The sequence below is a fragment of the Lactuca virosa genome, chromosome 9, assembly GCF_052849685.1.
Source record: "Lactuca virosa cultivar CGN04683 chromosome 9, Lactuca_virosa_CGN04683_v6, whole genome shotgun sequence".
In the NCBI taxonomy this organism is placed as follows: domain Eukaryota; kingdom Viridiplantae; phylum Streptophyta; class Magnoliopsida; order Asterales; family Asteraceae; genus Lactuca; species Lactuca virosa.
This window is the reverse complement of record NC_136434.1, coordinates 196,251,575-196,323,663: the sequence shown is the minus strand read 5'-3', so window position 1 is coordinate 196,323,663 and position 72,089 is coordinate 196,251,575.

The window sequence follows — 72,089 nt, the reverse complement described above, 5'->3', positions numbered from 1 at the left end:
ATGTTTTTGGATTTTTGAATATTTTCTAAAAAAAATAAAACAGAAACAAAATGTTTTTGGATATTTTTTTAAATTTTTAAATTTTTGTTTGGTTTTCGTTTATTTCTCCCCCTAAATTTGTGCATGGGTGAGAATGAAATAAAAATGCGCAAATTTAAACTAATTTAAAACAAAAATTAATCCTCAAAACGAATCATTTTCAAAAATCCCACAAGCACATCGAATCGAGCTTTGTTAAAAGGCTTGGTGAACAGATCCGCCACATTATTAGCAGAAGGAACTTGTTCCAGCCGGATGAGCGAGCGCTCATAACAGTTTCTGATCAAATGAATTTTGATATCAATGTGCTTGGTTTTGTAATGCTGGACAGGATTTTTAGTAATTTGAATCGCGGCCTCATTATCACAGTAAATGGGGGTTTCTAGATAATTCAAACTGTAATCCAACAGCTGATGTTGGATCCAGATAACTTGAGAACAACAAGCAGATGCAGCAACATATTCTGCTTCTGCTGTTGAGGATGAGACGGTATGCTGTTTCTTGCACTGCCATGACACCAGCCTATCTCCAAGGAATTGACACCCTCCTGATGTAGATTTCCTATCAAGCTCACATCCTCCATAATTACTTTCAGCAAAAGCATATAAATCAAATTCGGAATTTTTCGGATACCAAAGACCCAATTTTGGGCTGCCTTTGATATACCAAAAAATCCTTTTGACAGCAATAAGATGTGAAAGTTTAGGATTAGCCTGATAACATGCGTATTGACAAACTGCAAACATGATGTCGGGACGACTTGCAGTAAGATACATCAACGATTCGATCATCGATCTGTAGTGTGTCTGATGTACGGATTCAACAGGGGTCTTGCGGCCATTTGTGTCGATGCAGGTTTTGCGTCTTGAAACCCGAACTTCTCAAGAATATCCTCCACATACTTGGCTTGATGGAGCAGGATTCCGGTTGAATTCTATATGACCTGAAGCCCCAGAAACATGGTCATTTCACCCAACGAACTCATCTCAAACCTCTTTTTCATCACGCAATGAAACTCTTTGCATAGCTGTGGACTGGTGGACCCGAAGATAATGTCGTCAACGTAGATCTGGACTAGAATCTGATCATTACCAACATGCTTGATGAATAAAGTTTGATCGATAGTGCCACGAGAATATCCATGCTCGAGCAAGTGCTTTGTGAGAGTCGCATACCACGCTCGAGGAGCTTGATGTAACCCATACAACGCCTTCTCCAACTTGTAGACATGATTAGGAAGCTTCGAGTTAACGAACCCAGGGGGCTGATCAACGTAGATTTCTTCCTTCACCTTGCCATACAAGAAGGTTGTCTTGACATCCATTTGGTAAACCGTGAAGTTCATGTAGGAAGCATATGCAAGGAAGATACGAATAGCCTCCAAGCGAGCCACTGGAGCATAAACCTCAGTATAATCAAGACCCTCGACTTGACGAAACCCGCGAACCACCAATCTTGCTTTATTGTGCACTATAACACCAGAATCATCCTGCTTGTTTCTATAGACCCAGCGTGTCTCAAGAGACCTTTTGCCCTTTGGTAACTCAACCAATTTCCAAACCCCGAGCTTTTCAAATTGATTTAGCTCTTCATGCATAGCATCTACCCAGCTGGGATCATTCAAAGCCATTTCAACATTCTTGGGCTCTATTTGAGAGATAAAGCAAGAATAGAGACATGTATTTGTTGGATTAATGTCTAAGTCCATAACTATATTTGGTATGTACTTGACCCGACCCGGCATGGTCCATTTGGGTTGCGCTTCACCGGCACAATTTATATGGATAGTCTTTTGAGAATAGTATATTTATGATTTTTATTAATATATTATAAGTTCTAATATATTAATATGGAATCATATTATTTAATTAGTATTGATCAAGAATTAATTTAGAATTAATTAAGTGATCAAAAAGAACTAATTAAATATGGACTCTTATATATATGGAATGGGCCAAGTTCATTTAGGTTGGGCTAAGCTTTCATGGATGGTCCATGGAGCTTTTAACCCATGGATCCTATGTAAATGAAAGGTCATGGGTATTAGGGTTTACATGGATGTAACCCTAATCCTCCATAATATATAAAGGGGTCCTTGGCTCACAAAAGTGGCACAAGTGTGTGTAAATAAGAGTGGGCCGATTTTAGTGTGCATACATATTCTCTCAAGTTTTTCCAAGGTGTTTTGGTAATTTGTGATTCCATTTGAGGCTTCCACACTATTGGGGCTAAGCTCTTAAAGCTTGAAGACGTCAAGCTACATCAAAAGGTATGTCATCTAACTAGAACTTTGTAGTATAGGTGCTTCATAATATGGTAGTTAGGATGAAACCTTGTAATAGTTAATATTTTCATGTATAATAGAGAAAACATAGATCCAAGGTTTATAGGGTTGCATGTACACCATAGGAGTGTTAGAATGCTCAAAACCCAACAGTGGTATCAGAGCCATGGGTTGTTTTCTGTTATATTGATGCAAATGTTTTATTTTCAAGTTGAAAAAAAAAGGAAAAAAAAACATGACGTTTGTCAAATTTTAAGATAATTACTTGTTTTGTGAAAAACGAATTATTTGTAAAATTTGAATCATTTGTTATATGAGTTGAATTAGGTCAAATTTAGTAAAAGATAAAATGATATGATTATTTTATTAGTTTTAAAAGTTTGATCTAAATGTTTTAAGGAGTTACATATTTTGTCATAAAATTTTGGAGCTCAAAAGTTTTTTTTTAAAGTTGTGATCTTAAGGGTTTTTGAAACTTCCATAAGTTATGGATATGAAAGTTTTTTTTAAAAAAAAATTTGATTCAAAGTTTTGATGGAGTTACAAAATTTGGTGTTAATGTTTTAAAGAATTCCATAACTTGTTCTTAAGTTATGGAACATGGAAAGTTTCATCATAAAACACCATTAATTCCATAAGTTATGGAATCCAAAGGTTTTCACGAATTACAAAACTTGCCCTCAAGTTTTGGAATTTGAGAAAAGTTTTCTATGAAAAAAAGAATTGAATTCTAAAACTCTTGGGTTCATAACTTAAACAATTAATTAAATGGTTTTAATTTTGAGTTTAATAATTGGAATTATGATGTTTTGTTGAATAGTTCAAATTAACTCTTATGGACTTTATTAATAGTTAATTAAAGCGTTTAATTAAAAGAGTATTATTAATCCATAAATATATGGTTTGAGTTTAATTAAATTAAAAGTCTAGTTTAATTAAGAGATTAAACCACCAAGTATTTTAAATGTCTAAAATACACCCTTATACTATTATAATATTAAAAGTTTAATATATTATATGTATAAGAGCAAGTTGTCTTACCATTAGTAGGCCTCATTCACGAAGCCGGTCTATAAGGGGGGTATAAGGTTACTGCCTATAAAATGGCAGTTTAATGGGTGTCCACTCTCACTCACCGCTTCCTTGACCAGTGGAGGGTCGTTAGCCGAACAGGTAGGACAAGGACTATAATTCTCCCTTCATTATAAGTATAATGATAAATACTAAGTAACTAAACACTTATAAATTCCCAATCTTAGTTACTTAGGAAAATGTGAATAAGGTGCTAATCCATGAAATTACACTTTGCACTTTGTTTAAGCTGTTAGTGGAGCGTGTGTGGTTAACCGGCACACTAACCTGGACTTAACAAGGTAGGCAAAGGGTAACTTAATGTTTATCATAGTATCGTTGGAGCGTGTGTGGTTAACCGGCACATCGATTGAGGGGTAAATATTAAGGGTACCAAGTATATTTGCATGGTTACTTCACACCTTGTTTTGTGATCCTCGGCATCCCAGTCACAAAACCTGAAGGGCACACTCGAGATTGAAACATGCCATTGAAAAGTTCAATGAATCTCAAAAGAATCTAGGAGTTTCAAAACCAATTAAAACCTAATAATACATTTCGTTTATCTTGGTGGAAATTGGTGAATCGTCATTCACCTACCTTCAAATATTTTATAGCTTGGATTACGGCATCCCTCTTCCAAGTTATAAAATAGTTTGTTGGGTCCTAGCCTTAATATATCATATTGGGTGTTATATTAAGGACTTAAATCAACTTTACGTGAATTTCTCCCATTGTTGATGTCTGGTTTAGACAACAAGGATCTTCCCAAACCAAGCTTTCCTAATGAATATGACTTCTCGAGTTTGGCTCATGGAAGTCATACTTCTCTTCCTCCACCTCCTCCAATTATTCTCCCTAACCCACAAGTTCAAGGTCACTCAAGCCCTAATGGCAATCAAGGTCTATGTATGATCACATCTTAGAGATGAAGTCACATATTGGCAAGCCGGGAGAGTTGGGGGTCAAAGTCTTGAGAAAGTTGGATGTTCAATCACTTTCTAAGTCATATAGTGAGTTCCTTTGGGACTACTATGAAACAGACTATGACATGAACGTTAATGATCATATCTATTTGCTTGATGCTGCTGAATCAGCAATGATTTGGAACGATAGTAAAGCAAATTTGATTAGAAGATCAACTTCCCGAAAACTTTATGGACAGTGACAATGGTGACACTGGAAATCCAGAAAAAACATTCTCTTCCCAATGGAAAGGGATTGGCCATAGTCAACCCAGTTGACCAAATGAGAAAGAGAAAGGCTAAGTCTGAGATAGTCCCATTACGAAAGGGTCCATATGTTTATTTTGCCAATGGAAGGGGCGTTGATTGCAAAGCTGCCAAGTTTACCTAAGGATGTTAAAGTCAATAAGTTTGACTCTACATCAGGTAGAGCCCATTATCTAACTCTGTTAAGTTCTATTCTGAGATCCTCATTACATGATGTGACTGGGTCACATGTTGATGTTTTAAGAATCAAAGAATAGAGAGAAATCTTAAAGGAAGTATATGCTGATTCTGATCGCGAAGGTGGATTTCAATCGCATCAGAATTTTGAGCAGTTGCTTAAGAAGTTATGATATATTGCTAAGGAATAGATAACAACAATTTTCCATGTGGATTGTAAGGATAAGTTTTTCCGCAAAGTTTTAAAATAAAAGAAAATTGTTTAATTTTATTTATTTGAAGTATCCTTACAATGGCATTTGTGGAAAATTGTTGCTTATATGATTCCACTGACAGCAATATTGGAAAATGGATTTGATTCTTTCATTTGTGGTAGTGTCTAAATTTACCAAATCAGGAAAGTTCCTCATCACCCAAGTTTCAATTGGACCGAAACTTGGAATCATGCAAGTTGAATAGTATGATGAATGAGAACTTTCAAGCATTGGAAAATCAAGACTAATTACTTGTTCACATGGATGTGTGAGTCAAGTGAAGGACTAAAGGGATCGAGTACACATTCTTGTGCACTGGTCATGTCCACCACAAAGCTCGTTAAGACTATTTGATTTACTAAAGTTTAGTAAATATAGTTATACTTACAAGTTTAAGTATAATTCTGAAACATTGGAAAAGTCTCAATGTATGGCAGAACGAATGGGAAGAATCAAATTAGGCAGAAAGATAAAAGTTTCTCAAATCTGAAAAGATGGGAGAGTACTTTAGTATCATGTTTGTGATCATCTTAATGATTTAGAAATCATATCACAATTAGTCCTCTAAATGTCATCTTAGTGCATTCTTATGACTAAGAAGAGGAGTCATGAATTGTTGAAATGGTTAGATCAGGAAGATGAGTCATACTTCGTTCCAAAACAATTCTTAGAGTCATACTCCAAGATTGTAACTTGAGTGACATATCTTAAAGAAAAGTTTAAAACACTTGTCAAATGTAAGAGTAAAAGTGTCCTACTCTTGTAAATTTGAAATTGGTAAGTTGTGATGTTTTGGATAAAACAAAGATCAACTAAGGCCAATTGTGTGAAGTGTTTGTCTTGATAAAGAATCCGCACTATCTCTTGAATATTTGGCAAGATAGTCTTATATGTCAAGAGGATAGTGGGAGTCTTAAAGATCCTAAAAAGAATTTCAAGAACTAATCAAGAATAAAACCTGAGGTTCTTCACTAGCACACGACTTGAGGTTTATAACCTATCGTGTTGACATATTCTGTGCCCATTCCAGTTAAAGTTGGCTTTGCATAGGAGTTCTGAAAATTCTCAATTGGTTGCATAACAACTTGGAAGCAATGGCAGGCCCTGTACTGCCAGGTGGCAAGAAGTTAAGATTGCATAAGTTCAGTCCATATGAGTTTGGATTTGTCATTATCCTTGTCTTGTGACTATGGTTTTGACGATTCACATGGATAAGAACACATACACCATAAAATCTAAGGTTCATAAGGTTTCTCTCCGATTCATGAAAATGATGGTGAGGAAACACTTCCACCAAGTAGATTTGAAGCAGATGGCAAAAGGTCTAAACAATTGAGACTATGATTACGACATCCCTTTTCATAGTTCTGAAATTGTTTAGACACACATGCATGCTATCTAAGGAAAGGTGTATGATTTTGATAAAGTTTGATCAAAGCATCTTGTATCAGAAATCTGAACTTTGGTAAGAAAGTCAATAAAGTATTGATTTCTAGAAGTCCAACTGATTTCTGAGTACATGTCAAAGCTAGTGGGAGCATAAGTGTTATGCTAATAATCATCATGTTAGTGGGAGCATGATAATTATTGTTAGTGTTGCAAGTTAGCAATGTTAATTATAGAAAAAAAAGTTTCAATTCGTGAGGCTGCAGGGATTGAAAAAGTTGTTATGCTATAATTAAGGGAGATGATATACTTCATTTCAGTTCTAAAGGCTTAGATTGAGACCTTAATCATCTTTACTCAAGAATATATATATGAATTTCATGTTGGATTGGTTCAACTTAAGGAAATTCTATATACTGCGTTCTCAAAATTTGATTATGATTATGGCATCCCTCTTCATAGTCAAATTTTGAAAACATGGCAAATAAAATTATTGTAGAAAAAGACTGGTCTAGAATCATGTCTTTATGTGAGACATCATGAATCGTGTACCATTTGCTTTGGGTACAGGATCGATTGCATGTGCTATAATATTTGTCATTTCTGAATTTTTCCAAATGCCAAGAGGCATTAAGAAGGGAAACGGTCTAGAATTGGATATGACTAAAATGATTAAGCAATTGTCGAGGACAATCTAAGGATTACCAAAGATTAGTGCTCCAAGGTGTTTTGGTGATTTGCGATTCCATTTGAGGCTTCCACACTATTGGGGCTAAGCTCTTAAAGCTTGAAGACATCAAGCTACATCAAAAGGTATGTCATCTAACTAGAACTTTGTAGTATAGGTGCTTCATAATATGCTAGTTAGGATGAAACCTTGGAATAGTTAATATTTGCATGTATAATAGAGAAAACATAGATCCAAGGTTTATAGGGTTGCATGTACACCATAGGAGTGTTAGAATGCTCAAAACCCAATAGTATTGACACCTCCACTCTGACTTCTAGTTCTAACTCCATCACCCAGCTGGCCAATGATGTTGTCGATCGGATGATCGCGTTGAATTCATGAAGGTATGTCTTGGATGATATCATTGAGTGAAACGGGAAGAGTGTGAATGTTGAAACCTCCATCATTTGCTGATTGTTCCACATTGGATGAATCTGCTACAAACTCATTAGCAATTTCTTTAGGAAAGAGAAGTTCCATAAAAGTTGGAGTGACAGCGGAAGCATCTGTAGACATGAACTCTCTTTCAACAGGAGTAAGAGGTGTAGCATCAGCATCTAGAGTATCATTTTGAACTGGAGACTCTGGACTACCAAGTCGAACAGGTGACTCCCCCTCAGGTGGAGCAGATGACTCCCGCTCAAGAGGTGAAGAGGGTACCGTTGGAGGTCTGTAAACAAGTTCTTCGTCTTCGTCTTCAGAAACAATCTTCGAACCAGAGGAGGACCCATATAAACCATCTGAAGACACATTTATGGATTTGAAAAGCGATGTGTAATCAAATAACCAATCAGGGCCCACTCGAGCATCCATTTCATTCTCCTCCAACCAACGCACATCAAAGGATTCTACAATCTGCTTCGCCTTCTTATTGTAAACCCTATACGTGGTGCGTGCAGCATATCCTACGAAGTAACAATCATCAGCTTTGGCATTGAACTTGGGGTTGGACTCCAGGTGAAGAAGGGTGCAAGGGCAGCCAAATACATGGAAATAACTGACTGAAGGCCTATGAGTATATAGAATCTCGTACGGTGTCTTCATCTGAGCTTTGTTGATTAAAACACGATTCTGAACGTAACAAGCAGTATTAATCGCCTCAGCCCAAAAGCAAACAGGTAACTTGGAGTCACACAGCATCGTCCTTGCGGTGTCTTTGAATGTTCTATTTATCCTCTCAGCAACACCATTTTGTTGAGGCGTGTGAGTAGAGCTGTATTGACGCATAATTCCCTTTTCTGCTCAAAAGTGATCAAGAATAGCATTCTTGAATTCTGTTCCATTATCAGTACGAAGCGCCTTCACCCGGTTGTTGGTTTGGTTCTCAATCATCACAATGAACTTCTTTATCAGATCAGCAACCCCATCTTTGTTGGATAAGAAGAAGACCCACGTAAAACGAGAGAAATCATCGATCACAACCAGACAGTATGAACTTCTGTTGATGCTCAGGACGTTGACCGGACCAAATAAGTCCATATGCAATAATTGGAGCACCTGACTGATTGAGTTAACTTGTTTTGGCAGGTGTGGTTTTCTATGATGTTTTCCTTGGGCACATGATGCACACTTCTCAAAAGTAATAAAGTCTCTGACAGGTAACCCTCGGACCATCTCATTCTTTGCATGACGATTTAGGTTTTTAGCGTTAGCATGACCGAGTCTTCGGTGCCACAGCATTGCATTCTGTTCTGAGACCTTCGAAAAGAGGCAAGTGACTTGTTCAGGAATGTTGTTGTTCATATCAATAATGTAAGCATTCCCATCCCCCTTAGATTTGACAAGAATCCACTCTTCCGGGATGACAATGCCTGACTTGAGAATCATGCACTCTTTGTCGGTGAAATGGGTAGAATAACCTTTGTCGCAGATTTGGGAAACACTCAACAAGTTGTGCTTTAACTCACGAGCAAAGTTGAAATTCTCGAAACTTAGCACTCCATTTGTAACGGTTCCTCTCTGAGTGATCTTTCCACCTTCTCCGCCCGCAAAGGAAACATACCCCCCATTAAAAGAGTGAATGTCGCTCAATTGGGAGATGTCTCCTGTCATATGCCGGGAGCAGCCGTTGTCGACGTACCAAGGACGGACGACATTCCTCCGCAATTATCCCTGCAAAATGAGCGGGATCATTTAGATTTGGGAACCCAGGTCATCACTGTCCTGGGTTGCCTTTTCACTTTCTCAGATTTATCTTTCAAAACTTTCGATTCTAAAGCATCATTTCTAAGCTTTTCAGAGGATGCTGATGATTGATTGGAAATTGATTTGGGCATCCAATGATATTTACGTTTTCTAACAATCACAGTTGGTTTTGAAATTTGTTTCTTATCAGTTTGCACTGAGCCTCTGGATGTTCTACCAGAAGTGGTTGAAGATCCAGAACTGCTCTTTGACGAAACCGATCTTGGCGGAGCCTTGTTCGGTTTTGGCAAACTGTTTGGAACTTTGTTATGAAAAACCTTATTATTCTTTTTAAAAACAACCCTTTTTCTACTTCGATCATCCTTCCAATCATCATCCCGAGAGCGAGTTCTTGAGGACTTTCTAATTAAAGACCTTCCTCTAGATTCGTTCTCTCCTCTTGGCGACATATAGTTCACAAACATCCTATTTTGACAATTCCTAGCTATATGTCCACCAATAGCACAATTAAAACAAATCTGTTTATTATTACTAGAACTGGTACTACATTTCTCAGATTTATTTTCTTAACTGACACTTTTACTCTTCTCACAGGAACATGTATGAGAAACAGGTTGTGAGATAAGTGAGGGTGCATCAGATGGTGTGACTTGTGGAATTGGTGTGTTTTCATTAGAAGCACATGAATTGTTCGTTGGCAATCTCCTCTTTAGACAAAGGTTGATATTGATATGTATGATTAAAAGGAGGAGGTACATTATCGTATCCTAAACCCTTTTGCTGGTTTTGTTTGAACTGCAGCGCAATGGTCAATCATGTTGGCAACTACCTCGCTTGATACATCAAACCTTTTAAAATCAAAATTTGCAGTTTCAAATTGTCTCTTTAATGTATCAAGCTCAGTAATTAACTCATCATTCTGTCTCTTAATATAATCATAAAGTTCACATTTTTCACTGTATTCTGTCTGAATTCTCCTAAAATCCTTTCTTTTTGTCTCTAACTGGGCCTTTAGGGGTTTTTGTCCTTTTCTAAGTTGATAGCCCTCATATCTAAGATCCTCTACCTCTCTACGTAATAGTTGTATTTCGTCATGAAGAAGTTTAACATATTCAGTACATACCTGAGAACAAGAAGGTAGATTTACCTCACGTTTCTTAGGCTCGGAAGTAAAAGATACCATCATTTCAAACTGCAGCTCCATCATCCGCTCTTCAGGATCAGCTGCATCATTCTTCAGGGGAGCATCATCATTGATTTGGGCTAGGTGAGCATTTTCAGGTTTTGAAATGTTCAGAGCCTGAATCTGGTCCTCCCACTCAAATGACTGAGCAACCATAGCAGTCTCACTACTAGCCACAGCACCTCCACGATTGTTTCCCACCGCAACTATCGTCCTATCATTGTTCAACCTTCGATCTGGTTTTGGGCACTCATGAGCAAAATGACCTGGCTCGTGACAGTTGAAACATTGTAGCTTTCCCTTATTGAACTCTACCTTTTTATCAGCATTCATCCCCCAGTTATTTTTCCCTGTCTTTTTAGCAAACTGCTTTGCCCTGAAAACTGCCATAGCAATTTGCCAAGTAATGTCCATCTCTTCCACATCTTCTGGATGAATCTGATCTAGATGAGCAAATGACAACTGAGGTGGAAGCTCTCCAGCTACAAAAGCATTGTAGCAGTTAACAAGAGGAAGAGGCTACAACTGGCACATTTGGGGGGGGGGACAGCTTGTGGAGAGACAAATGGCTGATTTTGAGAATGAGGCATGGATGACGCAGTAGTGAAGGTTTAAATCTGAGGTTGTTGAACAGCAAATGCTTGACTTGAGGAAGAGATGATTGATGAAAGAGCATTGTTAGAGGAAATTCCGAGATTTGCAGTCAAATACGAGCTGACATGGTTAATCTCTCGCTGTTTATCATCAATATCACAAGCCTTGATGATCGCCATTGTTTCAGCAAGAGTAAGGCGATTCAGATCTTTGGTCTTCTTAATCACAGCAACATTCATGTCCCATGACCTTGGAAGAGCATTCAGTAGCTTTTTGTTTATCTCGGACTTGGTCAAGAAAATCCCAGATATGTTCATATCAGTAGTAAGAGTTGTGAATCGCTGCAGCTATGCCTCCAGAGTTTCTCCAGGAATGTAGTTGAACATATTGAATTTCTGTCGCAACATGTCCTGGCGAATTTCCTTCATATCTTCATTTCCTTCATATACTTCAATCAAAGCTTCCCACAGATCTTTAGCTGAAGTATCCTCTCTGAAACCTTGAGCTATATCAGGATATAATGCCATAGTCAGCGTGGCTAAAGCGCTTTCCTGTTCTTCAACTTTCTCAAATTCTTCATCTATATAGTTCTCAACTGCTTTGTCAATCACTTGTCCTCCAACTGTCATAGTAATTCGAACAGGACCCTTGATGATGCTTCTCCAAACTTTGAAGTCTTTCATTTTAATGTACTTTTCAATCCGGTATTTCCATTCAGGAAAACCATCTGCAGACATCAGTCTTGGAATACATGTGGTTGTGCCCATGACAGTATCCAGTTCATGAAAATGTGTTTGACTTTGAGAATCCATTGGTGATTAGATTTTAAATCAGAAATTAAAATAGAAAAATGATGTGAAAACTGAGTTTACGGTTGATGTGTTTACAGCCGTAAACTGAGTTTACGGTCGGACGTTTACGGTTAGGGTGTTTACGGTCTGAGCGTTTACGGTCTTGTGTTTACGGTTATTGAAGCTTAGTTTACGGTTATTGAAGATGCCTTGTTTACGGTCCAAGAACAAAGTTTATGGTTTATGAATGTTCTTGAGTTTACGGCCGTAAACTGTGTTTACGGTCGGCAGTAAACTCCCAGAAGTTCTTCGAAAATGCAATTTTGGAGTAGATTCAATCCCTTTAACAACGAAAACATCAAAACCAATCTCGAACAGTGAATAATATCAGTTTAAACAGCCGAAAACTCGATTGAATGATACTTTGACACCGGTTTTGCTCTGATATCAATTGTAAGCCCCTAAAACGGATCTTTACCAATGATCAAGAAATCAAACAATCAAAAGCAATCAGAATAAGAGTAGAAGAAGAAGAGAAATCAAGCTTGCACACGTTTATTGTTGTAAAATGTCTGGTACAACTCGATACAATGGACCATGAATTATGTGGCATCAACAACCAACAATGACCTAGACAACCTCTATATATAGTGGACTTGGGCCGGAACCTGGGTTTACGGCCGTAAACAGGCTTACGGCCGTAAACTCACTTCAGGGCCGTAAATTCACTAATAACCTACTAAACCACAATAAACACTCAAAAGAACTATTACAATGAAAGCCTAGACCAAACCACTAACTGGACCCTTCATATAATACGTGTGCATTGCTTGATTAATTCTTTCTTCTTCTTTGTTCTTGTGCTTGATTGTTCATCATCTTGATCCAGTTGTTTGATGACTGGTTTGGTTCATGGTTTTGGGACTCTACACCTTGACCAACAACTTCCTGTCGCGAAGACAACTCATGCATTCCTGAGCACATACATTTGATGGCAACTTACTCTGCACCCCCGACTTTACCAAATCTTGAACCAACATCTCGTATACCCAAACCGCAGATTCCTGTGACCCATTATTCCGAAACCAAATGTCTGAACAGATTGAGGGTCTTTCAAGCAGAACACCCCGTTCTCCCGCACTTAGGGTTCGAACAACCACCAACTGACATTGCAAACCGACCAAAACTCAAATCGGTTCAACCAGATACATAGCATTCTTGAACCTTTCAATGTATCATATAACGCACGATGATCTTCCAGATAAAGACCAAGCAAACTCATGAGATTCCGAATCTTACATGGAGACCTCGAAAACATCCCAATCATAACCACCTCTAAAATCAAGAATCCCATGCATATGAACAAACAATAATTCTAACAGTCCATTCATAACATCGACTTCTTATCTAGAAAAAAATGGACTACCACACTCCTCGCATGCAAATCCCCAACAATCAGTTCATCGCGGGGATCATTCATAAATACCAGGGGCAACATTATCATAGTCGGGATACATCAGAGACAACAAACGTTGTTGCCCCCAATTCACCTTCCTTGACCACCTAGAACAATCAACTAGCACCGGATCTAACTAAATTCAAAGAAAGCAGACCCTTGATCTCATCTCAAGGCAACCATACCATAAGAATCCCCTTGTGCATTCCTAGACTGCCATACTTTCCGCTAACAAACTGCAACCATCTAGGCCCATGTTGGATCTACATCCCAACTGTAATAGCCCAAAAAACTGGAGAAATTTTTTCATTTTTAATTAAGGTTTACAATCATAGGTTTGACTCCACAATCCATTACATAATCATCATATCAAATCATCAGAGTGACAATATCAATAAATGCGGAAAATGGTGGGGAGTGAATGTTGCGCCATCAAGCCGGTCCCTTCCCCTTAGAACCGGAAGTACCTGAAACCGCAATACAAACTGTAAGCAACAGCTTAGTGAGTTTTCCCAAAGTATCACATACAAAACATACAACTGGGCCAAGCCCTGGGGTATATTCCAACCCAATAAGCAAGTATGGGCCCCACCCTGGGTTATATTTCAACCCGATCGTATGATAATGGGCCCCAAATTTGGGTATATTTCAACCCAAACATACAATAGTGGGCCCCACCCAGGGGTATAACCCAACATGCCATATTGGGCCCCGCCCTGGGGTATATTTCAACCCTATAATGCAAACACAATATATATCACACAACAACTAGCATACTACATAACTGAATAATGGGCCGGCCTTGGTGCCTTCGACCCATGGATATAGGGAGGAGATTCACCTCGATCTGCTGATAAATACAAACTGCTCGGTTACTGATCTAAAAATCTCACACTAAACATATACAAATTACCCTAATCATAATTAGGTTACAATCCCAACTCACTCTCGCCCATGTACGCTAAGCATACATATACGTACACCTAGCGTACGGAGGGACCTTATCACCCATTTAATAATTTTGTTACAAGGACTTAAAAACAATACCTGGATTCGAGTGTTACAACTCTCCCCCACTTGAATTAGACTTTGTCCTCAAAGTCCGCTGATGCGAATAAATATGGGTAGTGCTCTCTCATCTCGTCCTCCGGCTCCCATGTCCACTTAGAGCACCTCTGGTGTTGCCATTCCACATTCACTAGATTCACCACCTTGTTACGAAGAGTTTTATTTTTCCTGTCCAGAACTGCAATGGGATTCTCAACATATTTCATTCGCTCAAGCACCTGAATATCATCTGACGAGATCACTGATGAATCATCGGCTACACATTTCTGTAACTGAGACTCATGGAAAGTGTTATGGATCTGAATAAGCTCATGAAGATAAAGCCGATATGCAACTCTGCCAACACGGGGAGAAATCCTGAATGGACCAATAAATCGGGGACCCAACTTACCCCTCTTCCGAAATCGGATGAAACCTTTCCAAGGTGACACCTTTAGCATCATAAAATCCCCGACCAGAAACTCGAGGTCTAAACAGCGTCGGTCAGCGTAACTCTTCTGGCGACTCTGTGCAACCCGCAACCTGTTGCACACCTGCTAAATCGACTCGGTGGCCTTAAGCACCACCTCGGTGCTCCCCATGACCCAATGTCCAACCTCCCTGAAGGGTTTTGAGCACTATAACAATCCTATGGTGCACATACAACCCTAGATGCTTTGGATCTAAGTTTTCTCAAGTTATAAATGCAATATCAGTTCATCCAAAGCATACACCCTAGCTAGCATGCAATTAGAGATATACAACATAAAAACTAATTAGATGAATACCTCTTTGTTGTAGCTTGTAGAACCTTGCCTTTCAAGAGCTTAGCACCTCAAATGTGATGCCTCAAATGAGTCACAAACACCAAATGCAAAATGAGGCTTATGAGAGAGAGGTTAGGAAGTGCAAATTGGCTAGGGTTTCACCTTGTAATTCTTATGTCCGATTTTAGGGTGCTTAGGGGTTACTTTTATAGTGTGGAATTCCTAGGTTTTCATACATGTAAACCCTAATTCACCATGACTCTTCATATTTGATGGCCCTTTGGACTAAACCCTAATGGACTCTCACATAGGTTTAGTCCATGCCTAATCAACATGGATCATTAGCCCAAACTACTAGTATCACTGATTTGCCAAATCAGTCCCTATAAATTTAATCAGTCTCTTTTGATCACTAAATTGATTCCAAATTAATTCTTGATCAATACCAATTAAATAATATGATTTCTCAATTAATATATTATTCATATAATATATTAATAAACCACAAATAAACTCTTTCTCAAATACCGATCCTATCAAATTGCTCCGGTGAAGGCAACCCAAAAGGACCATGCTACTATCGGGTCAAGTACATGCCAATTATAGTTATGGGCTTAGAAACCTAATCCAACAGTCTCCCACTTGGATAAGTCTAATAACTATAACTGCTACTGCAACTTCAAAATCTGATTAGCAATCGTATCTCTCAACAGCCGCTTTCCAACTCTAATCTAGTCATTGACTCGACCTTTAGATAAGAGACCATATAATCCTCTATTTTTCAAGATATGGTGTGGACAAAGACATGGAATAAAGTCATACTCATTGTTCAACAGTTTGTTTCTCGATTTCTGATTCGTTTGAAATAGAACTTAACTGAACACATCAATTGAGTCCTGACCGGGCCCGACACATAAGTCAAAACAAAATCATTGAAGGGCCCAAGATATTGTTTTAATCCTCTTAGAATAAAAGGAACAGATAAACTTCGTACTAGTAATACACAACCAACTCGTAATCAACAACTCATATATCTTGGTTTGAAGACTATAAAATATTATTGTCTCACAATCACTCATGATAAATTCCATGAAGTGATTCATGTGAGTGTGGGTTTAATCCAATACTCAAATTCTTATTTCAAGAATACTCATGAACGTTGCAGCAAACCTTTGCTATGTCTAAAACACCTGAGACAATCTACAAGCCAATTCATGATAGTCTAACTTGATAACCTACTTCCAAAGTATGATCGACTGTGGATAGTTCGAATAATCATATTATTGTGGAAGTCAAAACATGCAAAATTGAAACACAAAATAAACAATTGACAAAAGATAGTAAACTTTACTTATACATAATACTCATATTACTTAATCATCAAATGTTAATTACATTTATTTATTACAAGTTTCTAACTGTCTATCTAATCACTAAAACTAATATCGTCCCTCAGGACAATGCTCCTAGCATGCTGAAAATGCTTAACCCTACTTAGTCCCTTCATAAGGGGATCTGCTGGGTTATCCTCTGACGATACCCTCTTCACTACGAGGAGTCCCTCTTCTACTCGATGTCTTATGAGGTGATATTTTTTGTTGATGTGCCTGGATCTGCCATGATCCCTCAGTTCCTTGGTTAAGGTGACTGCACCCTCGTTGCCACAGAAAATATCCATAGGCTGCTTTACAGGTGGTACAACTCCAAGGTCTCCAATGAAGTTCTTTAGCCATATTGACTCCTTCGACGCTTCGTTTGCTGCTATGTACTCTGATTCGCACGTCGAATCAGCTACAGTCTCCTGTTTGGAACTTTTCCACGTTACTGCTCCTCCATTGAGGGTAAATACCAAGCCCGACTGAGAGCGAAAATTATCCATGTCGGTCTGAAAGCTGGCGTCACTATACCCTATTACACTTAAGTCATCACTCCCACCGAGGGTAAGGATCCAGTCCTTAGTCCTCCGCAGGTACTTAAGAATGTTCATTACTGCTATCCAGTGAGTTCTACCAGGATTCCCTTGATATCGAATAACCATGCTCAAAGAAAAAGCCACATCAGGGAAAGTACATTTCATAACATACATGATCGAGCAAACGGCGTAAGCATATGGTACTCGACTCATTTCTGCTATTTCGGCATCGGTACTCGGACTCTGAGTCTTACTCAGCTTGGTATTGCTCTGGATAGGCAATTCTCCTTTCTTGGAATTCTCCATGTTGAGACGTTTCAACACCTTGTCCAAGTAGGTACTTTGACTAAGTCCTATTAGTCTGTTACTCCTATTTCTCAATATCCTTATCCCTAGAATGTAAGCAGCTTCCCCGAGGTCCTTCATAGCGAAACACTTCCCAAGCCAAGACTTAACTTCCTGCAAGGTTGGAACGTCGTTTCCTATGAGTAGTATGTCATCCACATAGAATACCAGAAATCTAACTATACTCCCATTAGCCTTGACATATACGCAGGACTCATCCTCGCTTCTCGAAAAATCAAACTCTTTAACTTTCTCATCGAAACAGAGATTCCATCTGCGAGATGCTTGCTTTAATCCATAAATGGATTTCTCAAGCTTACACACTCTATCAGGGTACTTTGCATCCAGAAAACCCTCTGGGTGACTCATGTAAACATCTTCATCCAACTTCCCATTAAGGAAAGCAGATTTGACATCCATCTGCCATATTTCATAATCATGAAACACAGCTATGGCTAGCATAACCCTTACAGATTTGATCTTCGCTACTGGTGAGAAGGTCTCGTCATAGTCAACTCCAGGAGTTTGAGTAAAGCACTTCGCAACCAATCGCGCCTTATATGTGTGTACTTTCCCATCCATGTCGGTCTTCTTCTTGAAGATCCACTTGCACCCGACCATCTTATGACCTGGTACATTGTCAACCAAGTTCCAAACTTGATTGTCATACATAGACTGAATCTCGCTGTCCATCGCCTCTTTCCATTTCGCAGACTCTTAGCCCGCCATGGCTTCCTTGTAGTTGTTAGGTTCATCCAAATTTACCAGTGTGCTATCACTGATAAACGTATCACCTTCACTTGTTATATGAAAACCATATAACACAGGTGGAACACTAACTTTACTAGAATGTCTGAGAGGTAAGGACTAGTCAACTTGTTCAAAAGGAGTCTCATCCTCAGGTTGAGTGCTAGTGTTAGAGGTTCCTTCATCGCTTAACTTTTGAAGCTCTTCAAGGTCAATTTGCCTCCCACTATACTCTTGGCATATGAGTTCTATTTCACGAAAGACACCCCTTCGTGCTACGAAGACCACGTTCTCACTAGGTCTATAGAACAAATATCCAAAGGATTTCTATGGATAGTCGATGAAAATACAACGCTCACTACGAGGTTCGAGCTTCTCGTGATTCTCTCGTCTTACGAAAGCCTCGCAACCCCAAACCTTGATGTGTGCTAACGAGGGAACCTTCCATGTCCACATTTCGTGAGGTGTTTTGGCAACCTTCTTAGTTGGGACTAGATTAAGGATATGGGCGGCAATCTCTAAGGCATACCCCCAGAATGAGATAGGTAATGAAGCTCGACTCATCATGGAACGAACCATATCCAACAAGGTTCGTTTGCGCCTTTCAGCCACACCATTAAGTTGCAGTGTCCTAGGTGGCGTCAATTGTGAAACTATTCCACATTCCTTAAGATAGTCGTGGAATTCAATACTAAGATACTCACCACCTCGATCGGATCGGAGCATCTTTATCTTCCTGCCGAGTTGATTCTCCATTTCTTACATAGAAGCGGTTAGCATCCCTTGTGGCGGATCTGAAGGGTCCACACACATCTGTGTGTATGATATCCAACAAACCCTCACCTCTTTCACAAGTACCAGTGAAGGGTGACTTGGTCATCTTTCCAAGCAAACAAGATTCGCACGTGTCATCCGACTTTAAGTCAAATGACTCCAAGACTCCATCCTTTTGGAGTTGCGTTATGTGCTTCTTGTTGACATTTCCAAGACGGCAATGCCACTAACATGCCTTGTCCAAACCATTGGACGAATCAATATGCAATACATTATTTCCTAAGTCGTCTAGAACCATCATAGTTTCATATATACCATTACAAGGCAATGCTTCAAAATAAAATTTATCATTATAAAAAGCATTAATGGAATCAATTTCATTGTTAAATGAAAAACTAAAACCTTGTTTATACAAACCATGAAAAGATATTATGTTTCTCGCCATATCAGACGAATAACAACATTTATTCAAATCTAGCCCTACCCCATTACTAAGCAATAAAGAATAAACTCCAATATTGGTGACAGGTGACTCTTTCCTATTCCCCATGATCAAGTTCATCTTCCTATGCTCCACATCCGTACTTCTTTTTAGACCCTGCAAATCAGAACAAATGTGAAAACCACATCATGTATCAAGGACCCAAGAATTAGCATGTGATGAGTTGTTAGATTGAATAGTGTAAATACCTGCGAAGGTGGGCTTTATCTTCCCATCCTTAATGTCCTGCAAGTATTTAGGGCAGCTTCGTTTCCAATGCCCTTTTTCATGACAATGGAAGCACTCTGCTTTCTTTGGACTGGATGAGGGAGTAGCAGAACCACCTTTGGACCCACTAGAAGAGGATCCATCACGAGACTTTCCCTTGTGATTCTTTGTAGGAGCTTTCCTTTTCTTCCCTTTACCATGTCCAATTGCCAGGACTGGGGCAGCAGTAGTAAAAGTGGGTACAACAGACTTGCCTTTCAAACTACTTTCAGCGACTCTCAGAAGGCCTTGAAGCTTGCTTAGAGTGACTTCCTCCTTGTTCATATGATAAGTCATTCGTAACTAATCATAACAAGAAGGTAAAGAGTGTAGGATAATGTCAATAGCCAACTCTTAGTCGAAATTGACATTCAACTTTAGCAAGCGGTCCACATATCTTTGCATCTTTTGCAAATGGGCCGTGATGGACTCTCCATCCTTCATATTTGTTGTTATCATGTAGGCAATGATTTCATACCTTTCTTGACGAGCACTTTAATGGTACCTTTCCATCAAATCTTTGTGCATCTCGAAAGGCCAGAAGTCCTCGTAGGACTTTTGAAGCTCAGAAGTCATAGTGGCTAGCATGATGCAGGACACCTTTGTCGTGTCCTTCTCATGAGCCCTATACTCAGCCAGTTGCTCAGGAGTAGCAGTTTCTTCATCAATCTCCTTTAGCTCTTTATCGATGACATTCTTTTTCGTCGTATCGAATGGTCATACGAATGTTACGAATCCAATCGTTAAAGTTTGAGCCATCGAAGATTACCCTCCCACAAGTTCATGAGGGAAAAAGAGCCAGAAGAGTTGGAGCCAGAAGCGTTGTTTGAAGTAGACATCTGAAAAAGAAGAATAAATTTTATTAGATAGAAATTCCTTAATATAACACCCAAATGAAATATTAAGGCTAGGACCCAAATACAATAATTCACAATTTAGAAAAGGGATACCATAATCTAATTGTAAATTATTTGAAGGGAGGTAAATGACGATTTACCAATTTTCACCACCCAAAACCAAAATTTAAAAGAATGAAGTTTTATGAAAATCCTAGATCTTTGAGATTCATTGAACCTTTTCAATGGCATGTTTAATCTCGATTATGCCCTTCAAGTTTGTGACTGGGATACCGAGGATCACAAACAAGGTGTGAATAACCATGCAAATGTGCTTGGTACTCTTGATGTCATTTATCACCTAATCAATGTGCCGGTTAACCACACATGCTCCATCGATCTATGACAAACATCGAGCTACCCTTTGCCACCCTTGTTAGTCCAAATTAGTGTGCCGGTAAACCACACGCACTCCACTAACGACTTGGCAAGGTACAAAGTGCAATTTCATGGAATAACACCATTTTCACATTTTTCCTAAAGTAACTAAGATTGGGAATTGAGAAAAGTGTTTAGTTAATTCTTATAATCATCATTATACTTTTAAATGTGATTTAATGTCCTATCCTACCCATTTGGCTAACGACCCTCCACTAGTCAAGGAAGCGGCGGGTGAGAGTGGACACCCATTTAATCGCCATTTTATAGGCAATTTCCTTATACCCCCCTATAGACTAGCTTCGTGAATAAGGCCTACTAACAGTAAGACTGAATGTCTTATACATATATAAGTATTAAGCTTTTAATGTTATAATAGTATAAAGGTTGAATTTTACACTTTTAAAACTCTAGGGTTTAGAATTTAAATATTTCAAAAATTAAAACCTTTTAATCAATTTTTAAATTTCAAAACTTGAGTGAAAATTTTGAAACTTTTCAAAACTCTCTTGGATCAATTTGAAAGCAGTTAACTTAGTCATATAATTAATTATATCACAAAATTGACCTAATCTAATTTCATATATCAAGATGATTCAAATCAAATTCTACAAATAATTAGTTTTTCACAAAATCAAGTAATTATCTTAAAATTTGACAGTCATCATTCAATTGGATGAGGATAATCATTATCTTATAAGAAAAATCAAATTTTAACATTCAAAACAGTTGGTGGTAATGATCCTAATCCAAAACTGGCCAAAAAACTCGAAAATCTACAAGCAGAGGATCCTACTCGTCGAGTTCATGGCATGGACTCGACGAGTTCATCACATATGATCCAACTCCTCGAGTTCCCTTATGGGACTCGACGAGTCCAGTAGTCAATGGCCAAAAATGACATTTTTTCAGCTTTGAAAATCAAACAATTCCATCAATATAACAGAAAACACCTTAGGCTCTAATACCACTGAAGGGTTTTGAGCACTATAACAATCCTATGGTGCACATACAACCCTAGATGCTTTGGATCTAATTTTTCTCAAGTTATACATGCAATATCATTTCATCAAAAGCATACACCCTAGCTAGAATGCAATTTGAGATATACAACATAAAAACTAGTTAGATGAATACCTCTTTGTTGTAGCTTGTAAAACCTTGCCTTTCAAGAGCTTAGCTCCTGAAATGTGATGCATCAATGAGTCACAAACACCAAACGCAAAAGGAGGCTTATGAGAGAGAGGTTAGGAGGCACAAATCGTCTAGGGTTTCACCTTGGAATTCTTGTGGCCGATTTTAAGGTGCTTAGGGGTTACTTTTATAGTGTGGAATTCCTAGGGTTTCATACATGTAAACCCTAATTCACCATGACTCTTCATATTTGATGGCCCTTTGGACTAAACCCTAATGGACTCTCACATAGGTTTAGTCCATGCCTAATCAATATGGATCATTAGCCCAAACTATAAGTATCACTGATTTACCAAATCAGTCCCTGTAAATTTAATCAGTCTCTTTTGATCACTAAGTTAATTCCAAATTAATTCTTGATCGCTACCAATTAAATAATATGATTTCTCAATGAATATATTAATCATATAATATATTAATAAACCACAAATAACCTCTTTCTCAAATACCCATCCTATCAAATTGCTCCGGTAAAGGCAACCCAAAAGGATCATGCTACTATCGGGTCAAGTACATACCAATTATAGTTATGGGCTAAGACACCTAATTCAACACTCCCCCCAACAAATCAGAGTCCTACACTTTTTTATATATAACATCTTGAATGGTGGTCGGTCGATGTTAGCATGATAACTGTTGTTGTAGGAGAACTCTACGAGCGGGAGGTAAGTATCCCAACTTCGTCCAAAATCCAGCACGCAAGCCCAAAGCATATCCTCGAGAGTCTGGATCGTTTGATAGCTCTGTCTGTCGGTCTGCGGGTGGTATGTTGTACTGAAATACAGATGAGTTCTCAACTCCTCATGGAACTTCCTCCTAAGTCGAGAGGTGAAACGAACATCTCGATCTGAGACCACCGAAACAGGCACCCCATACCTAACGACCACCTCTAGGACATAAATATCGGCTAGCTTTTCTGCGGATATACTCTCAGCGATCGGGATAAAATACGCACTCTTGGTCAACCTGTCCACAATGACCCAAATAGATTCAACACCCCGCATCGTCCTGGGCAATTGGGTGATGAAGTCCATAGTGATCTTTTCCCATTTCCACATAGAGATGGGTAATGGTTGCACCTTTCCGTGTGGCCTTTGGTGTTCGACTTTGACCTTCCTACAAGTCAAACACCGCTCAACAAACCAAGGAACTTCCCTTTTCATACAGGGACACCAGTAACTCAACCTCAAATCTCGGTACATCTTCATGGCCACCGGGTGGATAGAAAACTTTGATTTATGCGCCTCCTCCAAAATCTTATGTCTCACCCTACCTGATGCTGGAACCCATACCCTACCACATTGGGTCAATAACCCCCGACTGTCTCTAACAAACAAAAGAATATGCCCTCTAATTCGCTCAGTCTTCCAAGTTTCCTTTTTCAATCCTTCTACCTGAGCCTCCTTGATCAAATCCATCAAACGTGAAGTAACAATCCTCCTCAAACAAATATCTCGGATTGATGAGCACACCGCCTTACGGCTTAAAGCATCGTCCACCACATTGTCCTTCCCGGGGTGGTACAAAATCTCGCATTCATAGTCCTTTACTATTGGGTTTTAAGCACTATAACACTCCTATGGTGCACATGCAACCCTAGATGTTTTGGAACTATGTTTTCTCTAATTATACATGCATTTTTAATTTTCCAAAGCATATAACTTAACTAGCATGCAATTCAAAGTAACAACTAGTTAGATAACTTACCTCTTATGTAGTTCTTGACCTTAGAAGCTTGAGCACCTCAAGTGTTGTGCCTCTAATGTGTCACAAACACCAATATGCAAAGGAGGCTTAAGAGAATAAGGCTTATAGCTTCAAAAATCGGTTCTATGCCTTGTGTACATGTGTGTAGCCGATTTTGACACCAAGGGGAGGCTTTTATAGTGTTTCTCAAGGCTAGGGTTTCATCCATGAAACCCTAATGCACTATGACCTTCCATATCCCTTAGGCTCCATGGACTATCCATGAACCACTTAGCCCACCCTAATGGATCTTTGGCCCATACTATAAGAATGGATGATTTACATAATCAACCCCTTAGATTTAATTAGTCACTTTTGATCACAAAATTAATTCCAAATTAATTCTTGACCAATACTAATTAAATAATATGATTTCTCAATTAATATATTATAGTTATAATATATTAATAAATCACCAATAAACTTATTCTCAAAAGTCCATCCTATCAAATTGCACTGCTGAAGGCAACCCAAAACGACCATGCTACAATCTGGTCAAGTACATACCAGATATAGTTATGGGCTTAGACACCAAATCCAACGGTCTCCCACTTGGATAAGTCTAATAACTATAACTGCCAATGTAACTTCAAGATCCGATTAGCAATCGTAGCTTCCAAAAGCCGTTGTCGAACTCTGACCCGGTCAGTGACTGTGCTTAGATAAGTGATCATATACTCCTCCGTTCTACAAGATATCAGTGGACAACTACATGGAACATAGTCATACTTGTTGTCCTGCAATTAGTTTCCCGATTTCCGATTAGTTTGACATAGAACATAATTGAACACATCAATTTCGTTCTGACCGGGCCCGATACATAGGTCAAAACAAATTATCGAGGGGCCCAGGTATCGCTTTTGATCCTTCTTAGGATAAAAGGAACAGATAAACTTCGACTCTATATGCTTGTACTAACTACTCGTTAAATCATGCACAACGATACATTTTATGACATCAAGTTACTGATGCGTTTACGCATCATCAATGCACAACCAATTTGTAGTCAAAAACTCATATATCTTGGTTTGAAGATTATATGATATTATCATCTCACAATCACTCATGATAAATTCCTTGAAGTGATTCTGATGAGTGCAGGTTGATCCAATGCTCAAATTCTTATTTCACAAGCACTCATGAATGGTGTAGCAGACTCTTTCCATGTCTAACTCCTTAGACATCTACAGCCAACTCATGACAGTTTAGCCTCATACCTACTTCCAATGTATAATCGACCATGGATAGTTTGAATAATTATATTATTCAGGAAGTCAAAACATGCAAAATAAAACAATAGTAAATAATTGACACAAGACAGTAACTTTACTTATAAATAAAAACTCCTGTTATTCAATCATCAAAATGTTAATTACAATTTAGCTATTACAAGTTTCTAATTTATCTAATTATTAAAACTAATATCATCTTTTAGCCCAATGCCTCTTGCATGCTGCAGGTGCTTAACCCTATTCTGTAACATTCGGATTCCCAGGTATCTTATTTTAAGTATTTATCTTGAGTTTTAGGGAGGGACTCGGCGAGTAGGCACTCAGACTCGCCGAGTAGGATCGCGAATTCTTGTCTGGATTAATGATCGGACTCGAAGAGTTGATGCGTGGACTCGACGAGTTCGCGCTGTAAAGTGAAACCCTAAATATCAGGGCCTGGGCCCTATTTAAAGGCCCTTATAGCCGTCATTTGCGGCCACTACTCCCCTGTGAAAACCCTAGAGAGAAAAGAGAGCTTAGAGAGCATTTTGGAGGCTAATTCTTCATCCTTTGGTGTGACCTTACAAGAAGGAGTGAGAAAATCCAAGCTAGATCGGTTGTGGAGCTTGGATATGTGTTGTTCACACTGAGATTCACGTTTTGAGGTACAAGTTCCTTCCCATTTTGTGTATTTGATAGATTCCTTGAATCTAGGGTTTTCCTTGCACAATTTTATGTTAGATTGTGAAGCATATGAGGTCCCTTTGGGTATAGAGGACAGATCTGGACCTTGAGAGGTCCAAAAGGTCCCAAGTTTCCAGCTTTATGAGGTTTCATGTGAGCCTTGAGAGTAAAACCCCATTTTAAACGTTATTTCTCCATTTTTGGTCTTATAAGCATTGCATAAACATAAACTTTGAACCTTTACATGACTTTCGAGTGTTAGAAGGTTGGATCCACTGGTTGGTGAAGCAGATCTGACCTCAAAAGATCGTTTGAGTGTTTTCATGGGAGGAACTCGTCGAGCCCATAAGGGACTCGACGAGTCGAGTCGGGTTGCCCCGCGATTCGCGACCTATGATAGCCTGTTGAGTGTAGGGTTGACTCAGTGAGTCGAGTGAGGACCAGGGGCGAAGAGGACATGCATGTACTCGCCGAGTCACACAAGTGCACTTGACGAGTCTGGTCAAAGTATGACCATTGACTTTTGTTGACTTTTAGGGATTGGTCAATGTTAGGGTCTTTGAGCCATGAGAGGGCTAAAATGGTCTTTTACCCTTCTGAGAGTACTAAGAGAGGGATTAGTCTAGCCTTGAGAGTTGTATTGATTAGAGTTCTTATTCCATGTGATTAGGCGGGGGCTAGACCAGATTTTACCGAGCTCGAGATTTACCGAGTTACCCGCGGTGAGTCTTCTCACTATACTGTATCTGGAAGGGTACCTATGTGTGACCGGAAGGTCTTGTATGCTATGAGGTGTATATACTGTATGCTGTTATGTGATATGTGTGTGTTATGTATGTCATGATGTGGACCGGAAGGTCAGAATGCTATGGACCGGAAGGTCAGGGTGATATGGGCCGGAAGGTCATTACGGGTAGGGCCGGAAGGTCTACCAGAGTTATGGGACGGAAGTCCCCTGAGACACAGAGACCGGAAGGTCTTATAGCCTTGAGTGGCGTATGTGCGTATGTGGTATTTTGGGGAACTCACTAAGCATTTATGCTTACAGTGTTGTATTATGTGTTTTCAGGTACCAGTGAGGATCGCGGGAAGGCGCCGGCATGATCAGTACACACATGAGGAGTTTTATACATTATGATCTTGGGGTTCTGTTTCTATGGATTGATATGTCATACAATGACATTTTTATAATATTTATGAATGAAAGTATGTTTTTGAAAATGTGAAAAACTGTTTTGAAAATTTACGTTGTTACAAGTTGGTATCAGAGCCTTGGTTTGAGGGATGCGGATGCACCTTCAGGCATATCTGAACTCAAACTGAGGGTTTCAGGAAGTTTTTCACAAATTAAACAATTTTTCTAAGAAAGAAAAAGAATTTGAGAAAAGCAGAAGGAAGTAGTGTGTACGATCAGCCAGCGCCCGAACGGTGATTTCCCAAAATACCCTTACATTATGTGCTATGAGATATGTTATGATATGTTATGCATGCTAGAGTAGGCTAAGTACTCATATTAGGACTAAAGTGGCTTGATTTGTGATGCCTTAGCCTAGGAAGGTTTCTGCTGCCATGAGATGCTTGAGAGTGAGTAGGTAGCAGTGAGGAGATTATGAAAGGTCTACCGAAGGGTAGCTTATGCTAGCGAGATGTAGAGTACTTGTGATCTGGGATCCAAGGAGGAGGACTTGGGGTGAATGTTGATGCGGTGTGGACGGTAGTATAGGGCCCGTACTACTATAGACACCGGATCGGTGCGCAGCCCAAGTAAGAACCCTTACGGTACTAAAGAACAAGTAGGGTTGAGTATCGAGTGCGAGTATACTCGAGCGAATCTCTGATTTCTTTTTATGTTATATTTCAGAGACATCATGGTTGGGAGACGCCACAGACCTGAGACGAGCGGCGTGAGTGACGAGGAGCTTCGTCAGATGATCCACGATGAGGTGGCTGCGACGATCCGGGCCGAGATTCCGGAGATGTTTGAGTCTATCAAGACCACATTGATTGAGACCTTTGATGAGCGGTATGCAGCGGTTACTGAGGCTGCGGCTGCTGCAGCTACTGCAGTTGTGGCTGCTGCTAGACCTTAGGGGGGTGACTCGTTGCTGTACCGAGAGTTCAGCAACACGAAGCCACCAGAGTTTGATGGGACGCAGGATCCGATTGCTGCGATGAGATGGATTTCTGATATTGAGGGATGCTTCTACACCTGCTCGTGTCCAGATCATCTGAGGGTTCGGTTTGCACTGAACCAGCTTCGCTTGGGGGCGAAGGTTTGTGGAAGTTTGTGACGGCAGATTTCTCTACGGCATAGCTTACCGCGGTGACCTGGGAGAGGTTCACCGCGATGTTTCGAGATGAGTATGTTCCCCCTGTGGAGAGGGAACGTTTAGCCCACTAGTTCTTGTCCCTCACGCAAGGGACTGAGTCTGTGACGGTGATTACGAGGATGTTTCATGAGAGGGCGATGTTTTGCCCTAAGCACGTGTCGTCTGAGCAGGCACGCATGAGTCGGTACTTGAGCATTTTGAGGAGGGATACGAACTCGTCATACCGGACATTTGCTGAGCTCCAGGAAAATGCCCGGAAGAGGGAGATTGAGCTGGAGACTCAGGCCAGGGAGGAGGCTGAGTCTCAGAGTAGGGACAGGCGACCGGTGCAGGTGCAGCCGGCTGCCAAGCGAACAAAGTCCGCTGATATGAGATTTGGAGGCCAGAAGGGCCGCACTTGTGGGAAGTGCGGCAAGGGACATGATGGGGTCTGCCGATCAGGTGCTTGCTAAAAATGTGGCAAGGAGGGGCATATCGCTAAGGATTGCCCCAAGGGATTTATGGTATGCTTTCATTGCAACCAGACTGGCCATCGGAAGGCCGAGTGCCTGCAGTTACATCAGGGATCAGCACAGGGATCCGCACCTGCTACTAGGGCGACTGAGGTTCGGCCAGTGAAGGCCGAGGCGCCGAAGGGTCGCGGGAGAGCTTTCCAGTTGACAGCGGAGGAGGTCCGCGCAGCGCCCGATGTTCTGGCAGGTATGTATTATTTATTTATTTATGCTGAGCTGAGATCTTGTGCTTATATTATGATATGCGTAGGTACTTTTCTTGTGAGTTCTGTACCTGCTTTGGTGTTATTTGACTCGGGTACGAGTCGGTCATTTGTGTCTCTAGCGTTTAGTCAGCACATCAGTATCCAGCGGGAGGCATTGAGTCGGCCGCTACGGGTTTCCATTGCTGACGAACGAGCGGTATATGCCACGGATGTGATTCGAGGTTGTGTACTCGAGATCTTCGGTGTTGAGTTCCCGATAGATCTGGGTCCTATAGCGATGGGGGACGTGTGTGTCATAGTGGGCATGGATTGGTTGAGCCGGTTTGGGGCTGTTATAGACTGCGAGCGACAGTTGGTGACGATACGAGACCCTAGTGGGGGAGTACTTACGGTGTACGGCGAGGGTACCCGTTCTGGGTCAGCATTTTGTCCAGCTGCTAGAGCGAGGCGGAGTCTACAGCAGGGCTGTAGCGGGTTTGTGGCATATGTGATGGATTCACGAGTAGCCGTCGAGGAGCCAAGATCGATTAATGATGTGTCGATAGTGCGTGAGTTCCCGAATGTGTTTCCCGAGGAGTTGTCGGGTTGCCTCCCGAGAGGCAGGTGGAGTTCTGCATTGATTTGATTCCGGGGGCAGCACCTATCGCCAAGGCGCCTTATCGCCTTGCCCCGCCAGAGATGCAGGAGTTATCCTCGCAACTTTAGGAGCTGCTGGGGAAGGGGTTTATTCGACCGAGTAGCTCGCCTTGGGGAGCGCCGATCCTTTTTGTCAAGAAAAAGGATGGTTCACACCGGATGTGTATTGATTACCGGGAGTTGAACAAGTTGACGGTCAAGAACTGCTACCCCTTACCGAGGATCGACGATCTGTTCGATCAGTTGCAGGGAGCGTCTTGGTTCTCCAAGATTGACTTGAGGTCTGGATATCATCAAATGAGGGTGCGTGATGAGGATATCCAGAAGACGGCGTTCAGAACTCGTTATGGGCATTACGAGTTCGTGGTGATGCCTTTTGGGCTCACCAATGCACCGGCAGTGTTCATTGATCTCATGAACAGGGTGTGCAGACCGATGTTGGACCGATCGGTAATCGTGTTCATTGATGATATTATGGTGTATTCGAGGTCCCGAGAGCAGCACGAGGAGCATTTGAGGGAAATCCTCGGAGTTTTGAGATCGAAGAGGCTGTACGCCAAATTCTCCAAATGTGATTTCTGGTTGCGAGAGGTCCAGTTCTTAGGGCATCTCGTCAATCAGAAGGGGATATTGGTCGATCCGGCCAAGATTGAGGCGGTGATGAGTTGGGAGGTGCCGAGATCTCCCACCGAGATCAGGAGTTTTCTGGGGTTGGCCGGCTATTATCAGAGATTTATTAAGGATTTCTCCAGGATCGCTGTGCCTCTCACCAGGTTGACCCGGAAGGGCGTTGCTTTTTCGTGGGGACAAGAGCAGCAGACCTCGTTTGAGACTCTTCGCCAGAGGTTGTGTGAAGCCCCGGTCTTATCCCTTCCGGAGGGAATGGAGGACTTTGTAGTGTATTGTGACTCATCGATATCAGGGTTGGGTGCGGTGCTTATGCAGAGGGGGCACGTGATAGCGTATGCATCGAGGCAGCTGAAGCCTCATGAGACGAGGTATCCCACCCACGATCTGGAGTTGGGGGCAGTGGTGTTCGCCCTCAAGATCTGGCGCCATCATCTGTATGGGGTTCGGTGTACCATATACACGGACCACAAGAGTTTGAAGTATCTGATGGATCAGCCCAACCTGAATATGCGCCAGAGGAGATGGTTGGATGTGGTGAAGGATTATGATTGTGAGATCCTATACCACCCGAGCAAAGCTAATGTTGTGGCTGATGCTCTGAGCCGTAGGGCAGGGAGTGCCTCGATTCGAGACCTTTATATGCGATTGACGGTGATGACTCCGGTGTTGGACACCATTCGGGAGGCCCAGGGAGAGGCCGTGATGCCAGAGAACCGCAAAAGGGAGCGGGTGATCGGGCAGGTGTCCGAGTTCGTTACCGATAGCCGAGGGCTGATGACCTTTCAAGGTCGGATTTGGGTGCCGTATGCAGGCGGGGCACGTACCGTTCTGATGGAGGAGGCGCACCGATCGAGGTTCTCGATCCATCCCGGGGCCACTAAGATGTATTTGGACCTGAAGAGAGAGTATTGGTGGCCTTGCATGAAAAGGGATGTTGCGTGGGTTGTTGAGAGGTGCTTGACCTGTCGCAGGGTTAAGGCCGAGCACCAACGTCCGCATGGAAAGTTGCAGCCACTTGAGGTTCCCCAATGGAAGTGGGAACAAATTTCAATGGATTTCATCACCAAATTTCCAAGGATTGCGAGGGGTGTCAATGCAATTTGGGTGATCGTCGACCGGCTGATGAAGAGCGCTCACTTTCTTGCTATCAGTGAGATCTCTTCTGTAGAGAGGTTGGCAGAGTTGTATGTGAGGGAGGTGGTATCGCGGCATGGAGTGCCGATCTCGATTGTGTTAGATCGGGATGTACGTTTCACTTCCAGGTTCTGGAAGAAGTTCCACGAGGAGTTGGGCACGAGGCTGCATTTCAGTACCGCTTACCACCCACAGACGGACGGACAGAGTGAGCGGACGATTCAGACGCTCGAGGACATGCTTCGGGCATGTGTGTTGGACTTCGGAGGGAGTTGGGATACGTATTTGCCGTTGGCTGAGTTTTCCTATAACAACAGTCTCCATTCGAGCATTGGTATGCCTCCATTCGAGTTGTTGTATGGGAGGAGGTGTCGGACTCCCATCTGTTGGGGAGAGGTAGGGCAGCGAGTGATGGGCAGCACTGAGATAGTGCTTCAGATGACAGAGCAGATACAGCAGGTCAGGCAGAGGTTGTTGACAGCTCAGAGTCGCCAGAAGAGTTACGCGGATAGGCGACAATCCGAGCTCGAGTTTCAGGTTGGAGACTTCGTACTCCTGAAAGTGTCTCCTTGGAAATGAGTGATTCGATTCAGGAAGAGGGGCAAGCTGGGGCCCCGGTATACTGGATCGTTCAGGGTGGCCGCAAGGGTGGGCAGGGTAGCATATCGGTTGGAGCTACCTACGGAGTTAAGTCAGATACATGATACCTTCCACGTGTCTCAGCTGAGGAAGTGTATAGCCGATGAGTCGGCGGTGGTACCATTAGAAGATATTCAGGTGGATGCGAGCCTGAATTATGTTGAGAGGCCATTCGTGGTGGTGGATCGGAAGGTCAAGGTTTTGAGAAACAAGGAAGTGCCACTGGTTCTGGTTCAGTGGCGGCATCGAAAAGGGTCCGAACTGACCTGGGAGCCGGAGGCGGAGATGCGGAAGCTTCATCCAGAGCTGTTTGTAGAATGAGACTTCGAGGGCGAAGTCTGATTCTAGTGGGGGAGAATTGTAACATCCGGATTCCCAGGTATCTTATTTTAAGTATTTATCTTGAGTTTTAGGGAGGGACCCGGCGATTAGGCGCTCAGACTCGCCAAGTAGGATCGCGAATTCTTGTCTGGATTAATGATCGGACTCGACGAGTCGATGCGTGGACTCAGCGAGTCCGCGTTGTAAAGTGAAACCCTAAATCTCAGGGCCTGAGCCCTATTTAAAGGCCCTTATGGCTGTCATTTGCGGCCACTACTCCCCTGTGAAAACCCTAGAGAGAAAAGAGAGCTTAGAGATCATTTTGGAGGCTAATTCTTCATCCTTTGGTGTGACCTTGCAAGAAGGAGTGAGAAAATCCAAGCTAGATCGGTTGTGGAGCTTGGATCTGTGTTGTTCACACTGAGATTCACGTTTTGAGGTACAAGTTCCTTCCCATTTTGTGTATTTGATAGATTCCTTGAATCTAGGGTTTCCCTTGCACAATTTTGAGTTAGATTGTGAAGCATATGAGGTCCCTTTGGGTATAGAGGACAGATTTGGACCTTAAGAGGTCCAAAAGTGTGACATCCCCTAATTTCTCGGCCAGAAAAGACCGATTTTCGTTTATGCTTTTTAAAATAAAATCAGAGTAATCCTTTTAAAAGGTGTTGCGGAATTTGTTCCCATAAAAACATGATGATTATATTATCAAATCATTTCTGAAGAAATGTATTTTATTCACTTTAACCTTTGGGATGTCATCGTCAATACAGAAACATAAGCATAAACAGAACTTACACTCACTTACACTAGTGATCTACATCTCTTTTAATCTCTCAGTGTAAAGTAACTTCGTATCGATACCTGTGATACAAACAAACTGAGTGGGTCAGGCTTGGGAGCCTGGTGAGCATATAGGGTTTTCAACCCACAATAAATAATTTATTATGCTTAAACATCAAACAATCAACCCAATTACCCAATCTCCATTATCTTATTTATTTCTTAAGGAGTTACCCTAAGAATCAAATCTCACTCATTCCTAAGGATTCATCCTAAGGAATAGGCACGAAGTCCATCGCTGCCCAAGGTTTATACTTCAAGCACTAACAAACGTCGATCAAGAATCAACTATCCTTCATCCAATCATTCCTCAGAATTGACCTAAGGAATTTATCCAAAGTCCATTGCTACCAAGGTTCATACAACAGGCACTACGTCACATAGTTGCCAGGGCTTATACAATAGGCACTACGTCTCATAGTCGCCAAGGTTTATACAATAGGCACTACGTCTCATAGTCGCCAAGGTTTATACAATAGGCACTACGTCTCATAGTCGCCAGGGTTTATCTAATAGGCACTACGTCTCATAGTCGCCAGGATTTATCTAATAGGCACTACGTCTCATAGTCGCCAGGGTTTATCTAATAGGCACGAAGTCACATTGTCGCCAGGGTTTATCTAATAGGCACGCAGTCACATCGTCGCCAGGGTTTATCTAATAGGCACTACGTCTCATAGTCGCCAGGGTTTATACAATAGGAACTACGTCTCATAGTCGCCAGGGTTTATCTAATAGGCACGAAGTCACATCGTCTCCAAGGTTTATACAACGGGCACTAAGTCCATAGCTGCCAACATACTAAATCCGTAGCTACCAACGTACATCTATACTGTACTAAATTCATAGCTACCAACGTACATCTATACTGTATTTTTATCCCTCATACTTTATCTACCCATGTTTTACCCAACATATTTGAAGATAAAATACATATACATTTTAAATCATTTTAAACATGTATAAAACATTCATTCAACATCCATCTCAAATAAACAAACAACATATATACACATATCACGTATTTTATATAAAATACTTCATACTTATGTGTAAGATGAAAGTGACTACACACTCACATGTTTTAACGATAACCGGGCAGCACTTCGTTGCCTAGAATGATCGTTTCTAATAAAACCGGGAGTTTTATTGAGAAACCGGGCTCTGCGAGGGTCGGGCTTCGAAACCGAAAAAAATAAATTTCCCGGGCTTCTCGGGCACTCCGTGGCGTATTCCGGGCGTTGGAAATGATCTCGGGTCATCGGGGGAGGTCAAAATGGCTAAAATATTGAAAAAGGGGCCAAAATTGCCAATTTTCTAACTTTAGTCGGGAGGGTTCGCACCCTCCTATTTATAGGGTCCGAAGCTGCTGATCGGACGGATGAGAAGAAGCCATGCGTCGCAGATCCAAGGGTTCGCAGGGAAGGCTCGCACGTGAGCTCGCACATGGCTGCGCATGTGACGGCCTCGCTGGAGGCTTCTGATTGGACCGCTTCGGACAGCACCTCGGTTCGGACACGTTGCTGATGACACACCGAGATCGGACACGGGGCAGCCTCCTATTGGACCGAACCTCGGACTTGCGAAGAACATGACATGCCTCGCCAGCTGGCCTCTAGTGACTCAGCAGTTCGGACACGTGGCAAGCATCCAGCGAGGGTGATGTGGCATTTCCGGGTAAAGCTTATCTATGCGAAATTTCTCAGTTTTCGCGCCAAAACTTCTAAAATCCATAACTTTCGCATACGAGCTCCGTTTTTGACGTTCTTTATATGCACACGTAGGTAAAATTACGCTCTACAACTTTCGTTTAGACTTCGTCGGCTAATTTTGAATTTAATTTTTATATTATTATTTTTAACAGACCGGGACAGGAAATCCGTTAAAAATTCATAACTTCTTCATCCGACGTCCGTTTTTGTCAGACTTTTTACCGTTGTACTACTAATGACGAGACCTTCGATTCTCGTTTAGGTTGTGTCGGCTAAAAATCACTCGATCTAAAATTCGAGTTTTTAGCTGTCTACTGCTAAGCTGAAACTTCGAAAAATCATAACTTCCTCATACGAAGTCAGATTTTGGCGTTCTTTTTATCGAACTTTTCGGTTTAACGAATACTACGAGTTTCGTTTAGATTACTAAGGCTAAAACTTAGTTTATCAAAAACTCACTTTTTACGACATTCGGCACCGTGCCGGTTTGTCGCGAAACTTCGACAGGTCATAACTTCTTCGTTATAACTCGGATTTCGCCATTCTTTATATATCCGGAAACCTTGAGACATATACTACAACTTGGTTAAGATTAATCCTTCTAAATAATCTTCCATCAAAAAGTCATTTTTGATGCTTATCGTTTCTAAATTGACTAGTCCGAATCTACGGGCGTTTCAAAAAGGTCCCAAGTTTCCAGCTTTATGAGGTTTCATGTGAGCCTTGAGAGTAAAACCCCATTTTAAAGGTTATTTCTCCATTTTTGGTCTTATAAGCATTGCATGAACGTAAAATTTGAACCTTTATGTGACTTTCGAGTGTTAGAAGGTTGGATCTGCTGGTTGGTGAAGCAGATCTGACCTCAAAAGATCGTTTGAGTGTTTTCATGGGAGGAACTCGTCGAGCCCATAAGGGACTCGACGAGTCGAGTCAGGTTGCCCCGCGATTCGCGACCTGTGATAACCCGTTGAGTGTAGGGGTTGACTCAGCGAGTCGAGTGAGGACCAGGGACGAAGAGGACATGTATGTACTCGCCGAGTCACACAAGTGCACTCGACGAGTCTGGTCAAAGTTTGACCATTGACTTTTGTTGACTTTTAGGGATTGGTCAATGTTAGGGTCTTTGAGCCATGAGAGAGGTAAAATGGTCTTTTACCCTTCTGAGAGTACTAAGAGAGGGATTAGTCTAGCCTTGAGGGTTGTATTGATTAGAGTGCTTATTCCATGTGATTAGGCGGGGGCTAGACCAGATTTTACCGAGCTCGAGATTTACCGAGTTACCCGCGGTGAGTCTTCTCACTATACTGTACCTGGAAGGGTACATATGTGTGACCGGAAGGTCTTGTATGCTATGAGGTGTATATAATGTATGCTATTATGTGATATGTGTGTGTTATGTATGTCATGATGTGGACCGGAAGTTCAGAATCCTATGGACCGGAAGGTCAGGGTGATATGGGCCGGAAGGTCATTACGGGTAGGGCCGGAAGGTCTACCAGAGTTATAGGACGGAAGTACCCTGAGACACAGAGACCGGAAGGTCTTATAGCCTTGAGTGGCATATGTGCGTATGTGGTATTTTGGGGAACTCACTAAGCATTTATGCTTACAGTATTGTATTATGTGTTTTCAAGTACCAGTGAGGATCGCGGGAAGGCATCGGCATGATCAGTACACACATGAGTAGTTTTATACATTATGATCTTGGGGTGGTGTTTCTATGGATTGATATGTGATACAATGACATTTTTATAATATTTATGAATGAAAGTATGTTTTTGAAAATGTGAAAAATTGTTTTGAAAATTTACGTTGTTACATATTCAGTCCCTTTGTAAGGGGATCTGTTGGGTTGTCTTGTGACGATATCCTCTTCTCCACGAGGTGTCCTTCTTCTACCTGATGTATTATGAAGTGGTACTTTCTGTCGATATGCCTTAATCTACCATGATCTCTCGGTTCCTTGGTTAAGGCAACCGCCCCTTCATTATCGCAAAAAACTTCTATGGGCTCCTTTATGGATGGCATAACTCCAAGGTCTCTGATGAAGTTCTTCAACCATATCGCCTCTTTCGATGCTTCGCTTGCTGCAATGTACTCTGATTCGCACGTTGAATCAGTCACAGTCTCCTTCTTGGAACTTTTCCAAGTTATTGCTCCTCCATTTAGGGTAAACACCTAGCCCGACTGAGAACTCATATTCTGTCAGTCTGAAACCCGACGTCACAATACCCTAATATTCTCAGGTTATCACTCCCACCGAGGGTAAGGATCCAATCCTTAGTCCTCCGCAGGTACTTAAGAATGTTCTTAACTGCAGTCCAATGAGCTCTACCAAGATTCCCTTGATATCTACTGACCATGCTCAAAGAAAAGGCCACATCAGGGCGACTACAAGTCATAGCATACATGATTGAGCCAACTGCGGAAAGATATGGTATCCGGCTCATCTCTGTTATATCAGCTTTTGTACTCAGACTCTGAGTCTTACTCAGTTTGGTATTGCTCTGGATAGGCAAGTCACCTTTCTTGGAGTTCTCCATGCTAAAACGCTTCAGCACCTTGTCCAAGTGGGTACTTTGACTAAGTCCTATTAGTCTCTTACTCCTGTCTCTCAAAATCCTTATCCCTAGGATATAGGTAGCTTCTCCAAGGTCCTTCATAGCAAAACACTTCCCAAACCGGGACTTAACCTCCTGCAAGGTCGGGATGTCATTTCCTATGAGTAGTATGTCATCCACATACAACACGAGAAAGCTAACTATGCTCCCACTAGCCTTGACATACACACAGGACTCATCCTCGCTTCTCGAAAATCCAAACTCTTTGACTTTCTCATCAAAACAAAGATTCCAACTGTGAGATGCTTGTTTCAATCCATATATGGATCTCTCAAGATATACACTCTATTAGGGTATCAAAACCCTCTGGCTGACTCATGTAAACATCTTCAGCCAACTTTCCTTTAAGGAAAGCGGTTTTGAGATCCATCTTCCATATTTCATAGTCATGAAATGCAGCTATGGCCAACATAACCCTTATAGATTTAATCTTCGCTACTATTGAGAAGGTCTCATCATAGTCAACTCCCTGAGTTTGAGTAAAGCCCTTTGCAACCACTCGCGCCTTATATGTGTGTACTTTTCCATCCATGACGGTCTTCTTCTTGAAGATCCATTTCCACCCGACTGTCTTTCGACCCGGTTCATTGTCAACCAAGTTCCTAACTTGATTGCAATACATGGACTGAATCTCGCTATCCATAGCCTCTTTCCATTTAGCAGACTCAAGGCCTGCCATGGCTTCCATGTGGTTGTTAGGCTCATCCAAATTTACCAATGTATTATCACTAATAAATGTATCACCTTCTGTAGTAATATGGAAACCATAATAAAACTCAGGTGTAGTCCTAACTCTGGTTGAACGCCTCAGAGGTACAGATTCGTCCATAGGTTAAACAGAAGTTTCCTCCTCAGGTTGATTGCTAGTGTTTGAGGTTCCTTCACCGCTTGACTCTTGAAGCTCTTCAAGGTCAATTTGCCTCCCATTGTCCCCTTGGCATATAAGCTCTCTCTCACGAAAGACCCCTCTTCTTGCGACGAAGACAACATTGTCACTTGTTCGATAAAAGAGATATCCAAACGATTTCTATGGGTAGCCGATGAAAATACATCGCTCACTCCGAGGTTTAAGCTTTTCGTGAGTCTCGCGCCTCACAAAAGCCTTGCAACCCCAAACTTTGATGTGGTCTAAAGTGGTAACCTTCCCAGTCCACATCTTGGGAGTTGTTTTGGCAACTTTTTTGGTAGGGACCAGATTAAGAATATGGGCGCCAGTCTCTAAGGCATACCCCCAAAATCAGATTGGTAACGAAGCTCGACTCATCATAGAACGAACCATATCCAACAAGGTTCGATTGCATCTCTCAGCCATACCATTCAGATGTGGTGTCCTAGGAGGTGTCAATTGTGAAACAATTCTACATTCCTTAAGATAGTCGTGGAACTCGATACTAAGATACTCTCCTCCTCGATCGGATCGGAGTACCTTTATCTTCCTGCCCACTTGATTCTCCACTTCTGCCTTAAACTCTTTGAACTTTTCAAAGGTTTATGACTTATGCTTGATTAAGTAGATATAGCCATACCTACTATAATCATCAGTAAAAGTCACATAGAAGCGGCTAGCATCTCTTGTGACAGATCTGAAGGGCCCACACACATCAGTTTATATGAGATCCAACAAACCCTCACCCCTTTCACAAGTACCAGCAAAGGGTGACTTAGTCATCTTTCCAAGTAAACAAGATTCGTAAGTATCATCCGATTTCAAGTCGAATGATTCCAAGACTCCAGCCTTTTCGAGTTGGCCTATGCACTTCTTCATGTCCAAGACGACAATGCCATAAGCATGCTTTATCCAAATCATTGGATGAATCAATGTGTAACACATTATTTCATAGGTTATCTACAACATTCACAGTTTCATACACACCATCACAAGGTAAAGCTTCAAAATAAAAGACACCATTATAATAAGCATAAATACCACCATTATTATTATTAAAAGCAAAGGTAAAACCTTGTTTATACAAACTGTGAAAGGAAATAATATTTCTCGCCATATCGGCCGAGAAACAACAATTATTCAAATCTAAATTTAAACCATTACTAAGCAATAAAGAATAAACTCCAATCTTGGTCATAGGCAACACTTTCCTATTTCCCATGATTAAGTTTATCTTCCCGTGCTCCATATCCCTACTTCTTTTTAGTCCCTGCAAATCAGAACAAATGTGAATACCACAACCTGTATCAAGGACCCAAGAGTTAGCATGTGATGTATCATTAGAATGAATAGTGTAAATACCTGCAAAGGAGGGCTTGGTTTTCCCATCCTTAATATCCTACAAGTACTTTGGGCAACTTCGCTTCTAGTGCCCCTTTTCATGGCAATGGAAGCACTCTGCTTCCTTTGGATTGGTAGAGGGCACAACAGAACCAACTTTGGTTCCGCTAGAAGAAGATCCATCCCGGGACTTTCCCTTGGAAGGAGCCTTCCTCTTTTTACCCTTACCATGTCCAAATGCCAGGACAGGGGCAGTAGCAGTAGGAGTAGGAGTAGTAGCAACAGATTTGCCTTTCATGTTTCTTTCAGCTGTTTTGAGGAGTTCTTGAAGCTTGCTAAGAGTGACCTCTTCCTTGTTCATATGATAGGTCATACGAAACTGATCACAACAAGGAGGTAGGGAATGAAGAATAATATAAATAGCTAATTCTTCATCAAAGTTGACATTCAACTTTAGCAAGCGGTCCACATATCTTTGCATTTTCTGCAAGTGGCCCGTGATGGACTCTCCATCCTTCATTTTAGTGATGATCATGGAGGCTATGATCTCATAGCTCTTCTGCTGAGCTGATTGATGGTACCTTTACATCAAATCTTGGTGCATTTCATAGGGCCAGAAGTCCTCATAGGACTTTTGTAGCTCAGCAGACATGGTAGCTATCATTATACATGACACTTTTGTCGCGTCCCTCTCATGAACCCGGTACTCCTCAATTTGCTCGGGAGTTGCAGTTTGCTCATCAATTTCGTTCAGCTCCTTGTCTAGGATATATTCTTTGTCCTCATATCGAAGGGTCATGCGAATGTTTCTGATCCAATCATTGAAGTTTGATCCATTAAAGACGGTTCTCCCTACTAAGTTCATTAGGGAGAAAGAGCCTGAAGGGTTTGAGCCAGAAGCATTGTTTGGGATAGACATCTGTAAAAGAAAAGGAACAAAGTTTAGATTAGATGAGAATCCTTAATAAATTACCCAAATGAAATATTAAGGCTAGGATCCAACACAATATTCTACAATTGCGAACATGGATGTCGTAATCCAATTGTAAAATATTTGAAGGTAGGTAAATAACGATTTACCAATTTCCACCATGAAAAACAAAATTACTTATTAGGTTTTAATTTGATTTGAAATTCCTAGATTCTTTTGAGATCCATTGAAATTTCAATGGCATGTTTAAAGCTCGATTTTTCCCTCTCAAGTTTGTGGCTGGGATGTCGAGGTCACAAACAAGGTGTGAATAACCATGCAAATATACTTGGTACTCTTAATGTTACAAATCACCTAACCAATGTGCCGGTTAACCACACACGCTCCATTGATCTATGATTAACATTAAGCTACCCTTGGCCACTCTTTATTAGTCCCAAATTACTGTGCCGGTTAACCACACACGCTCCACTAACGACTTAATAAAGTGCAAAGTGTAATTTCATGGATTAGCACCTATTCACATTTTTCTTTAAGTAACTAAGATTGGGAATTTAATAATAGGTTTAGTTACTTTATAATTTCATTATACCTTTAACGATAATTAATGTCATGTCCTACCCGTTCGGCTAACGACCCTCCACCAGTCAAGGTAGCGGTGGGTGAGAATGGACACCCATTAAACTGCCATTTTATAGGCAGTAACCTCATACCCCCCCCCCCTTATAGACTGGCTTCGTGAATGAGGCCTACTAACGGTAAGACTGACTTTTCTTATACATACATATATATATATATATATATATATATATATATATATATATGTATTAACATTTAATATTATAATAGTATAAGGGTAGAATTTTAATCTTTTAAAACTCTAGGGTTTTGGAATTACATGTCTTATTAATGTGACTTTACAAATTCCAAAACTTGAGGGTAAGTTTTGAAACTTTTCAAGACCTTTCATATTCATAATGTAACACCCCTAAAAATCGTGCCAAATTTGAACTTTTAAAAAAAATATTTCAAACCCATTAAATCATTACAACTTGTTTTCAAAATGTTTAATATCTGAGTTTTCCCAGAAACATAAACAAAACATGAGGAGCTGTACGAACATGCATTCGCCTTGCCGCGATCCCCTGATGCACCAGAGACAATAAACTGAAATTGTAAGCCCTAGGCTTAGTGAGTTCCCCAAAAATACCGATACTCTGCACACAACACATATATAAAATAACAGCATGCACTGGGTCCACAGCTTTACAGACTGTATTACCCCTGCGCCCACAGCGTTAGTCTGGATTGCCTTCCGGGCCCACAGCTCACATCTGGATTGCCACCGAGCCCACAGTACGAGTCTCCCTCATCTCGTAACTGGAATGCTCCTGAGCCCATAGTACGAGTCTGGCATACCCCACCTGGCCCTCATCTCGTATCTGGAATGCTCCCGGGATTGTTGGTTACCGCACTGAGCAGTATCACCTCAACCCATCCCACATAATATGTCAACATATAACACAACTCATGTACGTACAGATGATCACATAATACTACAGGTAGTCCTACAGATCTACCTAACTGGGATAGCAACTAGCATGCAACACTAACTCATACTCAACATACTACCACTACTAGGATATCATATCCAATGGGTCGGCCTTTTTGCCTTAGACCCCTTAGTATAGTGAGGATAAATCACCTCGCAAGTAGTGTCGAAGTACCGAAAACCTCTGATCGTTGTCTCACCGGAAATCTCGAACTATCACATAGTAAATATCAAGTTAATACCCAAAATAACCTTCTTCCTAAGTGTCCACACAACTCAATAAATCCATTCTCTTTATTGGGCCAAGGCCCAATACCAAGTCCTTAACTTGAAGGTCCACAAATGTATAAAGCCCACTATTGGCCCAATTTACTAAATTGGGCCCAACCTCCTAATTGAGCCTAACCCCATGATCCACTACCACTACTGTAACATCCGGATTTTCAGGGACATTATTGTGTATGTTAATATTGAGCTTTAAGGAGGGACTCGACGAGTTGAGGGACCAACTCGCCGAGTCGAGTCGAGATTGACCGCGTGGGTTTAATGAGCGGACTCGACGAGTCTGAGGATGGACTCGCCGAGTAGGCACTGGGCAGAGAAAACCCTAAGTTTCGGGGTTGGAGCCTATTTAAAGGAACTTATGACCTTGGGTGCGCCTCATATCTCCTGTGAGAAACCCTAAATCGCCATTGGAGCCAAGGAAGAGTTCTTGTGATGAAATCAAGTAGTTTTGGTGTGGTTTTTCAAATGAAGTGAAGGGATTCAGCTTGAAGGACCAAAGGAGGTTGTTATTCTGAGACATCTAAGCAAGGATCTCCATTTTGAGGTAGTATTTCGCCCCTTCTTTCTGTTTTGTGTAAAATCCTTGAATCTAGGGTTTTCTTTACCCTTTCTTGGATTGTATATGATGCATATGAGGTCCCAATATTCTAGCTTTATGCAGTCCCTTTGGGGCTATGGATCTAGGTTGCCATTTTAGGAGCTATTTGTTCATATAAGGGCATAAGAGTGTTGCATGAGCTTAAAGATTGAACCTTTACGTGATTATTGGGTGTAAGAAGGTCAGATCTATAAGTTAGAGAAACAGATCTGACCTCAGAAGGTCTTTTGAGTGTTGCCATGGAGGGAACTCGCCGAGTCCATATGGGGACTCGACAAGTCGAGTCGGGTTGCCCCGCGGTTCGTGACCAGTGGTAACCCGTCGACTGAAAGGTTAACTCGACGAGTCCAGTGAGGCTTTTTGAGGATTCAGAGGACACGCATGGACTCGCCGAGTCACTCGAGTGTACTCGACGAGTCTGGTCAAAGTCGGACCGTTGACTAGAGTTGACTTCAGTTGACCTTGGGGTTTTGGTCAAGCTGATTCAAGAGAGGTCAGAGAGGGGTAGAATGGTCTTCTACCCATTATTAGGGATGAGAACATGAGAGGATTTTTATTAGAGATGTTATCATTTTGATAGGAGGAGACTAGGTCGGGTTATCGAGCACGAGAAGGTATCCGACATCATGCGAGGTGAGTCTTCTCACTATACATTACCTAGAGTGGTATCTATGTGCAGACCGGAGGGTCTTATGTGTTATATGTTAAGATTATGTGCATTATGATATATGTATGCTATGTGTTATATAGACCAGATCGGAGGTTCCAACGACTTACGAGGCCAGAGGGTCCTCGAGTAGACCGGACCGGAGGGTCCAACGATTCAGACCGGACCGGAGGGTCCAACGAGCTAGACCGGACCGGAGGGTCCAACGAGCTACGGGACTGGAGGGTCCCGCTAAGACACATCGACTGGAGGGTCGTACCGATTTATAGCCTCGAGTGGCGTATGTGCTGTATGTGGTATTTTGGGGAACTCACTAAGCTTCGTGCTTATCGTCTTATGTGTTATGTGTTTCAGGTATCTCCGAGGATTGCGGGAAGGCACCGACTTGATTGTACACACCAGAGAAAGAGTTATATTTTGAGGATCCTGGATAATTAATGGAGTTGTGCTTGTAAAATGAATAAACGAGATTTCTATACAAAATGTTATGAAAAGTATGTGGTTTTAAAATGAAAAATCTGTTCGAAAAATTACGGTGTTACAACTACCTAGCCCAAAATGTCTTCTTTACAGAATCCAGCAAACGCCCAATTCTATTTAGCCTATAAACAACCCAAACCCGAAGTCCATTTGTCAAAGGCCCAACAGAGGATGTATGCGGGGCGTACTCATCCAGATGTTGACCACCATCGGGGTGGTTGACCTAGTATGTTGGGCGTACTGGATTTACGCTGGGCGTACTCGAAGGTTTGCCAAAACCTTATTAAGTGCTTAATGGCTTAAGCACTTAAGCCTAAACTTCAAATCCAGAGACCTAATATGCCTAGGATCCAAAAAGTCATGAACTTTATCACTTTGGACGTCCATAAAGCTCTTAATGCTTGGTCTTAATCCATTAAGACCTTATTTTTCATACATGGGACACATATAGATAAAGGGACCTCATTTTTATCATTCAAGGTCCCTTCAAGAGTCTAGAAGAACAACCCTTTGTGTCCAAATCACATCATGCACTACCTTATGGCTTTTTGGGACAAGAAATGCTTCTAATAAAGTAAAATGATGAGATCTATACATATATGCATAAAGTTTGGAACTTGATACCTTCTGGAGCTTCTTGGGCACAAGCTAACTTCAGATCTACAAGCTTGATCTCTTTCTCCAAATCTTTGATGTAATAGCTTCCCCTTAAAGCACTCAAGAACACACTCAATAAGCTTAAACACACAAAGGAAGGGCTAGGGTTTGGGGAAGACGAGTATAATCTGTGGAGGTTGAGGTAAGGGAGGTTTAGTGCTCATAATGTTGCTTATATAGGCCCCAAACCCTAAATATTAGGGTTTCACCCAGACATTAGTACGCCCAGCGTACTAAGTGGACCTTAGTATGCGTAGCGTACTCTTATGTACGCGCAGCGTACTTCCACTTGGCCCAAGTTTGCAAACTTAGCCCTTAAACTTATCTTGGCTGTTCACTTCCAACCCCAAGGACTATAAATGACAAGGTAATGATAGAAGAGGGTTCGTGGATACCTACCAAATCTTGGGATGTTACAATTCCCCCCCACTTGACTTAGACTTCGCCCTCGAAGTCTGCTGCGGCAAATAGATACGGGTAATGCTCCCGCATCTCGGACTCGGGCTCCCAAGTCCACTCGGATCCTCTCCGATGCTCCCACTGTACCTTTACCAAAGGTATCTCCTTGTTCCACAGAACCTTCATCTTCCTCTCCAAAATGACCACGGGCCTCTCTGCATAATTCAGGCGCTCATAGACCTGAATATCATCCAACGATACTACTGCCTCCTGATCCATGATGCATATTTGCAATTGCGAAACGTGAAAAGTGTTGTGTATCTGAAGGAGCTCCTCCGGAAGATCCAATCTGTATGCAACCTTGCCAACCCTGGCGATAACCCGAAATGGTCCGATGTATCGAGGACCCAACTTTCCCCTCTTCCTGAAGCGAATAACACCCTTCCAGGGTGAAACCTTCAGCAACACCATGTCACCTACCTGGAACTCCAACTCAGATCGGCGTATGTCGGCGTAACTCTTCTGCCGAGTCTGAGCGGTCTGCAGTCGCTGTCTAATCTACTGAATCTTCTTGGTAGTTTGCAAAACTACCTCTGTCCGTCCCATCCCAACAATCTGTGACCAACCTCACCCCAACAAATAGGGATGCGACATCTCCGCCTGTACAACAGCTCAAAAGGCGGGGCGCCAATGCTGGAATGATAGCTATTATTGTAGGCGAACTCCGCAAGAGGTAGGTGGGAATCCCAGCTCCCACCAAAATCGATGACACAAGCCCTCAATATGTCCTCGAGGTTCTGAATGATCTGCTCGCTCTGACCGTCAGTCTGCGGATGATATGTTGTGATAAAGTGCAGCCGCGTGCCCAGTTCCTCGTGGAACTTCGGCGAGAAACGGAAGGTAAATCTAACATCTCGATCGGAGACAATGGAGACTGGGACTCCGTGGAGAGCAATGATCTCGCGGACATACACGTCGGCCAACTTCTCGGCCGATGAACTCTCCCGTATGGCCAAGAAATGGGCACTCTTGGTCAACCGATCCACGATGACCCATATAGCATCAAACCCCTTCGCCGTCCTCGACAACTTGGTAATAAAGTCCATCGTGATCTGTTCCCATTCCACATGGGAATCTCAAGGGGCTGCAGCTTGCCATGCCGCCTCTGATGCTCGGCCTCGACCATCCTACAGGTCAAGCACCTCTCGACGTACCAAGCGATTTCTCGCTTCATGCACGGCCACCAATAACTCAAACTAAAGTCCCGGTACATCTTGGTGACCCCCGGGTGAATAGAAAAGTGAGACTTGTGAGCCTCCTCCATAACTGTCTGTCTGACTCCACCAGACATCGGAACCCATACCCGACCGCATTGGGTCAACAATCCCCGGCTATCCTGCACAAACAGGGCGTTCTCGCCCCTGATCTTCTCCAGTTTCCAGTTCTCCGGTCGCATGCTCTCAACCTGAGCATCTCTGATCAAACTCACAAGCAGAGAATCTACCACTATCCTCATGCATACCACTGGGGTGGAGGACCCAGCTGACTTGTGGGTCAGAGCATCCGCCACCACATTCGCTTTATCGGGGTGGTAAAGGATCTCGCAATCGTAGTCCTTTACTACATCCAGCCACCTGCGCTGCCTCATTTTCAGGTTCAGCTGATCCATGATGTGTCTCAGGCTCTTGTGATCTGTATATATGGTACAGTGGACCCCATAGAGGTAATGTCTCCAAATCTTGAGAGCGAATACCACCGTTCCCAATTCCAAATCATGTGTAGGGTACCTCTTCTCATGCGGTTTCAGCTGCCGCGACGCGTAGGCTATCACCCGTCCTCTCTGGATGAGGACCGCCCCTAAACCTGTGATGGATGCATCACAGAACACCACAAAATCCTCAACTCCCTCCGGGAGTGTCAGAACTGGAGCCTCGCACAAACGCTGACGGAGGGTCTCAAACACCCTTTGCTGCTAAGGGCCCCACCGGAAATCTACCCCCTTCCTCGTCAGACGGGTGAGGGGTACTAAAATCTTGGAGAAATCCCGTATAAATCTCCAGTAGTACCCTGCTAATCCCAGAAAACTCCTGATGTCTGAAGGAAGTCTCAGCCCCTCCCACTGCATGACTTCCTCGATTTTCGCAGGGTCGACCAAAATCCCCTCCCGGTTAACGAGGTGTCCGAGGAACTGGACCTCTCACAAGCAAAACTCACACCTCAAGAACTTGGCATACAGTCGTTCTTGCCTTAGAATTCCCAACAACTCCCTGAGGTGCTCCTCGTGCTGCTCTCGGGTCTTGGAATACACCAAGATATCTTCTATAAATACGATGACCTATCGATCCAGCATCGGTCTGCAAACCCGATTCATCAGGTCCATAAATATTCTTGGTGCGTTGGTGAGCCCAAACGGCATCACCATAAACTCGTAATGACCATAACGAGTCTGAAACACGGTCTTCTCCACGTCCTCCTCTCTGACCCGGACCTGATGATATCCCGACCTCAAATCTATCTTGGAGAACCAAGATGCACACTGTAACTGATCAAAGAGATCATCTATCCTCGGGAGTGGATAACGGTTCTCCACCGTCAACTTGTTCAACTCCCTATAATCTATGTACATCCGGTGTGAACCATCCTTCTTCCTGATGAAGAGGATCGGTGCTCCCCATGGAGAACTGCTCGGTCGAATGTACTGCTTGCCCAGCAGTTCCTGCAGCTGTGATCACAGCTCCTGCATCTCGGGTGGCGCCATTCGGTACGACGCCTTGGCGATAGGGGCCGCACCCGGCACCGGGTCGATCCGAAACTCGACCTGCCTCTCCGGAGGTGTGACAACCCGAAAATTTTTAAATTTTTGCCTTGTAAAAGCTCAGCCAGTCAACTCAACTGAGTGTCAGACTCATTTCTGCTATCATTTAGCCGTTCTTAGAGTCTATTTAAAGGTTCAAAAGTTCGTACATTCAAGCATTGAGCATAGAAATGGATCGCGTAAACTTCTAGCACCAAAATCGAGCCTTACACTCCAACATAAGGAGTGTACGGCCGCACACATGGGTGTGTAGCCGCACACCCCTCTCCTGGCAGCACACTCACGTGTATAAGGTTGGGACTTAGCCTTCCTTCATCCCTTTTCACCCTCCTCAGTAAAGAACTCGATTTCTCTCTCAACTATCATCCGATTTCCAGCCTAGATCCTCAATAATGTAAGTGTTCTTCCCTTGATTTGTTGTTAATCCTTTCAAACTAGTAACACTCTTTGATTTCATCCATTGGAAATCATGTTTTGGCTAGATCTTCAAATCTTCAACCATTTCACCAAGAACACCAACAACACACACTTGTTCTTGGTGATTTTGAGCCTTCTCGAGCCTCCGGATCGTAAGTACTCTTTCCTAATGCTTGAATCTTGTTTAGAACACTAGTTTAAGTCCTTGAAAATGCCCAGAACTCAAGAACATATTGTTGGATAAGGTGTCTAAGTCCATAACAATATTTGAGATGTACTTGACCCGACCCAACATGGTCCATTTGGGTTGCACTTCACCCGAACAATTTGTTTGGATAATCTTTTGAGAATAGTATGTTCATGCTTTATTAATATATTATAAGTTATAATATATTAATATTAAATCATATTATTTAATTAGTATTGGTCATAAATTAATTTAGAATTAATTTGGTGATAAAAAAGGTGACTAATTAAATATGGGCTCTTGTATTTTATGTAGTGTGGGCTAATACTCATTTGGAATGGGCTTGGCATGCATGGGAATCCATGGATAGTCCATGGAGCTTTTAACCCATGGATCCTTGGAAAGTAAGAGTCATGGGTATTAGGGTTTACATGGATGTAACCCTAATCCTCCACACTATATAAAGGAGCTTATGATGCTTGAAATGACACTAGTTGTGTGTGAACAAGAGTGGTGGCCTAATTTCTAGAGCACATATATTATTCTCTCAAGGTTCCAAGGTTTGTGGTGTTGTGATTCCACTTGAGGCATTCACATTATTGGTGATAGGCTCTCAAACTCCAAGCAATCAATCACTATCAAAAGGTATGTCATTCTTCTAGTATATTATGATTCTAGTTTGCATACTATGCTAGTTAGGATGTAAACCTTGGAAATTATTATTTGCATTTATCTTAGAGAAAACATAGATCCAAGGTTTATTAGGGTTGCATGTACACTTAGGAGTGTTAGAATGCTCAAAACCCAACAGTGGTATCAGATCCTAGGCTTGTTTTCTTGAATACTTGATGCAAATAGCTGAAAAATGTCGAAAAACTGCATTCTAAACAGCTGACTCGCCGAGTCCCTCATGGAACTCGCCGAGTTCATGCATATATTCAACCAACGCGTCGAGTCAGTTCATGCACTCGACGAGTTGGCAGGCCTGAGTGCAGATTTTCGAGATTTTGTGCTGGAATTGGTCTAGAATCATTACCTTAAACTGTTTAGGACTTATAAAACCTGTTTTTGATGTGGTAATGATTGTGGTAAACAAATTTCAAGGCTAATATCAAAATTCCAAGTTTTTATATGTGTTCATATGATTCTTGAAATTGTTGATGTGGATGTTCATGTTCATATGAGTTTTGTTAGATCATAGGAATTATTTGCAAATTGTTTGTTAGTTAATTCTTGATCTTAATGTGTTTTAATGGAATTCATAATTTGTCCTCAAGTTATGGAATTCCAAAAGTTTTTCTTTTAAATGTTTTTTAAGAAGTCGTGAGTTACATTTTCTTGAAGAGTTTTCTAATAAATGCTTTTATGGACTCCATAACTTGTCGTCAAGTTATGGATATCCAAGAGTCTCTTCATTAAAAGTTTTAAAACACTTATTTAAAACTCATAAGTTATGAATATCCAAAAGTTTTTGAATTGTTCAAAACTTGCCCTCAAGTTTTGGAATTTGTAAGGTCGCACACAAACTTTAATCCCAACCCTTAGAATTTTAATAGTTTAAACTTCAACCCTTATACTATTATAATATTATAGGTTTAATATTTATATATATGTATAAGAGTAAAAGTCAGTCTTACCGTTAGTAGGCCTCATTCACGAAGCCGGTCTATAAGGGGGGTATAAGGTTACTGCCTATAAAATGGCGGTTTAATGGGTGTCCACTCTCACCCACCGCTTCCTTGACTGGTGGAGGGTCGTTAGCCGAACGGGTTTGATAGGACTATAATTCTCCCTTCATTAAAAGTATTAATGATATATACTAAGTAAATAAACACTTATTAATTCCCAATCTTAGTTACTTAGGAAAATGTGAATTTGGTGCTAACCCATGAAATTTACACTTTGTACCTTACCAAGTCGTTAGTGGAGCGTGTGTGGTTAACCGGCACACTAACATGGACTAGTAAGAGTGGCGAAGGGTGACTTAATGTTTATCATAGATCGGTGGAGCGTGTGTGGTTAACCGACACATCGATTAGGTGATAATATTAAGGGTACCAAGTGAATTTGCATGGTTATTCACACCTTGTTTTGTGATCCTCGGCATCCCAGTCACAAAATTTGAGAGGGCACAATCGAGATTGAAACATGCCATTGAAAAGTTCAATGAATCTCAAAAGATTTAGGAGTTTCAAAACCAATTAAAACCTAATAAATTATTTCGTTTTTCATGGTGGAAATTGGTGAATCGTCATTCGCCTACCTTCAAATATTTTATAGCTTGGATTACGACATCCCTCTTCCAAGTTATAAAATATTGTGTTGGGTCCTAGCCTTAATATTTCATATTGGGTGTTATATTAAGGACTTAAATCAACTAACTTGAATATCTCCCATTGTAGATGTCTGGTTCAGACAACTATGATCTTCCCAAATCTCTTGGAACAAACTTTCTTCTTGAAGATGATGTCCCTCAACATCATGCTTCACTTCCTCCACCTCCTCCATTTATTCTCCCTGACCCACAAGCCCGAAGACTTGAAAGGTTCAAGATCACTCAAGCTCTGCTAGAAATGAAACATAAAGATGGAAGACTTGTGTGCACTCATGTCTTAGGAATGAAGTCACACATTGACAGGCTGAGAATGTTGGGTGCTGTTATTTCAAGGAAGTTCGCTGTTGACTAGGTTCTTCAGTCACTTCCTGAGTCGTATAGTGAGTTTATTAAAGACTACCATATGACAGATCCTGACATAACCCTAATAGATCTTTCTTATTTGCTTTTTGTTGCTGAATCAACAATGATTTGGCGCAATGGTCAAGCAAATATTGATGGAAGGTCTAATTCTCAAACTTCCATGGACATGGACAATGGTAACACTGGAAGTCCAGAAAAGCTTTCTCTTCCCAATGGAAAGGGATCGGCCTTGGTCAACCCGGTTGACCAAAAGGTAAAGGGAAAGGCTAAGTCTGTGATTGTCTCGTGTACCATTCCCAAAGAGTCTATATGTTTTTATTGTCATGAGAAGGGACATTGGAAGCGAAGCTGCCCTGAATACCTGAAATATTTGAAAGCAAGTAGAGACAAAATGTTTGACTCGGCTTCAGGTAAGTCCACTATCTAACTTTGTTAAAGTTCCTAATTGTTGATTCTTATTACATGATGTGACTAGGTTGCATCTTGATGTTTAGCAGGATCGAGCAAAAGGAAGGTTAAAAGAAGAGTGTGCTGAATCTGATCACGAAGATGGATTTCTATCGCATGGTTCGAGGATCGGATTCTTGAGCTACTACTTAGAAGTTATGATAGATTGCTAGGAAATATGTAATAGCATAGTTTCCATTTAAAGTTGCATTGTAAGGAAAAGTTTTTCTGTATTTTATGAATAAATAAAATTTTGTTTTACTTTATTTTATATCTCCTTTCAATGGCATTTATGGAAAATTGATGTTTGTATGTTTCTAGCAATAATGGAAATATGAGTTTGATTCTCTCATTTGTGGTTGTGTCTGAATTTATCAAATGAGGAAAGGTTCTCATCACCCAAGCTTCAATTGGACAGAAACTTGGAATCATACAAGCTGTATTGTATGATGAATGAGAATTTTCATCTTTGTAAAATTGAGACTAATTCATTGATCACATGCATATGTGAGTCAATTGAAGGACTAAGGAATTATATACACTGGGTGTGTACTGGTCAAGGTCCACCACAAAGATCGATAAGACTATTCGTCATGATTTACTAAAGTTTAGTAAATATGGTTATACCTACAAGTTGAAGTACAATTCTGAAACATTGGAAAAGTTTCAATGTATGGCAGGACGAATGGGAAGAATCAAATTGGGCAGAAAGATAAAAGTTTCTCAAATCTGAAAAGATGGGAGAGTACTTTAGTATCTTGTTTTATGATCATCTTAATCATTAAGAAACCATGTCACAATTCATCCTCTAAGGACATCTTAGTGAATTTTATGGCTAAGAAGAGGATTCATGAATTGTTGGAATGGTTAAAATCAAAAGGATGAATCATACTTCGTTCCAAAACAACTCGTAGAGTCATACTCCAAGATTGTAACATTGAGTGACATAAAGTAAGGTTTAGAACACTTATCAAATGTAGTGTAAAATGTTTTCTACTCCTGTACATTTGAAATTGGTAAGTTGTGATGTCTTGGATAAGACAAAGACCAACTAAGACCAATTGTGTGAAGTGTTTATCTTGATAAGAATCCGCACTATCCCTTGAATATTTGTTTTGTAAAGGAATGGTCCTTGACTAGAGAAACTTATATGTCAAGAGGACAGTGGGAGTCTTAAAGATCCTGAAAGAATTTCAAGATTTAATCAAGAGTAAAACCTGAGTTTTATCACTAGCACACGACTTAAGGTTTGCAACCTATTAAGTTGACATGATTCTTGTTTCTGTGTCTGTTCCTATTAAGTTGACTATGAATATGAGTTCTGTTAGTTCTAAACTGTGTGCATAACAGCTTGGAAGCATTGGTGGGCCTTGTGCTACCAGGTGACAAGAAATTAAGATTGAACAAGTTCAATCCATGTAAGGCTGAATTTGTCACTAACATTGTCTTGTGATTATGGTTTTGACAAATTCACATGGATAGAAACTCATACACTATAAAATCTAAGTGTCATAAGGTTTCTCTCCGATTCATGAAAATGATGGTGAGGAAATGCTTTCACTAAGTAGATTTTAAGTAGATAGCAATTGTGATGTTTGCATTCTCAAAGTCGTTAGTGGAGCGTGTGTGGTTAACCGGCACATTAACATGGACTTGTGAGAAATGGCAAACAGGTCTAAACATTATGATTACGGCATCCCTCTTCATAATTGTTTAGACACACATGTAAGCTATCTAAGGAAATATGTATGAGTCTAAGAAGCTTAGATAAAGTTTTGTCGAAGCAACTTGTGTCAGAAGTCTGAACTTTGGTGATGAAAGTCAATAAAGTATTGATTTCTAGCAGTCGATTTCAGAATACATGTCAAAGCTAGTGGGAGCATAATTGTTGTGCTAAATAATTATTATGCTAGTGGGAGCATAATCAATTATGACGAGTATTGTTAATTATAGAAAACAAGAGTTTCACTTGGAAAAGGTTGTTTTGCTATAATTAAGGGAGAGGAGATTATACTTCATTTCAATCCTAAAAAGTTTAGATTGAGATTTCAATCATCTTTAGTCAAGGATATATATATGGATGTTATGTTGGAATGGTTCAACATAAGGAGATTCTATATATATTGCGTTCTCAAATTCGATTATGATTACGGCATCCCTCTTCATAGTCGATTTTTTGAAAACATGGCAAATAAAAAATATTGTAGCAAAAGACTGATCTAGTATCAGGTCTTTATGTGAGACATCATGAATCGTGTCCCATATGCTTCGGGTATAGGATCGGTCACATGTGCTATAATATTTATCCGTTCTAAATTTTTCAAAATGCTTAGAGCATTAAGAGGGAAAAAGGAATAGAACCGGATATGACTAAAATGATTAAGCAATTGTCGAGGACAATCTAAGGTTCACCAAAGATTGGTTGCTAAGGGACAGTTGGAAGTATAGTGTTAAATTTTGGAAGGACCATATGGATATATTCTGAAAAGAGGTAGCTCTTGTTCAGATATGATAATCAAAATGGGAATATGGAAATTTTCCATATTGGGAGTTGGATATTAAGAATCTATGAGAAAGTTAGAAACTTTTATGCAAGAAGGATGTTCAAAGCAATGTACTTTGAATATGAGACTTCGTTTCCATGGAATTGATCTCCTTTGGAATCCTCTGTAATGACTGATGACAAGGTTTTGGTGACCTTGTGCATAATCATTACGAAAGGATCAGTGCATATAAGTTTAAAATCTAACAGATTTTAGGTAAATGGTAGGAATTGGGAATTCTTACATTTACAATAAGGATTTGGGATTGTGAAATGAGCATCATTGGAATCATGTTCAATTGATCTATTTCACAAAGTAAAGATCATAGACAAACATAGTGTGCATACTTGGAGTATGGCATAACTATTGTTTAGAAAAACAAAGTGTCCATGCTAGGAGCATGGGACAACTGTTGTTTTTTATTCAAGTATTAAGTTGATTATTTGAAACATTATACAATGAATAATGTGTAATCAATATGGTGATAAATAAAAGGTGGTTTTATTTATATTCAAAAGGGTTCTGAGACCATATTGGATTCAATTATTATTGTGTTTCACTTTGCATGTTCTGACTTCCATAATAACTAGGTTATTCTTTCCGAATGATTAAGTTATTCAAACCATCCACAGTCGGTCATATGTTGGAAGTAGATATGAATCAAGACTGTCATGAGTTGGTTGTAGAGGTCTAAGATGTTGGACATGGCTCCAACACTCATGAGTGCTCATAAGTTATGAGTATTGGATTCAACCCACGCTCACTTGCATCACTTCATCGAATTTATCTCGAGTGATCGTGAGACGGTAATATCATATAAGTCTTCAAACCTAGAGATATGAGTTGTTACCTATGAGTTGGTTGTACATTGATTGCACTAAAACGCATCAGTAACTTGATGTTATAAAACGTGCCTTTGTGTATAATTCAACAAGTAGTAGAAACAAGTATATGAGTCGAAGTTTATCTGTTCCTTCTAGTCCTTGGAGGATTAGAAGCGATATCTGGGACCCTCGATGATTTTGTTTTGACCTATGTATCGGGCCCGGTCAGAACTAAATTGATGTGTTCGATTAAGTTCTTTGTCAAACAAATCGAAAATCGGGAAACAAACTGCTGGACAATAAGTAAGACATTGTTCCATGTATTTGTCCGGCTGATATCATGAGAGCAGAGGATTATATGATCACTTATCTAAAATGGCGCTTCATAGTTCAACAGGGTTTGAGAGCTACGATTGCCATTTGGTTCTTGAAGTCATATCTGCAAATATGTTATTAGACTCATCCAAGTGGGAGACTGTTGGATAAGGTGTCTAAGTCCATAACAATATTTGAGATGTACTTGACCCGACCCGGCATGGTCCATTTGGGTTGCACTTCACCCGAACAATTTGTTTTGATAATCTTTTGAGAATAGTATGTTCATGCTTTATTAATATATTATAAGTTATAATATATTAATATTAAATCATATTATTTAATTAGTATTGGTCATAAATTAATTTAGAATTAATTTGGTGATCAAAAAGGTGACTAATTAAATATGGGCTCTTGTATTTTATGTAGTGTGGGCTAATACTCATTTGGAATGGGCTTGGCATGCATGGGAATCCATGGATAGTCCATGGAGCTTTTAACCCATGCATCCTTGGAAAGGAAGAGTCATGGGTATTAGGGTTTACATGGATGTAACCCTAATCCTCCACACTATATAAAGGAGCTTATGATGCTTGAAATGACACTAGTTGTGTGTGAACAAGAGTGGTGGCCTAATTTCTAGAGCACATATATTATTCTCTCAAGGTTCCAAGGTTTGTGGTGATTTGTGATTCCACTTGAGGCATTCACATTATTGGTGCTAGGCTCTCAAACTCCAAGCAATCAATCACTATCAAAAGGTTTGTCATTCTTCTAGTATATTATGATTCTAGTTTGCATGCTATGCTAGTTACGATGTAAACCTTGGAAATTATTATTTTGCATGTATCTTAGAGAAAACATAGATCCAAGGCTTATTAGGGTTGCATATACACTTAGGAGTGTTAGAATGCTCAAAACGCAACACATATGGTGTGTGCGGCCGCACACCCAGGTGTGGCCATACACCCCTCAAAACAACCTCAAAACACCCCTAAAGGCTTCCATATTCTAAGTACCATCCCCTAGGCTTGTTACTTACTAGATATGATCCTTAGAAAACGTCGAAACAATGTTCATCAAGGAGTGTGCGGCCGCACACACTCCATGGGGCTGTACACCCCTTTGTTTAGTGCTTAAGGGCCTCCAAAGTGCCTTTCTAGCTTCAACACTTGATGAGCATTAGTCCTACAAGCATCCCTACCTATGGAAAACGTTTTTGTGCACTCTTTAACATGAGTGTGCAGCCGCACACTCCCTGGCCGCACACCCATGGCCGCACATTCCTCAAAGTGGTCGTACACTCCCCTTAGATGAATCACATGTGATTCCAACACTTAGTCAAGGTGTTTCCTAGTCCCGTAAGGTGTTTCCTTGCATTTGGTTGCTTCTAAACACTATATTTATGTCAATATATGCCATTATATGTCATTTAGGACTCGTTAAGTCTCAGGACTTCATTCGTGGAACTTCTCATCCTTACGCGCATATTCGTTTGAATCACCCACATAAGGTGAGTTCATACACCTGTAATCAATCTTTTAAACTGTTTTAAATGCTTTTAAGGGGGGAATACAAGTTGAACACAATGATAATTGTGTAAATTGTTTGTTATAAACATTTTTTAAAGGATTGCTATGTCATTTATAAGTGGTCAAAACATTTCAAAAACTCTTTTAAAGTTATGTTACTTTATAGTTTAACAAAACTCCGTTTTTAAAGTACAAGCATAACTTAGTAGAGAAATGAGTCTTTTCAACAATAGTTCAAGGAAATTACTAGTAAACTATAAGGGGTATAGTTTAGGGGTTTAGTTCATACTATAACTAGAAGATACTAAGAAGCTAGATACTAGATAATACTAAGATACTATAACAAGAGAAGATACTAAGATACTATAACGAGAACATACTAAGATACTATAATAGAACGAACATAATAAGGTGCTGCAGCATCGGACAACTACAGGAACTAAAAATACCAATGAATCACTAACTCATTGTTCTAGGAAATTAGTGATAGTTATATTGGGTATACATGATCATATAACTTTAATGTGAGACTACTTCACGGCTTAGCAATCTGTTTGTTGAAGACGCGTTTTGTAACCAGAATCTCTTGTAGGGAGAGCGTATAGTATGGGTACAACCACATCACATTATGACTTTAATAAGACAAACATGTTTTAAGGTAACCAGTACTGTAGAATGTCAGTTCATAAGACAACTGAGTACTTATATTTTCCAAATACTTTCATATTGTGACAGTTCCACTTGAAAGTTAATACAAACTATGTTCGAGTCAAGATAGTTATAAACTAGGGAAAACTTACATTTTTACAACCGAGACACAGAACAGTCGAGTCTAGTACATTCAGTAGAAGGAGGCCTATAATGCTAACTTTATGATTCCTTAGTGTATGCATTTCGGGATATATATTAATCGGATCGACAGGTAGTAGGATGTGTATTTTCCGCTTCATTTCCTGTTCCTTATTTTGTTGTGGGCTTAGAGCAGATACACCCAACCTACTATCTATCCGATCTTAGATATATATATGTTTCCGTATACACTAAGTAATCATAAGGGATACCAGGTATGGGCCAGGTCATAGGACATTAATTCAATGCACCGTTTTCTAGTACACAAACATACTTTGCAAACAAGAACTTTTGGTATACAAAACTAGAAACTTACCAGTAAAGGGTTTAATCCATTTTATTAAACCAGTATAACTTAAAGGACCTTAGGTGGTTAATCCTATAATACCTTAGTTTATACATCAGAGTTATATATAATTAATACCTGATAGGTAGTTATATGTGTGCTTTCCGCCTCATTCCGTGTTCCTTGTTTGGTTGTGGGCTTAGGGCAGATTCACACAATTAACTATCTGTTCGATATTAGATTATATATAGCTAGTATAAACTAAGTGATTATAGAAGGAACTACTGTGGTTACCATTTTACTAAAAGAAATAAGGGTTTTCTTAAGGAATCTTTTCGTCAAATATAAAGGAACTATTACAGTTAACTCCGTGAGTACCAAGTGAATACGTCAGGGTTATATAAAACAACGATCTAACAAACAATGGGATGTGTGCCTTCTGCCTCATTTCCTGTTACTTGTTTGGTTGTGGGCTTATGGCAGATACACACAACCGATTGTTTGATTACTCTGAGTTTTATATAACTTGTATACATTTAATACTCATAGAAAGGACTGTTGAGTCATTTTTACTTATCTTTCATCAAAGCAGGAAATATAGGATTTTCTGGAGGAACATGCAAACCTTTCTAAACAAAACTTACTACAACTTACTATAACTTTCTACAACTTTCTTACTACTCACTTACATCACCTAAACCTTATGAACTCACCAGCTTAAATGCTGATCTACGCTTTCAAAATAACTTGTATTCTCAGGAGACCAGTAGACAGGTACGCGCACTGGGATTCAGAAGATGGAGCAGTATAGCTTCATGTCTTTTTGTTATTTGCCATGTATTCTATATTATGTGAATCACATACTTTGTAAACACTTTCTTTCTAATGAAATGGTTGTTTATTACTTGCTTACTATGATGCATGTCTTGTGATACTAAACATGACGTCCTCCACCCCAGAACGTTTCCGCCGTTCTGTTTTTGGGGTCTGACAGATTGGTATCAGAGCATTGTTTATAGTGAACTAAGTATATCAACCGATAAAAGATATACAACTATAAATACAATGGGGCCGAAGTGCTCTGGATAAGAATATATTTTAAATATATAAGTATACCGTATAAAAGTATACATACTTGCTTATACATATATACATACTAGAACAAGTATCACAATAAGAATAGAACAGAAGAAGCTAAAGGTTGAACACTATGGTCAAACCTGGACAGTTATGTAATCACAGCTAGGATCAATATAGCCTAATCAACTATATTCATTCGAGATGTGACCGACATGTGTTTGGGAGTGATGTGGTGTTGCAACGGTCTTAAAACTTTCCTAATACTAGTCAAGAGAATACTAGATCAAGTACAGAGAGTTAGAATACTATAGGAGTATTCTATGACACTATAACACGATAACAAGTTTAAAACATACCAAGTACATTACGATAAAATACTATAGGAATATTTTAGGCACTATACAAATAACTTATGTGATAACTTAAAAGACCCTTACGGATAGGTCTATAATCTTGCAATGTATACTCCCAAGGTTATATATAATTGAGATTTTATAGACTTAGAATTTGTGATCTACGCTTCACTACCTGTTCCTTGTTTGGTTGTGGTTTTGGAGTAGGATCACTTATTCGAAGGTCTATCTCATCTTAAATTATATACAACTTGTATACATTGTACAATTATAGGAGGACTCTGTAAGGATCACCCCATAATGTTCCATTTAAACCTCATAGGTTCTTTAGTCACTTCCATTATCGCACGACAAAGCCAGATAGATGTAACCACCTCCTCATAGTAGTCAACAGAAGAGTCAAGGAGGAACAAGAGCAAGTTCATGAGAAGCTTTCAAGGAAGGATCAACCGAAGTAACCAGAACGTCTTATGCGTCACACTAATAAATAATAATCTTGGTTAACTTATTGAGTTGGTGGAAACACTGCTCACATTGTGTGTTAGGATTATTTTCTTACATGCAACTGGTAACAATTATTCAGGTAACAGATATTCATTCGAAGATAGCCATTTCAAATTCATAAAGTTTATTTGGTATAGACTCTTTTTATGAATTGTTTCCAGAACCCTGTGAAAGTCAGGACCCGATACCCTCAGAACTAGGATAACCTTGTCTTTCAGCTTTCGGCTTATATCTACTGTTGTAGACTTATTCCATCTCGTCTTTGTATTCTTCTAGCAAAGATGCCTCCTTGCAGGTCAATCAGACGCACTACTCTGATAACTCCAACTCCAACGCCATAATTCGATCCTGCTGCTCTTCAAGCAGCGATATCCTCCGCAGTGGCAACTGCTCCAGGGCACTTTGGTGAAAGTGGTACCCTCGGATCTGGTAGCAGTACCCACTTAACGAACCCCGGAGTTACTCACGGACACCCAAGGGAGTTTTCATACAAAGACTTCATGAACTGCAAACCCAATTCCTTCGATGGAAATGGTGGAGTCATCGCTCTGATGCGATGGTTCGAGAAAACAGATTCGGTCTTCGAAATCTGTTCGTGCCCAGAAGGGAGCAAAGTGAAGTTTGCTGTCTGCACCTTCTCAGACAGAGCCCTAACATTGTGGAATAGCCATGTTAAGTCACTGACCCTATCAGTGGCTAACTCAATTGGTTGGGAGAACCTAAAAGAGTTAATGATGGAAGAATACTGCCTCTTGGGCGAAGTTCAAAAGCTGGAACAAGAACTATGGGAGCTCATGATGGTCGGCTCAGACATAGTGGCCTACACTGACCGGTTCAGCGATCTAGCGACACTATGCCCCGGGATGGTTACTTTGGAGAGCAAGAAGATAGAAAGATACATCCGGGGTCTATCTTCCCCGATCTAAGGAGATGTGTTGTCTTCTAACCCAGCCACATTCGATAGTGCCAAACGCCTGGCCCAGCGACTCTTCGACCATGGAGTCGGCCATGGTGTGGAAGTCCCCGTTCCCGAGTCATCAAGGGAAGAGGACAATAGCCAGAAGTCGGGGAACAAGAGGAAGAAGAAGCGAACAACACCGGAACCCCCGCAGGAGGAACAAAAAAGTACTATGTACGCCGCCACAAAACCTGCTACTCTGGCACCTTCCAGACGGTATGTTGGAACCCTCCCGAATTATGGAAAGTGCAATTATCACCACACTAGAGTATGTCGGGAAATGCAGTGCCTGAACTGCCACAGAAAGGGACACACAGTCCGTTTCTGCAGGGCACCGGCTCAAACGATCTCCCAAGTCCCCGGAGCTGAAGAAAACCAAGTCTGCTATGGCTGTGGTGAGACTGGACATTACCAGAGGGACTACCCGATAACAAAGAACTCAGGAGCGGATGGACGAATTCTGATAATCACCGCAGGAGAATCGACCTCGGAGTCGCCAGCGACAGCGGTACGTCTTCAATCTATGAATTACTTTAAAAATTAATTTATATTTATATAAGATTAAAACTTAGGGATAACAGTTAAAAGTAATTATAATAACTCACGTATTGAATTAGGTCACAATATTCAAGAGAACTAAGAGATCCGTTCTGAGAAGCTATGATGGCTTAGTATGTACATTAAGGGTTGTGCATGGCTAAGATTTTACAGACTTAGAGTGAGTGATTCCGCCTTAATTCCTGTTCCTTGTCTGGTTGTGGGTTTTAGGCAGAGTTACTCAGTCGACCGTCCAATTCATCTTAAGTATTCATAACTTGTATATTCCAGGCGATCGTAGTGGTACCAAGGAGGATCGTAGTTAAAGTGTCGACACTAGTTACCAAAGCACTTTCGCAGTATGTACGCACACATCGCGGTACGATACGTAGAAGTGTTAACATCAGGTGAAAACAGAAAGCACTAGAACATTTACAAAGAGTACATTTTCGAGCACACTAGGGAAGTACATCATCGTATAACAAACGTTTCTTTGAAATCGGCCAAAACTTTGTTCAGTAAAGAGTCCGTTGCTATCGTTCGTCATGAGTTGGCGTGGTCCTCACCATACTAAGTTCATATGTTCCTATCGCCTCGACCGTCAAGTTCACGAAACCTTCGTCATTCGTAACGACAGTCCGACCAAAACCTCAGTTTTGTCTTTCGTATTCAAAACCCCAAAGTACTCATGCGAAGGGTACTTTGTCTTTCGAAACCTTACCGTCGTATGTTCCACAAGCCCTTTCCGAAATACCACTCGTCCAGCAGACCAAGTTCGAGCACAGAGGCTAAAGACGAATACAGCCCACCTATCACTATTTAGTGTATACGCGAGGGTGGTATATGATTATGATTACGCAGATCTAGTATGTTTGTTTCCACCCTGTCTCTTGTTCCTTGTTTGGATGTGGACCTGGGGCAGAGGGTCGCACATCCGACCGTCTAACTAATCCTAATTATATACGACTTGTATACATGAGGTAATGATAGATGGACCGAGTATGAATCCTATCATGAACATTAGGGCAAAGTTGCCACGTCTACGAGTGGGTATTCTGCCAATTAGACGAGTGTAACCCCAGTAGTACGGCTAAGAAAGCTAATTTCGGGACGAAATTCCATCTAACGGGGGGATGATGTGACAAGCCGAAATTTTTTAAATTTTTGCCTTGTAAAAGCTCAGCCAGTCAACTCAACTGAGTGCCAGACTCATTTCTGCTATCGTTTAGCCTTGTTTAGAGTCCGTTTAAAGGTTTAAAACTTCATACATTCAAGCATTGAGTATAGAAATGGATCGCGTAAACTTCTAGCACCAAAATCGAGCCTTACACTCCAACATAAGGAGTGTACGGCCGCACACATGGGTGTGTGGCCACACACCCCTCTCCTGGCAGCACACTCACGTTTATAAGGTTGGGACTTAGCCTTCCTTCATCCCTTTTCACCCTCCTCAGTCAAGAACTTGATTTCTCTCTCAACTATCATCCGATTTCCAGCCTAGATCCTCAAGAATGTAAGTATTCTTCCTTTGATTTGTTGTTAATCCTTTCAAACTAGTAACACTCTTTGATTTCATCCATTGGAAATCATGTTTTGGCTAGATCTTCAAATCCTCAATCATTTCACCAAGAACACACACTTGTTCTTGGTGATTTTGAGCCTTCTCGAGCCTCCGGATCGTAAGTACTCTTTCCCAATACTTGAATCTTGTTTAGAACACTAGTTTAAGCCCTTGAAAATGCCCAGAACTCAGGAACATATGGTGTGTGCGGCCGCACACCCAGGTGTGGCCGTACACCCCTTAAAACACCCTCAAAACAACCTCAAAACACCCCTAAAGGGCTTCCATATTGTAAGTACCATCCCCTAAGCTTGTTACTTACTAGATATGATCCATAGAAAACGTCCAAACCATGTTCAACAAGGAGTGTGCGGCCGCACACACTCCATGCGGCCGTACACCCCTTTGTTTAGTGCTTAAGGGCCTCCAAAGTGCCTTTCTAGCTTCAACACTTGATGAGCATTAGTCCTACAAGCCTCCCTACCTAGGGAAAACGTTTTTGTGCACTCTTTACCATGAGTGTGTGGCCACACACTCCCTGTCCGCACACCCATGGCCGCACACTCCTCAAAGTGGTTGTACACTCCCCTTAGATGAATCACATGTGATTCCAACACTTAGTCAAGGTGTTTCCTAGTCCCGTAAGGTGTTTCCTTGCATTTGGTTGCTTCTAAACACTATATTTATGTCAATATATGCCATTATATGTCATTTAGGACTCGTTAAGTCTCGGGACTTCATTCGTGGAACTTCTCATCCTTACGCGCATATTCGTTTGAATCACCCACATAAGGTGAGTTCATACCCCTGTAATCAATCTTTTAAACTGTTTTAAATGCTTTTAAGGGCGGGGGGGGGGGGGGGGGAATACAAGTTGAACACAATGATAATTATGTAAATTGTTTGTTATAAACATTTTTTAAAGGATTGCTTATGTCATTTATAAGTGGTCAAAACATTTCAAAAACTCTTTTAAAGTTATGTTACTTTGTAGTTTAACAAAACTCTGTTTTTAAAGTACAAGCATAACTTAGTAGAGAAATGAGTATTTTCAACAACAGTTCAAGTAAATTACTAGTAAACTATAAGGGGTATAGTTTATGGGTTCAGTTCATACTATAACTAGAAGATACTAAGATGCTAGATACTAGAGAATACTAAGATAATATAACAAGAGAAGATACTAAGATACTATAACGAGAACATACTAAGATACCATAACAGAACGAGGATAATAAGGCGCTGCAGCATGGGACAACTATAGGATCTAAAAATACCAATGAATCACTAACTCATTGTTCTAGGCAATTAGTGATAGTTATATTGGGTATACATGATCATATAACTTTAATGTGAGACTACTTCACGGCTTAGCAATCTGTTTGCTGAAGACACGTTTTGTAACCAGAATCTTTTGTAGGGAGAGCGTATAGTATGGGTACAACCACATCACATTATGACCTTAATAAGACAAACATGTTTTCAGGTAACCAGTACTGCAGAATGTCAGTTCATAAGACAACTGAGTACTTATATTTTCCAAATACTTTCATATTGTGATAGTTCCACTTGAAAGTTAGTACAAACTATGTTCGAGTCAAGATAGTTATAAACTAGGGAAAACTTACATTTTTACAACCGAGACACAAAACAGTCGAGTCTAGTACATTCAATAGAAGGAGGCCTATAATGCTAACTTTATGATTCCTTAGTGTATGCATTCCGAGATATATATTAATCGGATCCGACAGGTAGTAGGATGTGTACTTTCCGCTTCATTTCTTGTTCCTTGTTTGGTTGTGGGCTTAGAGTGTAACATCCCCTAATTTCTCGGCCAGAAAAGACCGATTTAATTTATGCTCTTTGAAATAAAATCAGAAAAATCTTTTTAAAAGATGTTGCGGAATTGGTCCCCAAAACAAAACATGATAAAAGTTTGTCAAAACCTTTCTTTAAAAAATATATAATCTCCTTTTTATATCAAAACCTCGGGATGTCATGTTCCGATACAGATCAAAAGCGTAAACAAGACATTATAAGCCTTACAATAGTCATTTATAACTACTGGCCTATAATCCAAAAATCACTCATCATCATCATCCGACTATGCTCGGGGTCCACTACCTGTAATATAAAAAGTTGAGTGGGTCAGGCTTGGAAGCTTGGTGAGCATATAGGGTTTTCAACCCACAATAAATAATAAACTCTTTAAGTTTTTCAATCAACAAATAATTTATTAATTTCATCAACCAAAAACAACCCTAATTACCCATTCCCATTATCCTCACCTTACGTCCCTAAAACAATTATCACAAGGGACCTAGCCTAAGGATTTTCATTAGGGGTCACAACATTGCTTCGGTGGTTCCTCAGCAATTTATGTCAAATAAGGCAACCATCGGGGTGACAACTTTGCTTTCCTCAGCAAATTATGTCAAACAAGACAACCTAACATAAAACAACCAATAAGGTGACAACATTGCTTTCCTCAGCAATTTATGTCAAATAAGACCACCAATAGGGTGACAACATTGCTTTCCTCTGCAATTTATGTCAAATAAAACGATCACCGGGGTGACAACATTGCTTTCCTTCAGCAATTTATGTCAAATAAAACAAACACCTGGGTGACAACATTGCTTTCCCTCAGCAATTTATGTCAAATAAAACAAACACCGGGGTGACAACATTTTTTTCCTTCAACAATTTATGTCAAATAGGCACGAAGTCACATCGTCGCCAAGGTTTATACAACAGGCACTAAGTCCATAGCTGCCAACATACTAAATCCGTAGCTACCAACGTACATCTATACTGTACTAAATTCATAGCTACCAACGTACATCTATAATGTACTTCTATCCCTCATACTTTACCTACCCATGTTTTACCCAACATATTTGAAGATAAAATATATATATACATTTTAAATCATTTTAAACATGTATAAAACATTCATTCAACATCCATCTCAAATAAACAAACAACATATATACACATATCACGTATTTTATTTAAAATAATTCATATCTATGTGTAAGATGAAAGTGACTACACACTCACATGATTTGATGATAATCGGGAAGCAATTCGTTTCCTAAAACGATCGTTTCTAATAAACCGGGAGTTTTATTGAGAAACCAGGCTCTACAAAGGTCGGGTTCGAAACCGAAAAGATAAATTTTACGGGCTTCACGGGCACTTCGTGGCGTCTTCCGGGGGTTATAATCGATACCGGCGCTTTAGGGTATGTTAAAATGAAGAAAATATGGAAAGAGGGACTAAAAGTGGCAATTTCTTAAAAAAATCTGAAAAGGCTCGCAGCCTTCTATTTATAGGGAGGAGCTTCTGATCGGACGGCTGAGAAGCCTCCAGGTGGCGAAGATCCGAGGCTCGTAGGGGAGGGCTCGCACGAGGGCTGCGCGTGCCAGGGGGCTGCTGGCCTCTTGTGATTGGACCGAGGTCTAGGTCCGAAGTAGGGGCATCCGTGGTATTCATGCGAGGGTTCGGACATGTGCTAGAGGGTACGTGCCACCTTCTCAGTGGACCACTTCGGATCAGCTCACGAGATCGGATGACTCAACAGCTCGGACACTTGGCTCGCATGACTCACCAAGTTCGGACACGTGGCACGTTCTAAGCGAAGGTGACGTGGCCGAAGCCACCTATGCGAAATTTCTCGGTTTTCGCGCGAAAAACTTCTAAAATCCATAACTTCCGCATACGAGCTCCGTTTTTGACGTTCTTTATATGCACGCGTAGGTAAAATTACGCTCTACGACTTTCGTTTAGACTTCGTCGGCTAATTTTGAATTTAATTTTTATATTATTATTTTTAACAGACCGGGACAAGAAATCCGTTAAAAATTCATAACTTCTTCATCCGACGTCCGTTTTCGTCAGACTTTTTACCGTTGTGCTACTATTTACGAGACCTTCGATTCTTGTTTAGGTTGTGTCGGATAAAAATCAGTCGATCTAAAATTCGAGTTTTTAGCTGTCTACTTCAAAGCTGAAACTTCGAAAAATCATAACTTCCTCATACGAAGTCAGATTTGGGTGTTCTTTTTATACCTACTCTCGGTTTAAAGAACATTACGAGTTTCGTTTAGATCACTAAGGCTAAAAAGTAGTTTATCAAAAGCTCACTTTTTACGACATTCAGCACCGTGCCGATTTTGTCATGAAACTTCGACAGGTCATAACTTCTTCGTTATAACTCGGATTTCGGCATTCTTTATATATCTGTAATCCTTGTCACGACCACTACAACTTTCTTAATAGATATCGGCTTTATCTAATATTTATTTTCGACGCTCATTTTTAATCTTAATTAATTAAATCCTAATAATTAAGCATAAAACACATAATTTTCACATAATTCCTTTTCATTTCTCCAAAATGAGTCACAAAGGTTAACCTAGACTATCATGTCAATATTAATGCCTAGCCTAGAAACACGGGCATTACAATTCTCTCCCCCTTAGAATGATTCTGTCACCGGAATCACACATCAGCAAACAAATATGGGTAGCGACTCACCATGTCACTCTCCGTTTCCCCAGGTGAGATTTGGCCCATTCGTATGTTTCCATCGCACAAACACTAAATCGACCATCTGGCGTCACAACTTCTTAGTCTTACGGTCAACGATTGCCTCAGGTTCTTCAATTAACCTCTTGTTTTCATCCAACCTTAATTCAGAAATGGGGATTATGTCGGGAACATCTCCCGTGAACTTCCTCAAATAACACACATAAAAGGTGTTATGAATACCCTTCAGTTCTTCCGGTAATTCTAGCTTGTAAGCTTGATTCCCGATCCTCTGAAGAACTTTAAATGGTCCAATAAATCATGGACTCAACTTTCCCCTTCTACCAAATCTTATAAGTCCCTTCCATGGCGAGACTTTAAGTAAAACCGAATCTCCAACTTCGAATGATATCGGTTGTCTTTTCTTGTCAGCATAACTCTTTTGACGATCTTGAGCTGCTAACATCCTTTACTTCAATTCGGCTTAAGTCAACTACTACATCGAACTTGGTTCTCGGAACCACATAGCAAACTCATCGTAGTCGGACTCAATTTGATATGACCTCTAGGGTCGGAATAACAATCATCTTCTTAGTCATTACCGAAACGAAGGTAATGAAGTACTCGAACAATAACGGAATCAATTTCTAGCTTCTTGGTAACCTTGTGACTTTCCTTGATCCAAGTACGAGTCCTGTGCTTCCGGTAGTATAGGCCTCTACTACCATTCACACCTACTCCTACTCGTCCCAAGTATTGTCTCGCAGTTCTCCAAGTCACCATACAAGAATTTCACATAGTCATTCAATTCATCAGATGACAAAACCAGGGTTTATATTATTTCTTAAAATAATTACACAGAGGTTTGAGTTTACCCTATACTACGCCTCTAATAGGCTACACCACAAGTTACTAACTGCATTGCTACTTTATATCTTAGCTTTGGGAATATAAGGTCCTTACTCCTGATCCTTTGTATTTCCATCTGCTTCATTAAGGATCATTTGGAATGCCATTGGTTTTGGTTTTGGTGGAACATTGGGCATTGCTGCCTCTTTCTTCTTTGGGCAGTCTTTCGAAATGTGCCCTTCCTCGTTACATCGATAGCACATCCTCTTGTTGGACGGACACTCGTTGGCATAATGCCCAGTCTTTCCACACTTGTAGCAGGTCACCTCTTCGCTACATTTCCCAAAGCGCTTCTTTTTGCACTACTCGCACCATTTTGCTCCGCCTTCTCCTCCTCCAGACTTCGAGAATTTTCTTTTCTCGTTGGACCCTGAAGTATTTTCAAACTTTCTTTTCTCGCCAACTTCAATCTTGTTGGCGGCTCTTCCCTTAATCATATCTTCTACAGACTTGGCAGCCCAGATAGCTGCCTCCAAAGTAAGTGCCTGGCGTACTGGCACCGCATACTCCCATGGAAGTCCCTTTGCGTACCTGTCAATTTTCGCCAGCTCATCTGGGACAATACGCAAAGCAAACTCCATTTTGTCTGTGAAGTTATTCGTATATTCATCAACGGTCATGCTCCCCTTCTTCAGCGTTAGAAATTAGTTTTCTAACTCAAGCACGTTTTAGGCCGAGCAGTACTTGCGCTTAAAGTGCACCAAGAACTCTGCCCAAGTCAGTTGCAGTGGCTCATTAGGGCTTAGGGTTTTCCCCAGAGTGTTCCACCAACGAGCAGCACTACCCCTGAACTGACGTACTGTAAATGTGGTCTGTAACTTGCCTTGGCAATCACAAGTCATGAAAGCCCACTCCATTTCCGAGATCCAGTCCATTACTCCGACAGAATCTTCTTTTCCAGTGAAGGTTGATGGCTTGCAAGTCATAAAGTCCTTATACTTGCACCCATTTCTCTCCACTCTACCCTCGTGGTTATTTCTCCCAACCACAAGCGGTTCACTATGACCAATCGATCTGATGTTGTTTCCTTCTTCAGATCGATCGTCATTCAAATCACGTTGTTCAATAGGAACTGAAGGTTCATCCCTGTTGTTCAGCAACATTTGCCTCAATTCCTCCCTTTGTTCAGCCAACATGGTCTGAATCATAGTTCGTACTCCAGCCATGGTGATGGGTTCTGGTGCAGCTCCTACTATAGGCACCTGTTCCACCACTTGGGGTTGAGGTTGCTGATTTCTATTTACATTTCCAGCTCCACTTCGGGTTCTTGCCATTATAATCTATATACCGAATAAGGCGAATTTAGGTCTTTATCCTTGTTAGACAAGTCAATTTCCTTCTCACTCCGAAACGTTTACATGTTAGTTCTAATCTCGTAATCATACGCTTAGAATCCTACACACATAAGGTTTCGAGATCCGGTCGGCAATAGACCATAGATCCGAACAAATAATGGCATATATGGAAAACATATAACATTTAGCACATAAGGGCATTTTAGGCATCTTTCCTAAAATAAACAAGTGCTCGTGTCTAAAATATGGTAGACACTCATCTCACAATCATCACTTAGCATTCTAAGTTTAAGTCTAGAAATCCTACAAATTCCTAATTCGCTTAAACTAATGCTCTGATACCAACTGTGACATCCCCTACTTTCTCGACCAGAAAAGACCGATTTAATTTATGATGTTTGAAATAAAATCAGAGAAATCTTTTTAAAAGATGTTGCAGAATTGGTCCCCAAAACAAAACATGATAAAAGTTTTTCAAAACCTTTCTTTAAGAAATATATAATCTCCTTTTTATATCAAAACCTCGGGATGTCATGTTCCGATACAGATCAAAAGCATAAACAAGACATTATAAGCCTTACAACAGTCATTTATAACTACTGGCCTATAATCCAAAAATCACTCATTATCATCATCCGACTATGCTCGGGGTCCACTACCTGTAATATAAAAAGCTGTGTGGGTCAGGCTTGGAAGCCTGGTGAGCATATAGGGTTTTCAACCCACAATAAATAATAAACTCTTTAAGTTTATCAATCAACAAATAATTTATTAATTTCATCAACCAAAAACAACCCTAATTACCCATTCCCGTTATCCTCACCTTATGTCCCTAAAACAACTATCACAAGGGACCTAGCCTAAGGATTTTCATTAGGGGTGACAGCATTGCTACGGGGGTTCCTCAGCAATTTATGTCAAATAAGGCAACCATCGGGGTGACAACTTTGCTTTCCTCAGCAAATTATGTCAAACAAGACAACCTAACATAAAACAACCAATAAGGTGACAACATTGCTTTCCTCAGCAATTTATGTCAAATAAGACCACCAATAGGGTGACAACTTTTCTTTCCTCTGCAATTTATGTCAAATAAAACGATCACTGGGGTGACAACATTGCTTTCCTTCAGCAATTTATGTCAAATAAAACAAACACTTGGGTGACAACATTGCTTTCCCTCAGCAATTTATGTCAAATAACACAAACACCGGGGTGACAACATTGTTTTCCTTCAACAATTTATGTCAAATAGGCACGAAGTCACATCGTCGCCAAGGTTTATACAACAGGCACTAAGTCCATAGCTGCCAACATACTAAATCCGTAGCTACCAACGTACATCTATACTGTACTAAATTCGTAGCTACAAACGTACATCTATACTGTACTTCTATCCCTCATACTTTATCTACCCATGTTTTACCCAACATATTTGAAGATAAAATATATATACATTTTAAATCATTTTAAACATGTATAAAACATTCATTCAACATCCATCTCAAATAAACAAACAACATATATACACATATCACGTATTTTATATAAAATACTTCATATCTATGTGTAAGATGAAAGTGACTACACACTCACATGATTTGTTGATAATCGGGCAGCAATTCGTTTCCTAAAACGATCGTTTCTTATAAAACCGGGAGTTTTATTGAGAAACCAGGCTCTGCAAAGGTCGGGCTTCGAAACCGAAAAGATAAATTTTCCGGGCTTCACGGGCACTTCGTGGCGTATTCCGGGGGTTATAATTGATACCAGGGCTTTAGGGGATGTTAAAATGAAGAAAATATGGAAAGAGGGGCTAAAAGTGGCAATTTCTTAAAAAAATCCGAGAAGGCTCGCAGCCTTCTATTTATAGGGAGGAGCTTCTGATCGGACGGCTGAGAAGCCTCCAGGTGGCGAAGATCCGAGGCTCGTAGGGGAGGGCTCGCACGAAGGCTACGCGTGCGAGGGGGCTGCTGGCCTCTTGTGATTGGACCGAGGTCTAGGTCCGAAGTAGGGGCATCCGTGGCATTCATGCGAGGGTTCGGACATGTGCTAGAGGGTACGTGTCGCCTTCTCAGTGGACCACTTCGGATCAACTCACGAGATCGGATGACTCAGCAGCTCGGACACTTGGCTCGCATGACTCACCAATTTCGGACACGTGGCACGTTCTAAGCGAAGGTGACGTGGCCGAAGCCACCTATGCGAAATTTCTCGGTTTTCGCGCGAAAAACTTCTAAAATCCATAACTTCCGCATACGAGCTCCGTTTTTGA